Genomic DNA, 72,089 nt, shown 5'->3' with positions numbered 1-72,089 from the left:
AGATCGGTTTCTCATCTGTTCAGCTTGGAGCAACCTTTGCCGTGCACATTGTGGTACTGACACGCAAAAAGATGCCTTCCCAAAGATCCCAGTCCTCGGGGTCCACCAGTCCAGGATATTGTTTTCTAGTGTGTCTTAGGTGACAAAAATTAGAGTCACCCTGGGCAGATCCCTAGTTCTAGACAACAGAAATCTGGGGTGGGGAAGCAAAGCAACTCAGGGAGAAACCCAAAGGCCTGACAGTGTTGACAATCTGGGGACGCAATGCTCTAAAAAGGAGTTCTGCCTTCACAGCAGCCTGAGAACCAATTAAATAATACTGTTTAATTTCCAGCATGGAAAAAGACATCTAAAAATGAGAGGGGGAAGGAAGAAGAAAAGGTGGAGAGAAAGGGAGGACAGAGAGAGGGAGAGGGAGAGAGCTCTGCTAGGGTCTTCTTGAAATCTCCAGCATGAGGCAACAAATCCCATGTCAGACCAGTGTCTCTGGATTCTGTGTCCAGCATTGGAGCCAAAGGGGGGAAGCCAGGACGCATACCTCACTCCCCTCATCTAGAAAAGCCTGCGGAAAGAATCCTTAGAGTTTCCTTTTTGCTGGGGACTCACCGTTCTCTCTCAGAACAGAAGTCAAGAAGGGGCTATTGTTGGAGGGGTGGGGAAAGGAAGCAGCGGAAAGAGCAAGGGAGAGGACAGGAAAAGCCTCTGCTCGCTGCAGCTGGGACCCAAGAGGGCCGCTGCCTGGAGGCAGCCGTGGCTTCTCCTCCTTCACTGGTGCCCTTCCACAGCACCGTGGGGAGCAGAGGAACTTTGGGGGTTTCAGCTCTCTTGTGGGGCAGCTGTTGCAGCAGGGCCCGCTACTGTGTTTCTTGCTGATCGGTCTTTAGTTCTGTTGTCTCTCTCACTATGCGGTTCTCATGGGGGGGGACGGAGGACACACAGCAGAATCTTCTAGCATTAAGATAAAAAAAAATATTGACCCATTTTGAATATTCTGGAGTTCTGTGCTTAGTCTGTTGAGATGAAGTTCCTGAAATACTGGGACGGGACTCTGTCGGGCCAGAAGAATGGGTGAAGTCCTAAGACTTCCTTGGGAGGTTTTACAAGACCCAATCCCCTACTGTGGGTATCACCTTTTCAGCCCCCTAGAGAACACTGGTAATGCACATGCAGTTGGGCGTCTCTTCCCATGTGGCCATAGCCATCGTGGTACACCAGCTGTTTCTCGTGCATCTCCTGCATCTGCTCATGGGGCAGAGAACTTTCGATACAGAGACTCCCTGTTGCAGCTTAAGCCCCAGGTCTGAGCTTGCAGGTTGAGCCTAGCTTTTAGGAAAGAAGGCCCTGCCTAACACATTGTTTGGAGGAAAACGAACCCGTTCCACTTGTCTCCAAACCTTTCCATATCACAGGGCAGTGCAACGTGACTTATACTAACCCCCTTATTCCCTCTGGTGTATTCCTGATAGAGGAATGTCTCAGTGTGACATCTGTAGTATATGCCTTTGGGGAGGACATTTTGTAAAGGACTTAATGTATTTGTTCTGAGATTCCCTTGACTGTCTTGGAAGGGAGATCTAGTTTACTGCTGCTACATATGAACCTGCCGCAGTCTTGCACACGTCTTTATGAGCACATGCCTATACAAAATCTCCAGCCTTCACAGAAGACTAAGGGCCCAAAGATTAACCCTAAATTACTTATTTGACTTGAGAACATCATAGCTGAGAAGAAGGACCGATTCTTAGTCCTCTATACACCAACCTTTAATGTCTTCACGCAGTTTCCTTGGTTCCATGTTTGCTAGCATTTGAATTTTGTCAGCTCGAGGCACCAGGGAGAAGACCAGCGATGAACTAAGGGCTCCTGTAGACAATTCATCTGCCTACTGTGTTTCATCTGCCCTACTGTGTGCAGCCGAGAACAGAGTAAGAGTCAGGCAGCTATTTGGGAAAAACAAACTCACATCATGCGGTATTTCTCAAATTAAAATAAATGCCAAATAGACCAGACACATAAAATGTTAAAACGAAAACATACTATGACTCTAAAACTACATTAGCATGTCTTTTAAAACTGAAAGAACAGGGAGTGCGAAGGTGGCTTAATGGGTAAGGAAGGGTTTTTGCTGCTCTTCCAGAGGATCTCAGCTACCCATGCCGGATGGCTCATAACTGCCTGTAATTCTAACACCAGGGAATTGGGTATTTCTGGTCTCCACGGATACTGCACTCTAGTGGATAAACACACACACACACACACACACACACACACTTTTTTTTTTTTTAAAAAGCAAAGTATGGTGCTTTTAATCCCAGCTCTTGGGAAGCACAAGTAGACCGATCTCTGTGAGTTCAAGGCCAGCCTGGACTACATATTGAGTTTCAGACCAGCAAGGACCACATAATAAGACCTTGTATCCAAAACCATTTTTTCCATTATATGAAAGTACAAAACATTAGAACAAATTAGAGATATATGGTTTTGAATCCAAGATTAGGGAGGCTCTTTCCAGTTTGACCCAGAGGAAGCCTGGGTGTTTATTATACATTTTATTGCACCATGACAAAAGACTTCAGTCCTAAACTCAATAAACAAACAACCAGAAACCTGTGGGAACATTTGCAGCGTGTATCACAGAATGCTTTACGGAAACAGAAACAGGAGGAAATAGCACAAAACACACACTTCACATAAAACAAAATGTAGCTGACTTGTAAACATGTAAAAAAATGAACAATACACAACCCATTTCATAAGAGGAGAATAGAAACCCAGATGTCAGTTTCCATCCACACGACAGACACAGACAACACTTGAGCACACTTGTGTCTGTGCTGTGACCTAAAAATATCAGATTTCTAAAATAAAAAAAATGTTTGTAATCCTTGTTGGAAAAAGATGTCTTATTATGACACAAAAAAAATGTTTGTAATCCTTGTTGGAAAAAGATGTCTTATTATGACACAAAAGAACATCACAAGAAATAATGGGCAAGTTGGGATTTAGCAAAAACTAAAAATGTTTGTCCTTAAAGAAAAAGATAGCATTAAGAAAATGAAATGTGACAAAATAGGGGAAAATATTTTCAAACCATTACTAGACAGTGAAGACGGTGTTTCTAGAATGTATAAAGAACTGCTTGAACCAGGAGGTGGTGGTGCACACCTTTAATGCCAGCACATGGGAGGCAGAGTCAGGGGGATCTTTGTGAGTTTAAGGCCAGCCTGATCTACAGAGCATGTTTCAGGACTGCCAGGGCTACACAGAGAATGCATGTCTCAAAAACACAAAAGAAAACAAAAGCATTGTTTGAACTTAATAATGATACACCAACCCCAGTAACAATGGCTGAAATTTTCTGAATCTGCACTTAAAGAGGCAATACAGAAATGGGAGAACACTTGCTCCATTATAAGAATGCGGACTTGAGGTTGGGGATTTAGCTCAGTGGTAGAGCACTTGCCTAGGGAAGCGCAAGGCCCTGGGTTCGATCCCAGCTCCAAAAAAAAAAGAACCAAAAAAAAAAAAAAAAAAAAAAAAAAGAATGCAGACTTGAGTCAGACCGTGGTGCTTTTGTGCACTCAGTTAAATGTTCCAAGCCAAGAGGATGGATAAAGGCTGGCAAGGGTGTGCAGCTTGGACTCTCTCTTTGTACAGCGATGGCAGGGACATAAAGGGACACGGACACCTTGGGAACAGTGGAAGATGTATATCCACCACAGAAGTCAATGTTGCTTCCAAAATAGTATGCTTAAATGAAAAGTTGGCCTAATCACAAGAGAATTGCTTATAAGAATTCCATTCTGACAATAATCCAACGGGCCATCCGTTGGTTTGTAGAACCTGCCATGTTTCTGCAGCGGAATACCAGTCAAGCTTTGGAAATGGCTTCTCATATAGCCCATAGACTGTAAGTGAATCTTAGAATCATCCTCAGAATCAAAAGATCCAGGAATAATAGTACTGGAGGATATCAACCTACAAGAAATGTTGATGGCTTATATTCATATGAATTTTCTAGAAGCACAAAAAGAGATAGAAATCCAATTCATGCTTTTCTGGAGCTGGAGTTGGGAGTATAGACGGTATAACGGAATGTCTGAGACTGATGGCATCATTCTAAAGCTGCATTTTAGCAATGGTTGAGCTCTCTGAAATGCAGCACACTGAATAGTTAAAAACACTTAGCTTTATAGTGTGTAAATTATACCTCAATGAGGCCGAATACATAACAAGGGGAAGGAGAATTATACAAATCTCATGTCCTCCTGAAGGAGCAGTCTCCAACCTGTATGGTTCAGAAGAAGGCCATGATGTCATATAGAATGGATCGTTTCTGTAAGCAAACCAAAACCAAAGTCTAGTTTTCACTTGCAGAGGATTTTTCTAGAAAGATATGGTAGACTTGCTAATAGAATTTGGCTTTGGAAAGAGACTGGAGAGAGGTAGTCTTCATTCCCACATCAGGGGTGCCAGGTCACTAACTCTGGGACCTTAGCCAAGTGATACAGCTGTTGTGCCTCAGCTGAAAAATGACCAGGTTAGACCAATAATATCTAAGGATGCATCTGGCTTTAATTCCCTCCATTCTTTAAGAATGACCTCCTGGTTTTCTTTTCCTCGTGTTACCAACTTGCAACAAAATGCAGCTAAATGTAACCAAATGTAAAATGTAACAAAATGTAACTAAAGCAGGCAAAGCCTCCTACTCTATTGGTTCCTGGCCTCTTGGCGTGCAAAGTCTGGGTAAGCTGGAAGCCTAGGAAGCCAAGCACAGCCGCAAGACAGGAAGGATCCCACACACACCCTAAGGCTAGCTGCTTGAGATAAATCACCGCCATCTTGCTTACCAGCACTGTAACCACAGACTGTTCACCTCTTAGGTATCTCGAATGGCAGGAATTGGATGGCACAATGCTCTTTAGGTGACAAGTGGGAATGCCAGTTCTTGTGATCGCTTAGTACAGTTAAGGCCTCACATCTGAGTACTGTATTGATTATAAAGTGGAACTGTCCTTGTCCGTAAAATGGCTGCTTTGCTGAGGGCAGAGGAAAGAGAGACCCCAAGTTCAATGTGAGGACCAGTTAGCTTTGCAAATTAGGACTCCTTGGGTAGATGCGGTGACTTAATTTTTTGTTTTTCTTGCATTCCCACAACTCAAAGGGAGAGGCTGCAATATGTTCTGCTGAACTCAAGCTGGTGATACTGAGGGGAACCGCCTTCTAGGATCCTGTCTCCTGGAGTCAGTGACAGCCTGGAACTGAGTTGGGTGTGACTAGGAGCTTTGAGATTGTGACATTGTGCAGAGACTTGAGGCAGTTAGGTTACCATGAGTTTCAGTTTGCAAGCTGAATGTGCCTTAAATTATACCAGCATGCAATGCAATCAAACACTAGTATCAGGGCCATGTGAAACCTCCTCTCCACGGTAGTCACCAGCAAGGCTAAGTTATGTTTTCAAATCAAACGGAATCGAACCCAAAATCCCCTATCGCCATGAGGCGAGCACCTCCTGTTTCAACTGCAGTTTTAGTTCACAGAGAGGAGACTGTCTAAATCTGAGTGGTTCTCTCTGGATCCCTGTGACTTCAAGCATCTCGACGTACATAGCAGCCTGCCCCACACATACCCCTTGCTACGGGAATATCTCTGATGCCTTTTAAGTGAGGTCAATGTCCCCCGTGTGCCTGTGAGGCTGCAGTTAGCCCCTTTGACACAGACTCGATCTGTCATCAGGTCTTAATCCTGAACTAGAACTTAAAAGGCACTTTTGGGGCTTTGTTCTGTAAGCCCATTCTCTCAAGACTGTCTATTTTCCCTAACCACATGAGAACTAGACAGGCCAGCAACTGTATGGTGAACCATTTTTATACTGCCCTAGACAGAAGCCTTCCAGATTCATGATGCTTTCACACAAATTCTGTGAGAGGCTTAAAACAACATCTCATATCATCCCTACTTTAGAGTTGGAGAGACCGAGGCTCAGAGAGGACAAATACCTCAGCAGAGGTCCACATAGCGGATCTCAGGATGTGGAGTTACCACAGAGTATCTTTAGGACTCAGCTCCCCAGCGTCTACAAACCAGCTGTTTGAATGCAAAGATGTTACTGAATTCAAAATAGCTTTCATTTATTTTGTATTTTTTCAGACTCCTTAGGGATTTGTAAAAGATTTATTTTTCAAAATTTATGAAGTTTCCTCGTGCTGAGAAGCCTGGGATCCATTCCTGGGACTAAACTTGGAGTTCCCTGACACATGGAAGTAGAGATCTGCTTTGGGGGCAGGATTTTGATGACTGTGAGCTTTTCCAATCTTGTGTGTTTGACCAAAGCATTTGGAAGTATTTGTTCTATTCCTTTAACTACAAGCCATCTCCAAAGTCATGGCTTTTTTCTTTCACTGTCCGTATGACCTTGGGCAATCTTCCCGCTCTGCTTGAGCTTTAGCTCCCTCACTGAAGAACGAAGAAGCTGTGACAGTCACGTGACCGAGCACACGTGGTAGCCTTACCATGGTCTTGTCACACAGGAAACGCTCAGCAAATACTGCTTAGGCTCTGCTTGTCACTGCTTTTGACACATGGACAAGGCTGAATAGACTTTCTGACATGGAGTTAATGAGAGAGAATGCGGATCAGGAAGCAGGGCAGCTGGGGATGCGCATCTCCTCACCCACGGTGCCTTTAACCCACCCAGGCATCGAGACCAGCTTTGTGCGGATGCTCGCTCCCTTTGAGGAGTGTTTGGGGGAAGCTCGGGCCACAGGACAGACATGGTTCTGGACCTTCAGGCTCAGCTGACTTTCCAAGTTCATGTCCCTTTGTATTTGTTGCATCAAACTCCACATGCGAGGGACCCGCAGCTTGGGTGCTGGAGCCGGTTTGCGGCACACCTTTCTCTCCAACGCCAGTGGCTGTGAACGGAAACAAGCCCACGGCCCCATGGACTCCTCCTGAACTGGAAGAGAGAAGCAGAATGGTGCTTTCTTGACCCAAACCAAATGCTGAGGGCCACAGTACCAGAGGGTCAAAGGGAAGCTCAAGCGACCTTCCTTTCCACAGCAGACTCGACATTTAGCCAGCTGATAATTTCACTTCCAGGTCATCTTACGGTTAGATACTTAATTTCTTATGTCAGTAAGCTTCTGGCTTTAGTGGAAACCGTTGGCTTGAGTGTTACAGCGTTTGCAATGATGGAGGTTAAATTGTTAATTAAGTTTATTTAATTGATACGTAAAAATCACATATTAATAAATAGGGTGTCACGTGACTCGAGGCCTCTGAATCTGAGAGAAAAGAGCCTTCTGTTAGAGTTTAAAAGTGGACCACCCTCTTCTGAGTTTGGTACAGGCTGACATCGTATTTTAAAAACAGAATTGCAGGCAAGTCAGCTAATGAAGAACGATAAGTTTCTGAGAATCAATCACTTTTCTAAGAATTATTTCTGAGTACCGAGAACAATCATTCTCATCATGGTAGCTACTGTTCCTTGGCCACGCCGCATTGGGGACGCTCTGTGCTGGTGCTGCTGGTGCTACAGACCGTAAATATATAAGACCAAACTCAAAGCTTCCAGAATATTAGGAGCTATATGGAATTGAATTCAAATGAACTCTCCTGCCAACCCTGTTTCTGCCCACTGCCATGTATTCTTTCTAAGTGTCATCTCTTCAACTATTTAAACATAAGGTACCCAAGTGTCCAGGCTTCTAGCATGATTCCATAACTTACAGGTGACCTCAGCCATGTCCTTAGAGGGTAGCTCCCCATCTTTCTACCAGCAAATTGCATTCCCGGACATGTCCTGTTCATTGTGTCTGACCCAGAACATTTCCAACCCCTTGTCATTCCCAGTGAGGGGCAGAGTCAAGCATCCTTGGCCCATTTTCAAGGTAAGAGCAACTGTGGTTGTCTCTTTATCAGCCCAGGTGGAAAGCACTGGAGAAGCTTGGAGTGAGAATCACAGACTTAGCTCTGTTTTCTAATCTCCAGAGCTTACCTTGTCTCCAGGCTCCTTCCCTCATCAGCACAGCCCTGAGAATACCCAATCAGCGTTAGGAAGATCAAATACTATTGAAACTACTCCCTTGTTTGATATCCTTTATCTTTCTTACTTTATAAAATACAATCACCCAGAGCATGAGTTATTGTTCTTACCAATACACATTTTTTTTCTGCATTAAGAAAAATGCCCTGAGGCTCAGAGATTAAATGATTTGTTATAGTTGGTAAGAAAACAGAGTTCAGGCCTAAGGCCCCTGCCTTCTAAATGCATGTTTCTTCTTTATTTATCAACCTTCATGGTATACGACATCTGAACATACTGAGAACCCTGTCTGGCCATACCAGGCACTCCTTAAGTGTTATTTCCTCTTTCTTGGATCTGTCTGTCCTCTTCTCCCCAAATAATCACAACAACCTACAACACAGGAAGAGAGTTCCCAATAGGTGTGGCAGGTCCCCAGGGGGCAGATGCCAGAGATGCTGAAGTGATACTTTGACTGGCCCGAGCCTCTTCTGCAGCAGTAGGTCAGCCTACAAGGTTCCCTGCATCAGATGTTAGGCCAGCTGGTTTCTGACATCAGAGTATTCATTCTAAACACCCCCACCCCCAACGTACACTTGTCCTTTTCTCTTTTCAAGTCATTTTATTCCCCCACCGCATGCAGTCGAACTTGGTCCTTGACTCCATAGGACTTTATGCTGCTATCCCTGCCCTCTTTGAACCACAAGTTCATAGGTCATGTGGCTGCAGGCAGCAACAGAGGTGTCTTAGGGTGGGCTTTTCCTTGGCTCTTCTTCCTCAGTGGGGTCCTTTGTGACCTGCTGAGAGCTTTCTGTTACGTCACTTTCAACAACTCTCGTACTCAAGGCTCACAGTTCTCAACTGGGAGCAATGTAGCGTCCCAGGAGGCACATAGAAGTACGAACCATGCTTTTTGGTCATATAATGACATACTCTTGACATGTGGTCATTAGTGGTGGGCAACGGTGTTACATTTTTGCCATGCACTCCATCCTCTGGCATGGTGAAAAACAAGCTCCCTTGAGAAGGTTGGTGCCTTCTGGACATTGTCCTGCCATGCTGAGTACACTGTCCCTCCACAGTCCTCTAAACTGATCAGCTAAGATTACCCTTTTCAGTACAGATCAAAGACATTACTTGGCAATTTTAGGTATGAGGTTTTTTTTTTGTTTTGTTTTGTTTTGTTTTTTTCTTCTCCAAAGTAGATTTAAGTGCTCTAAAATGTTTTGGATGGATTGCTTAAGTGAGTGTATTGACCAGTGAATAAGTCCATGAGTCTATGATTGCTAAGTGTTGCAGCCAAAGCCAGTGACCCTGCTGGCTCTTCCTGTGAGGAGACCGGGAAATACTGAAGACTGAGGTCTGGCAGTCTTCACTCTCAGGAATACAGATGTTAAGCCAGCCAAGGACACCAGCTTCCCACAGGGCAGACGAGCTATCAGGGAAGCGGCAGAACTCTGTCCCCTGAGATGCTCATCCCCTGATCTCAGAGCTACAGAGCAAGGTGCGTCACAGTAAGTACCCTGTGGTTACCTTCAGCATCCATGAATCCGAATCTTACCCACTGAGCAACCTCTCGAGAAGACCCATAGCTCCAATTCCCTTGGAAACTTCAAGGAAAAAAGATTCTCTTTACAGGGTAGGAATGCCCAACCCCTTTCTATTAAGATTCATTCATTATGATAAAGAAGTTTCATGAAATACGTTCACTGGCCTTAGAGTTCATTTTCATTCTTCTTAAACTGGAAGCACACTGATGGGTAGCCTAGCTTGTGGTCAGTAAGCACAGGCAGGCAAGGGCCACATTTGCTAACAGAAAAAAGCTCTAACATTTATTTAGCCCTCATCTACCATGCATAGTAACTATTGAGTATCTCACTTTAATTTTTCTGCAGATCCAAAGTGTATTTGTTAGGATAGACTAGACTATGCTTCAATACAAAAAGAAAAGTCCCAGTTCTCCACTGGGAAAGAGAGAGAAAAGCAAGAGTTTATTCTTCGCTTCACTATCCATCCATTAAATGAATAAACCATGACTTTGACCTTGGCATCTTAACTTTGAGCCCTAGGCCAAAATAACGACTGTCATTGAAAATGTTTCATGTCACCATGGTAGGGGGAGAGAAAATCATGTGGAGTCATAAACTACTTCTCAAACACTAAAGAAATGGTCAACGCTATTTGTGTTTCTATTGCATTGGCCAAAGCAAAAGGCGTGTTAATGCCTACTTATAATGGGGATAAGGAAGACCAACCCAAACACCTAGGGAATCAGTATCGGGAGTTCATATTCTTGTTTACTCAGTGCGGGAAGGTATAGATGGTAGAGCTGGTTTTCAAAGCCAGATTTTGTAATCTTGTCTCCTGAACTCTTTGCTCGTCAGTGGTGGGTGCCTGCCACAGAGCAATGCAGACATGGCGCCTGGTCTACACCCGTATGCTGTTGCTCAGACAGTAATCATGGGGTTTGCCGGCATGTGCACATGTACTTAAGAATGTCAGGGTTAAAGTTAACTCAAAATCATTGCAATCCTGCTACTATACTATTCTTCATTTTGGGTCTCTGTCAAGGTCTTCAGCACATCTGATATAAAGCCACTGTGTAACAGAATCTTACGTTTTAAAAACATACCATGCTTCTCTTTTATCTCAAATGCTAGTCTCTGTGTGCCTTTGGTCTCTTTGATCACTGCTTTGGTATGCTCAGAAATGAGACCACTTTCTCCTCAGTTCAGCAAGGTTCTTGCCTGGTGGATCTTTAAGGGACAGAAGAAAGGGGGCCAGTCTTAAGGTATGCTCATCAGAAAAATTGCTAGAGGGAAACAACCCTGGCTCAAAGGAACAATAAAACAACAAGACCAGCTCTTGGAGGATCCACCCCAGTGTCCCGTCTCCCTGGGGCGCAGAGGAAGTGCTCAGTTACAACTCATCTCTAACTTTTCTCTTCCAAGCATCCCTGATGGAAGTGAAATCCTGGAGAAAAAAAATCCTGAGTTGTCTGTAACTGGCAAATTTGACTTTAAAGTGTCTGTGTTTCCTATGTTCTGTTCTGTAATATACTGGAACTCACAATGGAAAGGTTTCAGGTTAATCAACTACAGACTACAGGATGCTGTGGTTTCTACCACCCCTTCCCCAGCATCTCAGCAGTGACATCATACTCATCTGAAAGTGGGGTCCCTGAGTAACATAAGAGTTGCTGTCAGGTTTGTGGGACATGGATGTACCCCTCAGCGGCTACGGCACCCTAGAAGGCAGGGGAGAATAAATGTAGAAGTAGGGGTGTCAGGAAAAGAAAAGTAGGAGGAGGAGGAGGAAGAAGAGGAAGAGGAGGAAGAAGAGGAGGAGGAGGAGGAAGGCCAGTAGGACCAAGAGGAGGATCAGGAGGACCAGGAGAAAGAATAGGAGAAGGAGGAAAAGGACTATTAAATGACATCAGGAGACAAAATGGAGCCAGTGCAGAAAAGGAGAGAGCACCACACATTGCTAAGGAAAGCACATGAAAATAGTTTGGAACCAATTTACTGATTAACACAGTCATTAGAGCGCTACATTTTTTTTTTTAAAAAAATTCATTTTATTTCCTTTGTAATTTAAAAAAGACAAAGTGCTTTGTTAGAAACGGAGCAAGCTGTGCGTTGAGGCAAATTGTTTAACCTTGCTTTGTCCGATCCATAACTCAGGGGCTGCTCAACCTAATGAAGCAGAGAAGCACAAAATTCTCTCAAGGTGAAGGGTTCGATTTAAGCATCATGTATTATTAAACAAAAATATCTTCTTAGGAAGGAAACTCTCCAGTCACATTCCATTGCCCTAACGAGTCATCAACACTTAGAAGCTCCAGGGCAGAAGATCCCATTGTTGTTCACTAAAAATGGAAAAAAAAAAAAAAAGAACAAAGACACCAGGCGGGTTGTAACAATTGACACGCTACATTAACACATTGGCTGCATCCAGAGACGGATTCCTGAGCTGAAGAAGGGCTTCACTTACTGGAATGGAAAAACCTAGGGCCAGGAAATTGCTCAGAGGCCCCTGTCTTCCTGTGAACAGAGAGATTCACTGAGGGTTGGCTACTGTTTTGGATCAGAATCTCGGTTTTAGAAATTGCTTGAGTTGTGTCCTTGGGAAAGAAGGGAGTTGTGTGATGTGTTTGTGTGAGGTTGGAAGAGGAAAGGGAGCCCCGGAGGATGTGGGGGAGGAGTCTTTTATAGTCTGACTGGAATGAGATTAGCACGGTGCAGTGCTGGGGGATTGGGCAACCACTCTGAGATTAGGAAGCTACCAAATTTCCTGACGTGGGTCTCCCTGAAGACATAGGCCCAGTCTGTGTGTCTAGGATGGGAGGCTTAGCTCACAGTGTCTACATGCTCATGGAACCTACATTCTAGCAGAGCTTTGCTGACCTATAGACAAAGGACCTCAGGTACTCTGACCAGGATCTGGTTAAGGACCTGTGGATAAATGCCCAGTGCTGTCTACCCCTCTGCACTGGAAGAATATAGGAAGAAGGCACATTAGTTACAGGGGGCAATGTCTCTTCTTCATTCCTTGGTTCATTTCTACTCATTGAGAGTCAGTTATGTATCAGACAGCAAATGACCCTGAACTGACAAGATCCTTACCCCCGTGGAGCAAACAGTCTACTGGGAGAGCCAGATGTTAAGTGAACAACCTCCCCAAGACCCCCAAATAAATGTTGCGACACCATTGTGGTGTACAAGCATCAGCACCTGAGCGTCCGAACATATAAAATAAATTAAATATTCTAGCTAGACCATCAAAAAGGCACACAATCCAGGTATTTTTATTTACAAGCTATAAACCTAGACTGGGTGGTTCTGGAGCTGTTATAACTTATATCCCAGCCACATGTCCCTTGCTACTTGCTGTTTCTCCTGGCCATGTGCTCTTGGTCCATCTCCTCTCATGGTGGCCTCTTCCTGTCTTCCTCCTTCTCTCTCATCCTGTTACCCTCAGCTGGGTAACTGAAGACCCGCCTACCTCTACATATTGCCCAATCACAGGCTTTAGACTTTTATTGACCAATTAACTTGGGGAGCAAGGTTCACACAACAAAGTCTGGTACCCACAAGGATCTACTTGCCTTGGAGCAACCAGGTCTTGGGGTACAGAATTTAGTCTTTGGATACAAGCAGCAGCAGACCAACCTCCAACATGAACATATAAGTGTCATCCCAGTCTAGGGAGCTGGTGAGGTGGGGATGGTGCTGCAGACAGTGGGGATGGAGGATGTTACAAAGGTTCTGAAGGAGTGGGAACAGAACATGAGGGGAACTGAGATTGGAGATGCCCTGAGTGGATTTAGGGATCAGGGAATAAGATAATATGGGGGCCAGACCAGGTGGACTTGTAGGTTATCATTGAAAGGAATTATTTTAATAAAATGCTAGCCCAGGTTAGCCTAGAATTCACTATATAGACCAGACTGGCCTCGAAACCACAAAGACATTGTGTTGCTTCAGCCACCAGTGCTAGAATTGCAGAGTCTTAGATGGATTTTTGAACTATATCTCTGGATGAGCAAGAAGCTGTTGTGGCCTGGGGAAAGGCAGGGTCCTGCTTGTCTAAAGATAAGTCACTTGTCACTTTTAGATTGACCATGAGGTTTGACAGAGGGATAATTCCCAGAGCACAACTGTGTCTGCGGCTCCTCCCCTACATGTAGAACTTGCATTAGGCTAACCATGGGGAGGATTGAAATATCTTTTTTACCAGTATTTAAAAGAAAAACAGACTCTCAGGTGGTATGGTGTTCAGCCTTACTTAGAGGAGTGAGGCAGATGGGCAACTCTGGCCCTCTCGGACCCGACAGCATGTTTGTGAGATGATGTCATAGAACGTTGCGTCCAACCCCATATACACCCCAGGTGCTGCCATCTGTCTTACTCGGGCCCTGATTTAACTAGCATGTCCCTGCAGCAGTACTACCCAGTGAAAAGGAATCAGGCAAAACCAACTCAAGTAATCTATCTTATTGAGCCCGATAAATCAGAAGTATTATTTCAGGATGTCATCCATAGAATAATCAAGAACCAGAGATTTTTTACTTCTCTTTCCCAAGTCTTGGCAATCTAGGGTGTACTTCACGAGCATTGCACGTCTTGGTAATGAAATGCCCTGATTTGGGATTCTCAAAAGGTACAAGTGGCCAGAGGCCTGGTCTGGACAGCAATGCCCGTACTCACAGACATCACAGAATCTGGACTCCATTTTCAAAGTAGCAGAAGTGCAGGCCCCACCCTAGCAATTTAGAAAGTATGTCATACCCTAAGTAGCCATACCTCTTACATTTTAACATTGAGCTCCTTGCCATCGATGAGCTGTGGGGTTTGTGGGTGTAAATGTTAGGCTCTGTGCTTCAGTTTTCCATAAGAAAGGTTCTCACCACTGACTCTAGACCAGCGGTTCTCAACCTCCCGACTGTTGCAACCCTCTAACACAGGTCCTCATGTCATGGTGACCCCCAACCATAATATTATTTTCATTGCTGCTGTTATGAGTTGTAATGCAAATATATGATTTGTAGAATGGTACTTAGGGGAGCCTGTCCTCATTGGACCCCCCAGGTTGAGAACCTCTATTCTACGGTAAGAAAATTCCAGTGGCTTTTCCTTCCTAGTTTGCTTTGGGTTTGTCCTGATCTTTCATTGTAGACTGCTTTGCAACAACCGGAAAGTGGGGAATGGCCTCTTCATGCAGAAGTGACAGGGCCTCTGGGAGACTTTTCACACCCAACAAAAGAAAATAACAACAGAAGGGTTGTGTGAAGGGAACTTTGAATACTCTCTAGGTACTTCAGTGATCAATAAAGCGATTGGGATCTTGTTTTGTTTGGTTTGGTTTGGGTTTGTATTAGTTTGTATTTGTGGCAAAATTTTCAGATGAAAAATTGGATTAAAATAGAAGCAGATTTCACAGCTTCAGGTTCTGCCTCTGCAGATCAACCAACCTTGGGTAGAAAAAAGGAAGTTTTCAAATTGCACCTGTTTTGAGCGCACGCGGATGAACTTCCCACCATCCTTTCTTAGATAACGTAACAGTTTCCATATCATGTGCATTGTACTAAGGATAAGCAATCTAGAGATTATGTTTATGGGAGGGTATGTGTAGGTTATATGCAAACAGTATGCCAATTCAACTCATCCGTTCATTTTTGAGGCATGCTCTCACTAAGTAGCCTTAATTCATTCATTTGTTTTTGATAAATGCTCTCACTAAGTAGCCTTGGCCGGGAGCTCACTTTCTAGACAAGATTGGCCTTGACCCCATAGAGATCCTCCTGCCTCAGCCTCACGGGTGCCGGGATTGAAGACATGGCCCACCACGCCCACCCAACTGTGTCGTTTTATAGAAGGGAATTTCGATAACTGGGAAACATTTGCCACTAATCTCTGGATACTTAGGGGCGGCTGTATTTACGGGTGAACTGATACATGCCGCGGATGCACTTCCAAATTTTATATTTAATTGGAAGGCAGAGAGGGTAGGTAGGAGCCGAACAAAATTGGTCATGGATTAAAACTGCAGGGGAGACCCAAGTATTTGTTATACTTCTCTCTCTGCTTTCACAGGTTAATTTTTTTCCCAATAAAATATACTTTAAAAAAAATCAGACTCTTTGGGCTTTTGCAGGTTGGTTTTACTACCTGTTGGAGTTCAACTGATCTCCTTCAATGTTGTTATACCTCATGGTACCGCAGGAAAAGCCACAACACCGCCAGGAATGCACAGTCCTTAATGCCATGCAATGAACCCCAGGCATACGGCTCCAATCACAGGTTAAAGATCTCTGCTAGTTTTAGTGAGAGCACCAGTTTAGCCCTCATTGTCCTGAATATTTAAAGTAGAAGGCTATCCTCCTGTGATTCAAGGAGAGCCCCAGACACCAGAGGCACACAGGAGCCCAAGAGACATGGCAGTATAGTACTGACGTGGGCAAAGCAGTTACACTGAGGAAGACACTGACTGGCACGTGGATGCTCCTTCCACCTTGTATTTTGGAGGCAGCGTGCTACAGAGATGGGCAGAATCTACTGAGCAAAGAACTCAGAAGGAATGTGAGCTCAGAGTCTTCTCTCAGAGGACCAGCTCTTGGTGACCAGAGAGAATGCACAAAGGGTTCTTCTCATCCTGGTTGCCTGTGCATTGTCTGAGGATCTGGCATGAAGCTACTGGTGAGTTTCAGTGAAAATACTCCGCCACCCTGTCAGTCAATTCCATGGTAGGGGACGAGGAGGCTGGCCTCTGCCTCCAAGGGACCCGAGACCTGCTGAGGAACTACGCCAGTGAATTAGGAACAGAGAACAATATGTCCAGGCAGATACCTCGGCCAACCTGGCTGGTGAACCTAGATTTTCTGTGGTCAGCATACCTCTGTGCCTGACCCGCATTTTTCTGAAGGAAAAAGACACCATTGTTGGTGTCTTTAGAACAGGATCTACCCAGAAAGAGAACAGGACTCAGTTTGAATGTGATCCTTCTGTATTTCAGTCAAAGGAGTATTGAGTTTAGGGTACCCGCATATGGCACAAGTGTGGATGGTAAGTGTATTTTGGCACAATCATCACACTGAACTGTGTTGCTTTCCATGCACAGGGCACTTGGCTCCATGGGGAGCAACATGGTGCCAGATTTTCTTAAATGTCAGACATCTTCAGAAATGATTTCTCTGAATTTAGAACCGAACACACACACACACACACACACACACACACACACACACACACACACACACACACAAAACATGGATGTGCTACTGTGATGCTTCTAAATGAAAGGAATTTGACCCTTAAGACCAAATGAGGCAGCTGATGACGAGAGTTCAGGATGGATCACTGGCTGAATGTCCACCATCAGCGTTGTGCTGCCCGGATTTAAAGTCGTAGGCTTTAATCTTATCATTAATTATTTAGATGGTGACCTACAACTCTGGATAGAACCAGGGTTCAGAACTTTGACGGGGAAGGATCTAGACAGTTTCAACACATCCCATGACTACTGAAACAACTCATTTGTGCTGCATAGTTTGGGCGATCAGGTGAGAATGAGCTAGAGGCAAGAACTTCCCTTGTCTCACAAACCCAACAGTTAGTAGTCCCTGTGGTCAAGAGTCTAGCACTCCAACACATCAGGCCTGAAACTGCACGTGCTCTTCCAAAATTCCCTTGAGTAGCTTGTGTTTTTACCGAGTTCACATTGAGTTCAGAGCTGACTCTCCTCACCGTTGCTGACTTATGCTCATCTGGGTGCTCTTGGGGGATCTTCCTGGGAAATCAGCGACACCATGCTAACTTTCATTTCAGGGGTATTAGACTTCTATGACTCTGATTCCAGATGACGAGTTTCTTTCTTATTCCTGTCACAGAGGGAGAAGTCTCACACTGGTTGGGCAAGCTCTCTACACTGAGCTTCAACCTGAACCACAGAAAGAAATCTAGTCATGTATTTCCTGGTGGGTGTGTTAGTCAGTATGGGGAGGAAGGAATGGTGAATGCCACAGGGCTTCACAGGGACCGAGGTAGAGCCACAGTCGTCTAGGTCAGTGGTTTTCAGCCTTCTCAATGCTGCGACCCTTTAATGCAGTTCCTTGTGTTGTGGTGACACCGGACCATAAAGTTATTTCATTGCTACTTCATAACTGTAATTTCACTACTGTTAGGAATTGCAATAGAAATATCTAATATGTAGGATATCTGATATGTGACCCCCAAAAGGACCTCGACCCACAGGTTGAGAATCACTGATCCAGCGTAAAGTAATGAGTGAGCGGAAATTCTTAAAGCTGACTTCTAGAATATTAGAACTTTCATATCTTCTTTATGCCTTTGTCTTATGGAAACGGCCATTAAATCTGAACAAGATGGTGTCAGAAACGCTTTCCTATGCCCTGAACCATCTACAAGAACCTTCTTCTCAGGAAGATTTGTGAGGACCAGATGTTATTGTAGCCGTGAGAGGTCGAACATGCTGAAAAAAAGCTCGCACCCCACAATCTCAGTATTGGGTTACATTTGGGTGGTTTCTTGATCTGAGGTAGATGATGGATGTAGCCATAAAAAATAGAGAGAGGCATCTGAGGAGAAAAGGAATAATATGAATTAGATTGATCTCAAAAACAATTTAGCACTGTGTACCAAGACTCAGAAACTCATAGACTTTTTCCTCCATAACTCTAGTTCTAAGGAGTCTAGTCTGAGGAAATGATATTCAACAGAGATTTATGAATGAAGTTGTTTATTTTGTATATTTATTTGTATACTGCATAGAGATTTAGATTAAATAGTGCCGTCAGAAAAAAAATATCCATGCATAGTAAAAGGAAAGGACCAAAATATTAACATCGCTACTTTGAGGTTATTGATTACTTTAATTTTCTTCTTCAGTATTAAATTTTACAGTGGTAATGGATTTATATTATTTAAAGGTCATTAAAAGCAAATTATGTGGAATCCTTTACCATAATCAAATGCAGTTGCCAACGCACCCTGGGTTTTAATAAGTCATGATCAATAGCTGGGGCATCTCAACTGCATGGCTGCCTTTCCCGTTTGCCGTCATTCTGCGGGGGGAAGGATTCGGTCTGCATCTCTGAGACATAGCTTTGCTTTCGTTGTTGTCCTTCTTTGTTTTGTGTTTGGTCTGGTTTGGTTTGGTTTGGTTTGGTTTTTTTCCAGCAGCTTTCTAACACCCGGAGAGCGGAGTTGCCTGTTGGTTTTAGGGCGTCTGTATTGTGTTTCTCCCCTCTATTTCCTACTTACCAGTTCCCGCCACGATGGCCACTTGATATTAGTTAGCTCATCACCTGTTTGTTCAGGGCAGACTGCCCCGTGGAACAGTCATGGGAGATTCGGTTTGCTCAGTTCTCCCCTGACGTTCTAAAGTGGAAACTCTCCACACTCGTATTGGATTTCTCATTGAAATATAAATATATAAATAGCTCTTTATCATGAGAAGGCCAGAAGTTTCAGAAAATGCTGTAAGCTAGGAATCTATTTTATTATTAACGAAAAAGCTCCAAATGGATACCTCTATGTCTTCTTTGCTTTTTTCTTTCTTCCTTCTTCCCTTCCTTCCTTCCTTCCTTCCTTCCTTTATCTTTTATTTTTTAAATTCATGCTGGCCTTGAGTTCATGGCTATCCTCCTGCCTCGGCCTCAGGAAGGTGTAGCTATTTGTTTTCATTTTCTTGTGAGTGCTCTGTTTCGGTTTTGGCGTGGGATCTCGTGCAGTACAGGCTGACCTAGAACCCCTGGTCTCCCGAGTGTTGGGCCAATAGCTATGCCTGCTACTTCTACCACAGATGGACTGTTTTCATAAGAAAGCACCAGAATCCTCCATTTTCCCCTGTGTGTGTGTGTGTGTGTGTGTGTGTGTGTGTGTGTGTGTGTGTGTGTGTGTGTTGTATAAGAGAATGTCTAATGTTTTGTTATTGTTTCCAATGCTGGGGATCTAACCCAGGCTCTCTGTCTCCAAACTGCAGCCCCAACCAGGCCTTGAACTTGCTCTGTAGCTAGGCAGGCTTTGAGCCGTCCATCTTGTCTGTCACTTTTTTGAGTCAACGGGATTGCGGGTTGGTACCACTAGATATGATTCAAAAGGTTTTTTTTTTTTTTTTTAACAAGTCATTGATATTGTTCTATCGTCTTGCCATTTGATTCATTTTATCCAGTTTTCCAGCTTAGTTTGTAATTCATTTGTGTACACTGTTAGATGTTGGACATTGCCGTCATGTGTCCCTTAACGATGGCCATGTTTTCTGGAAAAGGTGTTGGTTGTCAGTTTCCTCGTCTGCATACATCACAGAGTGTGCTTACACAGCCTCAATGGCTACAATTTCAGCAGACAATACAGTCTTTTAGAACTAACAGAAGGTCCCCTCCTGACCTAAGCATCCGTATGTTATCGCATTTGTCAAATGATGTACACATCTTTTCATCGGTTATTCCCTTACTTTGGGGGCTTATGTGATTTTTTTTTTATGTATTCCTATTTTAGTTAAGGGTTTAAGAGATTGTAGGCTTGAGGCCGAGACCCCAGTGTTGTTTTCTAGTGAGCAGAGAGTCCAAGTGGACGAAGCTGGTAAGTGTTCTACCGAGGGTTACTGTTATTCAACACCGAGGCAGGCAATGCGTCCGGGAGAAGAGGTCAGTGGTACACTCATCCCAGGGAGGCAGAGCCCTCTGAAGCAGGAAGAACAGAAGTGAGAAGTGGCCTCTGGGGGATGAGAGGCCTGTAAGGAGTGCATGTGTACTCCACGACTTAGAAAGTCAGGTGACTAGAAATTGAATGATTGTCCTCTAACCTTTATCCAGCCCCAAGCGTTTGGATAGTTTAGAGGGACAACTTCTCCCCAGATTGAATGATTCAGTGGTGGGATTTCTTGGGGCGAATCCTTTTTGGGGCCAGCAACATAATGAGGAAGCAAAGGTTGGCCTGGGTTCTAAGGCCAATTCCCTGCAGATCCCCCACTTAACACGTGCATGAAGATTCCCCCTTCACTGCCAGGCTTTGATTGTTCTAGCAACCATGGAAAGGGCATAGGGCACCCCGGGGCTTCCTGTTCTTTGTAGAGGCTAGAAAGGAAGAGACTTCCGACTTTAACTGGCTTTCTGAGCTCATGTGGTGGTGATTAATTTGAGGGGTAAAGCAAGGTGAGCAGCCTGAGTGACCTAAGGGAAGCCACACAGCAAACACGTGGTTCAACCGTGTGCACCCTGACCTCAGGCAGGTAGCTTCTGCTCTGTGCTTTTACTTCTCGCCTACAGAATGGGACAATGGCACATCTCTTACAGAATTCATGTGAGACTTCAGTTTTGTGTGTCTCATAAGACCAAAAAGTCTTTACCATCTGTCCTTTTACAGCAAAATTTGCCAGGCTCTGGCAAAGGCCTGTTACTACCAGGCTACATTGCCTTACATAGTATTTATACTCTCAGTACCTTTGAGTCTTAGTAGATAAAAAAAGATGGGCTGAATGTGTTAACTCACACCTATAATCCAAGTCCTCAAAGGGCAGAGCACGTTCAAGCCAACCTTGGCTACCTGGTGGGTTAGAGGCCAGACTGAGCTACATAGCAAGATCTTGTATAAACAATGAATGAATGAATGAATGAATGAATGAATGAATGAATGAAGCAGAGGTATACTGTTTAAAGTGGTTGGCTCATGTAAAGAGATTCACATGTGCTAACCTCCCCAGCTCTCAACAGCTGTCGCAAATATTGTTGGTACCACTGATTGACAGCAAATCTTTTTGGGTAAAATACCCTGGCCCGGTTTTCAAAGTCCCCCACCCCACCCCCAGCAGTTACCATTGCAACTAAAATAGTCCCCTCCCCCTTCCACTAGTGTGACTCCTTAAGATCAGACGTCTCAATGCTATCAGCTCAGCATACTGCCCTGTTCCTCCACACGCCGTGCAGACATTTGGATGGGTGTCACTGAATATTTCCTCGTAGTCTGTGCATCCTATCCGGGGAAGAGGCCCCGAGCAAGGCAGTCTGTTAGAATTAAATGTCAAAAGCTGCCAGCTGCTTCTTTCCCGAAATAAGAGCTAGATATTCTAAAAGGTGTGACCATCAATCAAAGTATGAGGAGAGAAGAGTTTGAATTCACTTGCTGTTGTTGGGGGTGGGGTGGGGGGGGTTAAAATTTTAGAAGAAAATCATCCTCTTCACAAACGGCACCGAAAGCTACGTAGGGAGCTGAAAAAACCCAGCAGCCTCCATTTGCCTCCTAGGCACAGTGGGAAACGCTTGTTCAACGAAAAGAGCACGCCTCATCCTGAAGTCCCATCACACACAGGGGTGATTTCCAAGAGAGAAGTGAAAAGAAAACAGAAGCCCACAGCCCAACCTTTCAGAAGTATTGTAGTCATGCAGAAAGAAACCTTCCTCCTTCCTTGTCAACCTTTGCAGATTAGAAAAAGCCAACCTTAGACCAGCCAGCTTCCCACCATGGGGCAGGACAAGGCTTTGTCCTCGGGGAAGGAGGGGTTTGGGTATGGCGATCTCTCTAGCTGAAGACTCTTGCACTCACAACATGTCTGTGTCACCACCTGCCACCATCAGGGTGCAGTAAGGCTGGGTCAGGACACACACCTCCACCTATAGATTCAACAGCCCAGAATGGCCACTGACAGAGTGTATCACTCATCAGCTCGGCTGACTCATCATGGAGCAATGTCCTCTCCCTCATGCTCAGTCTTCAGTGGTCTAAGTGGGACGTGGGAGGACAGGAATGGTACAAAGTCTCAGGGCTTTCTTACTCAGAGCGTCTCACCTGAAGCACAGTCAGCTGGCCTAGACTCTGCCATTTACATTGAGGGAGGGGAGGGGGCGGGCTTGGTGAGCCCTTCCCTTCGGCAGTTCCCAGCCCTGGGTGCCAATGGGAGTCAGTTAATTTTAAAGACAAGGATGCCTAAGCCTTTGCCCAAAGACCCTCAGGTCATTGACTCTATGGAGGACAAGAGGACAAGGAATAGTGTATGTTTAAAACTTTCCAAGTGGTTATAATGCATCGAGACCTACTGTGAGCTGGTCTTTTCTAGGGGAATGAAACAGAGAACACCGATCTAGTGGAACAAGTCAGATAACAAATAAGCGAATGGCTAGGATAATGCAACACACACACACACTCACACACACTCACACACTCACACACACACACACACACACACACACACACCACACACACTACACACACACACCACATACACACACCCTCACACACCACACACACATATACACACACACATACACACACACACACCACACACACATACACACACACCACACACACACACACACACACACATACACACACACACACTCACACACACTCACACACATATACACACATACACACCACTCACACACACACACACACACACACACTCACACACACACTCACACATACACACACACACTCACACACACACACACACACTCACACACACACACTCACACACACACACACATATACACACATACAGACTCACACACATACTCACACACACATACACAGTCACACACACTCACACACACTCACACACACTCACACACATATACACACACATACACACTCACACACATACACACACACTCTCACACACATACTCACACACACATACACACTCACACACACACAGAGTGGGGAGAGAGAGAAAGAGAGAGAGAGAGACAGAGAGAGAGAGAGAGGCTGGGGTAAGGCTATTTTGTAGTTTCGCTTGGACTGTTCTTGGTTCAAAATTTGCTTCTCTGCTTGGTGAGCTCTTTTAACGTTCAAGACTGACTGTGAGACCATGCTCCTGGCCCAGCATCCTTAGCCCAGTTGTCATAGCTTTATGAATGCTGGCAGGGACACTCACTGTAAGCCATGTCACCTTGGCCCTAGGATGCTTCAGCCCGTTACCTTTTCACCTCGGGAACTTGGGGACACCTTGAACTATTCTGTTTCTTTCTTTCTTTCTTTCTTTCTTTCTTTCTTTCTTTCTTTCTTTCTTTTTTTTTTTTTTTTGAAAAGTGATTTTGACTTGTTTCTTCCACGAATGCAAACTTCTTTGACCTCCCTCTGAAGAAATGTCCTGTTGACAACATTTATGGGATACAATTTTCTGTCTTGCTATTTATCATGTGTGATCATGTGACCAGGCTACACAACAATTAGCTCAGCTCAACTGCCACTCAGATGAACAGAATAAGCCCCATCTGGCCAATACGGAAACCAGACTCACACGGGAGCTTGAAACTTTGTTTAGCTTTTCAGACCTTTTCCATCTCTTCAAAGGACCTGTGGTCCTTTGATCTCTCACCATTTTCCCCATCTAGGCAGAAGCCCCCCAGAGAATCATCTGACGTACACGCTTTGGCTATATTCCTACATGTTAGCAGCCTCACTTGTATGATGAAGGCCACCTAACTTTGATGGTCACACCTGAGGCTCTGGTGTCCCATGTACGAGCAAAGATGGCAATTCCTCACTTTCTCCTCAAGATTCCCAGGGGAGTCCTCAGCAGGCAACATCGAGAGTCCAAAGAGAGCCCCCAACCCCCAAATACCTCCCAGGCATGTATAAAAAACTCTGTGTGCTTGCTCCCTAGAAAGAAAATTCCTAAAGAAATTTCTTCCTTGCAAACTTTTTTTCTCTATTTTTCCCTTTAAAAAAAAAAACAAGATTAAAACACACAATAGAGTCACTGTCTTCCTTAGGTTAGGGATTGTTATTCAATAAGGCGGATTTCAAGCAAGTGTGCTCTGCCCTTTAGGTGATAAGGGATTCCATGCAGAGAGAAGTTCAGGCAAGGTTTTCTTATCTTCAAAGGGAATAGGAAATTTTGTTAATTTAACACAAACAATATGGCAGGTTATATAAAATGTGTTTTTCCTAAGATGTATGTGTATGAGTGTCTATGTATGTGTGAGTATGTATGTGTATGAGTGAGAGTGTGTGTGTGTGAGTATGTGAGTGTGTGTGTGAGTGTATGTGTATGTGTGTATGTGTACATGTGTGTGTGTGCGTATTTGAGAAAGAGGGAAAAAAAGTAAGGGTGTGACTATGAGGATATCTCATTTAAAAAAAGAAAAGGAAAGGAAAACCAGAAAACCAAGAAGTTATAATATCCCAAGGGACAAAGGGATATCCTGTAAGATGGCAGATTTGTGATAATTTCAGTTTGCAGAGCTTAAACTGAGAGGTTTGGGGTCTTGTCCCCTCTTTCCTCTTCTCTGGTCATTGCATAAGAGGGGAAACCTAGCACTTGGAGTTGATGGCTCAGCAAGCTGGTCTTGTGACAGTCCCACACAGGAACCAGGTAGTGAGAGTCCTTTAAAAGGATTTTGTTTGTTGATTTATTTTTACGTGCATTGGTGTTTTTACGGCATGTATGTCTGTATGAAGATGCCAGTCTTCTAGAACTGGAGTTACAGACAGATGTGAGCTGCCATGTGGGTGCTGGGAATCGAACACTGGTCCTCTGGAAGAGCAGCCAATGCTCTTAACCACTGAGCCATCTTTCCAGTCCCTGTCCTTTTTAGTTTTTGTTTTTAATGTCAAGATCCCATAGTATTGATCTCACTTCCTCTTGGTGCGTTAAAAACAAAACAAAACCCAGATTTAAGGAGTTAGAGGTTTATTTTCAACATCAAGACCTACCCTACAAACAATATGCAAATTCCAATATACTTCTTATGGCGATAAACACAATGTTATGGTAACATTGGCTGTTGCAGACTTCTACACATGGCGAATTAATTCACCCTAACTATGAACTGTCAATCAATGCAAATATCCACTCATCAGAGGGAGAAATAATTTGCAATTCATCTGTGTTCATTAGGTTCCCAAAGCCACAGACAAGTCTGCTTTAAGTCACAGAGTAAGACCATAGGAGTCAAGCAGCAAAATTGTCCTTGTGACTTGCATAGGGAAGGGAGCAAGGGGGAGATCAAAACTCATGGGTTTCAGGTTGCTGGGAACTTAACAGTTGAAAAGCAAAGCTTGTCCGTCGATCAGAGTGCAATATATGGGAAATCCTGTGTTTAATATTGGGCTTAGTGTGTGTGTGTGTGTGTGTGTGTGTGTGTGTGTGTGTGTGTGAGAGAGAGAGAGAGAGAGAGAGAGAGAGAGAGAGAGAGAGAGAGAGAGAGTTGGAGGGTTTTCAATAGGATTTGGAAGAAAGGAGACATTATTAGGCATGAGAGCTTAGAGCAAAGGCTTTTGGTCATCTTGACAGAATGCAGTGAGTCAGTCAGAACCACGAAATCCTGAGTGATTTTCCAGCCTATGCTAATGGAAGGGGTAAGATGGTGACTGCCTGGATTAGCTTACCTAAAGTGAGAGAGAGGAGCCTCCTTCTCCCCTAAAAGCCAGGATGGGAAGCTTGTACCTGATTTGCTCATGAACAAGTTCTTAGAGGAATGCTTTTGCTCAACACAGAACGGGGCTCACTTTCATCAAGGGTGGGGTGCCAGCCTCATCTGGGTAAAAGAGCTCCACATGGCCTCTTCCCCTCCCTCCTCTACCTTCGTTGTCCAGAAGCAGTTTATGGTTGCAGTGTGGCTGTCCTGCCCCCAACCTCCTCTTCACATTCTAGACAGAAGGAAAACAGGAAAGAGGAAAGCATCCACCATGGGAAGTACAAGATGAAAGCATTCACAGGGGTTCTCTACATGGTCCGGGTGGTGGGGCGGGGATCGTGGCTGAAAGGATGGTAGGAAAGGCTGGTGTCTCTCCCAGACACGTTGTCACCAAGGGGAAAATCAGGGTTCTATTTCTTAAGGAAAAGATTAAATGGATATCAAAGCTCAACCAACCACTTCCACACACAATGTCTAACCATCCCAATAGGCTATCATATAGGTTTCTGAGCAGAAGAGTTGACTGGAAAAAGTAACAACATATTTTTGAGTGGATTTGGACATTGTACAAAAGGGACATGGAAGGCAAGAGAAGCATACCCAGGAGGATGCTTATAAACTGTTGAGAGCAAGCTGGACATGAAGTGGACATTTGGACTAGTTTGATGATATCAAGAGAGGCAAACTGTCATCTGTTTCCCAAGACCGATCCCATGATTTTGTGATAACTGCCCAGCCATAGACAAGATGAAGGATGTTGATAAATTGACCTTTTGACTCACTGTTTTCACTCTATCCATGAAGCCAACATTTGGAGACAGGATAGGAAAGGACTTACTGGAAGGAAGAAGCTGGTAAAGAAAACTCTAGAATTAGAACCACTGCAACAGCAGCAAGCCCTGGAGTATTACTGTGTTTTAACACAGAAAACATCTGAGAGGCAGAAAAAGGATGAGTGAGCCCAAAAGAGGGGATTCTACAGGAATCCTCCCTCTTGGAAACTAAGCTTCTCTTTACGGCCACACTGCAAGCAAACCCCTGGAGCACATCTGTGCTTAAGAAGAATCAGGTCTGGAAAAACAATGCACCTTCCTTTCCATGACTAATCATTCAGAACAAGGAAAGCACTGGGCCTATCAGCAGGAATCAGGCCAGAGCCAAAGGAAAGAGGGAAAGGAAGAAAGGAATCCCACAGGCCACCTTCTTTCTTCTTCTTCTTCTTCTTCTTCTTCTTCTTCTTCTTTCTTCTTCTTCTTCTTCTTCTTCTTCTTCTTTCTTCTTTCTTCTTCTTCTTCTTCTTCTTCTTCTTCTTCTTCTTCTTCTCCTTCTCCTTCTCCTCCTCCTCCTCCTCCTCCTCCTCCCCTCCCTCCTCCTCCTCCCTCCCCCCTCCCCTCCTCCTCCTCCTCCTCCTTTGTAGTTTTATTTACTAGTTAATTATAAAAGAATAGAATACAAGTTTAAGGCTAGAAAATGATTGGACTGTGAAAACATATCACATAAAAAATTACCAACCATAGCACTAGAGAGGGTAGATCCAGATAGGCTAAAAGGAGACCCAGGGTCACGGGGAGGCAGCATATCCCAGTGCCAATGCAGAAGTTCCCTCAGCCAGAGAGCACAGACCATGGAAGCTGTTGTAAGGAGGAACTAACCCAGCTGAGGGTTGAAGCACATTCTGCCCTTTAACATTTAGTTGTTCTGTAGCTGCACAGATAGTTTGGAAATATTAGCCTGAAAGAAGTTCCATCTTGGGGATATGAGAGCCCTGGGAAAGGACCTGACATGGTGAGAGATCCAAGGGTGTCACCCTAGTATTCCAGAGTTCTCTCTGCTAAGGAGAAGCTGCAGGAGGAGTGTGATGGAGAAATTGGATTAGTACGTAATTAGGCCCTGACCAGGTGAGACCAGATGACTGCACTCATCTGTCTGAATGCTCAGGGTTCAGTGCTGTTTGTCTTTCTCCTTATACAAACATGGCTTCACAAGGGCAGCCCTATAGAGTAGACCTTCCTCTATTGTCTGGAATCCACAGATAGTGAGGCTGGACCATTGGGTGGGGAAGAAGGAAGCTTTCTCTTTCCTCTCACATCTTCAGATACCCTCCATCCTTGATGAGGTGTTCTGACATTTCATGCTTAAAGAAGGGGACATTTGGGGAAAAAAAAAGTGATTCATTGAATGAGTCGAAGTCACAGAGTTCTGCTTCCAGTTCTGTTGTATTAAAAAAAAAATCAGGCTTTCAGGTCAAGATTGTTCCACCATAACTCCTACAACATGTTTCCACATCTGGCTGTCATCTGTTCTCCCATCTGCTGTGGATGGAGTTCCTCAGGAACTCACGTTTGGCCGATAGGACATTGTGTTCCTGGCACCTACCCTAGGGCAAGCATAGAAGAATCTCAAAGTTGCTTCCTATGAAGAGTTCCTCACAGTCTGAATCTCAGTGGTGATTTGTACTTATCTCCCTAATGGTTTGAGCCTTGGTCAAAATACTGCACACCACAAAATAGGGCAGGGTGAACTCTATCATCATAACCAAAGACCCGGGGAAGGAAATCAGAGATAAATTAAACTGTCTGAAAGAGTGCTTTGAGGGGAATCTTCTGAGATATGAAGGGGTTGCTATATCTAACTTTGTCTAGATGTTTGATGCGGGATAGTCAATATGAATTTGCACTGTATGCCTACGTGTTTGAAGAGCTAAGCCATTGCCAGTGTATAAAAGTGTTGGTGGGAGAAATGCACAAATAATTCCACCCAGGGAACTGCTCAACTGCGGGGCCTCGTTCCCGTGAGCCCTGATTGGAGCAGCTCCTTCTAACATCAGTAACTCTGCTCTTAGCTTCCAAGCCTACCCCTTCCTAGACACTCAGCCCTCCTCAGAGAAACAGGCTTTTGTATTTCCTTCCCTGGACGGGCTCATATACATACATGTACCTGAGAAGATGTGCATGTGTGTTTTTTAAACATAAGTGCACATGCACACACACACATGCACACACACATGTACATGTGCACACATGCACATGCACATGGGGGCAGAGGGAGGAGACTGAGAATGAGAGGGCTTGGGGGGAATTGTCTGTGACAGAATTCACAGATGAGAGGGATTGTGGGAAGAAAGGCTTAACTTCTTAGTTCCCATGAAGTCTCCAGGAGGAGAGTTTCTCTCTATCCGGCCCAGAATGTTGCAGAAACTAGATATTTCAGGTGCAAGGCCTTAAGACACTAGGGCAGATGGCTGCTCCGTTTAGCAGGGCCTGGCGAGGACTATGGGCTCAGCATGTGGCCTATGGGTTTGTAGATGTATGAGGTCCACTCTTATGACAGAACTTAGCTAATCCGACTCAAAGAATATTGAAGGAGAGCGATTGGTGGACCTGAATAGTATCAGTCAGGTTATTTACAAGGTGACAAGTATATCTTCTAATGACTAAAATGATCTTGTCCACTGGATGCAGATTACTCTGCATTTCAAAGACCCTCGGAGCAATTGAGAAGATTGCTTACTGAGCATGCAATCAGGGTCCAGAGGTTAGACACCCTTCTGTGAAGTTCACCATCTCTGTCTTATAATATTCTCATTGAATTGGATACACACACACACACACACACACACACACACACACACACATGCATACATCCATACACAGGCACATACACTGCTAGTATATGTCATGTCTAAAGTTCTGCCTTTGAGCTAAAGAGGAATTAATACTGTTCAATTATGACCCAGTCTACATTCATTTCTACAAGCCATATGCAAACTATTAGACACATTCCAACGCTAAGAATTTCTTAAAGAAGCCTTTGTCACCATGACTACTGTTGGACGTTTGACAAATATCTTTTGTTACTCATTTAGTAATCAGACATAAAGTAGCATTTTGTGTATATTTCTCTTGCGCTGTAAAACTTATTTGACATTTATATAAACATAAAATTTTATATTTTGAAAACATAATTACATCACTTCCTTCCTTATATTCCCTCCCTCCAATCCATCTCATATAAACCCCTTGCTCTCAAATTCATAGCCTCTTTTTCTTCAATTATTTGTTATATTAGTTCTCTAATTAATTGTTTTATATATTTATATGTATATTATGTGTGTGTGTATTCCTAATTACCTGAGGATAATTTCTTACATGAGCTCTACATGCTTTGACAATTACAGAGTTGTGTAACTCCACAATCAAAATGCAAAGCATTGCACTGTCTCCCTGCCAGAGGAATACTGTGTTGAATGACATTTTCAAAATTCAGTTTTTCTAAACAGAGCCAACAACAGTTGGTTGTCACTCAGAAGGTCATATTTTCTAACCTTGCCTACAAATGCTACCATGCTTGCCAATGGGGAGAATAAATCTTTCTGACACGCATGTCCATGTTTGCTTACCCACAAGTGAGTCCTTTAAGCTCCTTTGATTGGTGAACATAAAGCAAAACAAAAAGTCAGACAGAAAATGTCCTAAGGACATCTTTCCCCCGGAGAGTTGGAGACAAGTTCCATCCAAATGTGATACACTAACTCTGAAGGCTGGGGAAGAAAACTGCTAAGCCATTTCTTCAAGTCATTTCCTTCCTTTAAACAAGCTACATACACAAAGATAACCCTAAACTCCCAAGCACCCAAGCCACACGTCACCCTGCTCAGAGAGTAGCCCTGACACAGACATCTAAAACCTACACCCATTTTGACTGTGCGAGTTAGTGTCTAAATTCATCACTAAAGTTTTTTGTTTGTTTAGTCTGGTTTTGTTTTACTGATGGCTTTCTTTAAGACGGGGCCTGGCATGGTGGCTTATAGGGTAAAGGCACTTGCAGCCAAGCCTAATGACCTGAAGTGGATTCCTGAGGCCCAAGTGGAAGAAGCAGAGAACCGACTCGATAGATTTGTATTCTGCCCTCTGTGTGTGCACTGTGGCACGGATCCACACATGCGCTTGTGTGCTTGTGCGCTTGTGCAACACATGCACACAAGAACTAAGGTAAAACCATTCTAAGACTTTCTTGCACATTTATAAAATAGTACCTATCCATGCTGGCTCTGGAGATTTCAAGCAATTCAAAACTCCAGTTGTCTCTTGGTGGTTCTGATTTTGATTTTTCAAGACAAGATCTCTCTACATAGCCCCAGCTGTCCTGGAGCTCGCCGTATAGACCAGGCTGGCATGAAATTCTCAGAAATCTGCCCGCCTCTGCCTCCCTAGTGCCGGGATTGAAGATGTGTGCCGTTACTCATGGCAAAAATCTTTATTTTATTTTGTATGTATTAGCGTTTTGCCTGCATATATGTCTGTGTACCATGAATGTGTCTGACCTGGGGCCTGCAGAGGCCAGAAAGTGTGTATGCATGCCTGATGCCTCTGACTCCCTGGGCAGTGATAGACAATCGTGAGCCCCCATGTAGGTGCTGGGAATTGAACTCAGGTCATCTGGGAGAACAGCTAGTGTCTTAACCACTGAGCCATCTTGTCAGACCCACACTGAAGATCCAATCAACTGTTTCACATGTGACCAAGTCTTACAACCAAATACTGTAATTTGGCCGCTATCTGCAGACAAGACTATTTCTTTTAAACAGGTGGGAGAAATGAAGTTCGTAGGGTAAGAGAGAACCAGAAGGGCGTGTGGAGGGGTGCTGGGGTCTGGTTACTAGGTATCTGGTCACCTCTTTTTGTCCTTACTGCTGACATAGGGCATGATAAGGTGGAGTATTCTTTGCTTCGAGAACACACTGCTTGCTCCCCCACAGGATGTATGTGGAGACCCCACACTTCCTGCCAGCCCCAGGACCCGAGGCCGGACCTCTGGTCACCGTCACCTGCACTGGAAATCTCAGCAGACTCCTGCTTCATTTGGCTGGGCAACTAGAAACTGCATTTTCAGTCTCAACATCTCCAGCTCGGTTCAGAAAGAACAGGAAAACCATAAAAGCCTCGCTCCAGAGGGACCACTAACGAGGTCCCTTTTATGAATAAGGAGAGGACAGTCAGCCTGTCCTACCCTGTTCTGCCTTCCTGTTGTTCTCATAGGCACACCCCTCCCCCTGTCCCCTGGGTGCTGCTTCTCATGCTCACACTTTTCCTGACCCTCATCCCCTCCTTGCCTCACCCCTGTTGAGAACGGAGCTCAAGGATAAACCACAGGAGCAAACCGCAGTGCTTCTCAACATGTAGCGTCTCGTCACAAAACGTCGGCGAGCTTCGCGGTTCCTCCCTTTCCTGTGAGCGTGAACATTCTTCGCTCTGTTTCAGGATGGACAGAAGTCAGAGCAGAAGAGTGAAGCGAACGCTGTCCCTGGCATGCTGACTCACTCTGACTCTTCTAATATCACTTACCAGAGTGACCTTCAATTCAAATGAGAACCACAAAATACCAGTAATTTTATTTGGGGGAATATTTATATTTTGGTACCGTAGGTGAATTCCTCATGAAAGGGCATTATTACAAGCATTTCCCTCCAAATTCCACAGTCTCATCTCTGTGCTTCATGCTTATAAATTGGTCTGCAGGAAGGAAAAACTATTTTTTTTTTTTAAATTCACCCACTGCCTATTTCATCATAACTGACTCCCACGGCTGTAATCTCTCAGAGAAGATAGAAGTTCCAGGTCACTTTAAGACAAATCAGCCCAATACCTTCCTCCTCAAACCGTGCTTCCTGATTTAGTGCCGGCTGAGTCCGGGGACTGAGTGCATGGTGTTAAGAGCACATTGTTCTCTGCTCAAAGAAATAAGCCCGTAGTTATTCGGTCGTCTTCTCTCCTGTTGATACAAAGTTAACTTCCTAAGGGTAAGAGTGGGGAGTGAGCGTGCAGCCTGTTCCTAGTGCAGGAGTCTTTCCATGAAGCTCTTTGGAATTTCAGGAATCAGTTCCCTGGCTGGGTTGGAGAACTTCATGATACTTGGAGGATGGCATCGGTTTAACTGTATCTGAAGGTTAGCCAGAGACCAACCGCTCACAAGGGATTGTGTGCGGAGTACCTCCTGTGGTGGCTAGCTGTGTAGTGTGCCCTTGACGGGTAAGAAGTAGAGAGGATAGGAGGCCTAGGGTCTTCCCTAGAACCTGTGAGGATTCTACCAATCATGTTCATCACATACCAAAAGTCACCATAACCTTGGTCATGTAAGACAAAAGTGCACACATATAGGCTTCATATGGAGGCATTACATACAAGAACTAATTGTTTCTTCTCTCAAAGCATCTTCCTTTGAACCAAGCATGTGGTAGAATCTAGAGACACAGCATCGGACAATACAAAAAAAAAGTGGGTTCTTATTCCCACAGTCGAGAACAGTGGTTCTCAACCTCCCTAAGGCTGTGACCCTTTAATACACTTTCTCGTGTTGTGGTGACCCCCCCCCAACCGTAAAATCATTTTTGTTGCTACAACCTAACTATATCTGTTACTGTTATGAGTAGTGATGTAATCGTTTATGTTTCTCCAGGGTCTTAGGTGACCCCTGTGAGAGGCTCGGTCAATCCCCAATCAGTGCAAGCACTGGTCTGTCAATATTGATCCAGCACTGTCCTAGCATCTGTACCTTTGTACAGAATTTGTACTTTCCCAGACAAGTGACCTCCAGTGTTAGTTAAGGACAGTCTTTCAATCTCTTACACAAGCTAATGTAGTGCCTACGAGCTTCCCATCCTCCAACTCTCTGCTTCCCTAAGCAGTCTGGTATAAATGTAGACAGGAGAGCATCTTCAACACAGGAAAAGAAGCATGGGGGAGGGTGGGGAAGTCTTCTTAAACTCGAAAGCTATCACTACATGCAATTAGTAAACTCATTGGCTCTTTGAGTATGTATGCCTTTACCCCGTGACAAGACCAACACAGCCTAAAAGGGTTAAAGCCTTGGGCTTGAACTTGTAGAGCAGAGGCTAAGATGCCCATCAGTGGTAATCAACAGTGTCTGTTTGGAAAATAGAAGTGTGACTGCCAGTATCCGTCCTCTGATCATGAACCCCAGCCCTCCCGTCCTATCTAGTTTCCCATTCCTCAAGGGCACGCTCCACTTTAAGCCTGTAAGCCTATGAGGGCATCCAAGCTCCCATTTGACAGATGAGAACAGCAGACCTCAAACCTAACCTGCTCAGTCTTCCTCAGTCACCAATGACCCAGGGTTCAAGCCCAGATTCCCCAGGCTCCAAAGTGATGTTCCTTCCCTAATCCCGCAGCTGTCCACTTGAAAATTTCAGTTCTTTCTTTCTGTGTGCTGTTTTGACACGTACATAACAGGTGGGAAACTGCCTTACAGCCTGCTGGGTTTCTTCAGGGTTCAGGAAGCAGCCTGCAATGCCCACCAAGCAGAGGGTTTCTGCTGTTCTTAGATATAGGACTCCCAGTCAATCACTTGTCCCCAAGTCTCTCTTGCCTCCGGCACTGGAATCCTGCAGCTGCCTGGATGCCTGTGGGTGTATTTTTAGAATTGAAGGAGGGCGTGTGGGCGGTATGTATTTGAAGGGTTCTAGGGTCTATTAATAATATTTTCTGCTGAGGACACCCAGAATTTTAACTCAGCTAAGTTCAAGCTGGATTTCCTCTAAGGTGAGCCTGACCTTGAGCTCTGCCCCTCCCCAGTATTGCTTCCCTTCTGAGTTCTGTTGTTGTTCTTCGACTCCCAAGGGCGGCTCCTAGCACCTGACCCTCAAACACAGGGGCATTAGTAGCTAGCAGTGGCCTCAGTTGGTTGCTCTCCAAGAAGGCCAAGGGGGAAGAAAGGCTAATTCTCCTTGACCTCCCTCTGTAGGGGTTGGCCATGTTTCCTAAGATCTTTCGGTAGAAGGGGCCTGCTGTTTTTAAGATCTGACCAAAAGTCCATGGGTGGATCCCCTGCTTTTTTTTTTTTTTAATTCTTTTTTTTTCGGAGCTGGGGACCGAACCCAGGGCCTTGTACTTGCTAGGCAAGTGCTCTACCACTGAGCTAAATCCCCAACCCCGGATCCCCTGCTCTTTAATACTTCCTAGGGCCACTGACTTTATTCTAGGGCACATAAAGTAAATACTCTTTTAGGAATGAGAGGACAGAAAGCCTACACAGTTGGAAATTAATTTTCAGGTGTTGAACTAAGTAAAATATGAGGATATACATATATAAAATCTCTACCTTTGGGAACATAATGGTGGTGCTTGTATTTAAAATAAAAAATCTTTGCTCAAAATTCTTCAAGTTCCCAGATTATTGGTGATAACCTGAAAAGGCAAATGTGCTTTTGAGGTTAGTTTTATGTTAGGAGTGCCACTGTTAATATATATATATATATATATATATGTATATATATATATATATATGTCAGCCAATCCATAATGTCAAACTAAATAAAAAATATTAAACAGGAAAATAACAGTTAACAGTGGGGAAAAAACTAAAAAATCTTCAGTTTCAAAATCTGTGATGATGTTCCTGTCCAAGACTCCCCATATATAAGAGAGAGTATGTGACAGAAGGGCCTCCTATCACCAGCCACAACCTTTTAAATACCTTCTTAATAACAAAAACAAAAACAAAAAGAAAAAGTCATTGTGTGCTGGCATGCCCCTTAGAGACACATTCTCCCATCAAGCTCTCTGGCGTGATCTAGGAATAAGTGCTTATTTTAACTGTATTGGAGTAAAATATAAAACCACTTTGGCATGGGGTAGGCTCTTCAGACAGTGAAGGGCACTAACAGCTTCCAAGAATCCCTTTCAGTCTCAACGGCCTCTTTGCCAAAGGGAATCTATCTCTAAAGGGCAGGACTAGTCAACTCCGGAGAATCACTATTGCCAATGCCGGCCAATCAAGAAAACCCTGGGTCCGAATTGCACTTCTACAACTGTGAATCTAGAGATCAGATTCTGATGCCCACGTAGCAAAAATGGAAGCACACCAAAGAGCCTCTGCTGTCCCCACCTCTGGTCTGGGTCTTCTGGCAGCAACAGTGCCCAACTTTTGTTTAATGCCCGCCCACATGTTCTTGGAGACGACAAGCAAGGTCTCTCTCCCAACCCCATCACTTCCTACAAACCAGGGGCATACCTACTCACTGAATGAAGGATAAATGTTGCTAGGCATTATTTATTATTACCATAATAATATTATTATAGTCTTATAGTGCATAATAGAGTATATTAAATATTATATTTATTATTATTATTATTGTTCTCAGATCGATTCGCTGAAGATCTTTAAATAATGTGTATTTAATATTTGGTTACCAAGCCCATACACAAAGGATGGACAGACTCCACAGGCCTCCCTTAACTTGAACATCCATGTGAAGGGAGAGACACAAGCATAGGTTTAGAGATCCATAACCTTGGAATACCCTTCCCCAAAGTCCACTAGCCTTGACATTGCTTCTGACTGAGGATTTAGGATGTATGAACGTCATGACAGCGTGACTCGGGAACATGAAAATGCCCGTGTTTTCTCCTCGTGTCAGCCTCCTCTACTTGATGTACCTAGCAGCTTACCTTGCTCGTCCACATCATATCCGAGCTCAGAGTTAAAGTCTCTCTCTTTCACGGTCTTAGAATATCCTTATCTGGTGGCAGCACAGGCTCAGAACAAGCGGTAGAAACTGGTTTTCATACGCCAAGAAATTCAGCAACAAGACATTTAAAACACCAATGAGTGGTAATTCCAACTCAGATGAGAACTGCTGCAGTCTGCGTCCCGGTTCTGACCCCCCACCCCCACCCCCACCTCCACCCCCACCCCCACTGAGTAGCTGTGCTGTATGAACACATCATTTCGTCCTCAGGGGCTTTAGGACCCTCGCTTTAAACAGAAGGAGAGGGAGATACACGAGGGACAGATAAACTTTCAGGTTTCTGTCAGAACAAACCCACTCCCAGCCCCTATGATACTGAAATTCTATGGCTCTGTAGTTCACAATAGGCCCTCAGATGGGTAGCACCACATTAGCAGGTGAATTTAAAAGAACTCAGAGGATCAATATAATAATATTTTTTATAAGTTAGTACTGATCCCTATCCAAAACCTCTTTAAGTTCAGAAAAGAAGATCGGAAACAAGGCAAAGCAAAACCTCACAAAAGTTTTCTTTCTCTTTAAAGAGAAGCTGCAGAGGATGCAGAAGGTGATGAAGATGGTCAAAGACGAGGATGGGCCCCTCAACGCTGCTGCGAAAAGCATCCCTTCTTTTCCCCACTGCCTACAGCCCGAGGCTTCCCGGGGGAAGGCTCCCCAAAGACACCCCTTCCCGGAAGCCCTCCGGGGCCCCTTTTCACAGTTTCGGTATGAACCTTCTCCAGGAGACCTTGATGGATTCCCTGAGGTCTTCGAGGGAGGAGGGTCCCGGAAACGGAAGAGCATGCCCACCAAGGTGCCTTACAATCACTCTGCAGAAGAAGCCACCATCGCTCAGGAGAGCAAGAGCTTGGGTCCTCCGAACCTCGCTCTGCTTTTTCCGCAGCCACAGCGTCCCAAGTGTGACTCCCAGATGATCGACCTGTGCAATGTGGGCTTGCAGTTCTATCGCACCCTGGAGCACCTGGGGGGCAAACCAGTCAAGCAGGAGCCGGTGAAACCCAGCGCCATGTGGCCCCAGCCCACTCCTCCTGCCTTCCTGCCTGCGCCTTACCCCTACTACCCCAAAGTCCACCCTGGACTCATGTTTCCCTTCTTCATGCCCTCGTCCTCACCCTTCCCCTTCAGCAGGCACACCTTTCTGCCTAAGCAGCCCCCCGAGCCAGTGTTACCCCGCAAAGTGGAGCCCCTGGAGAGCGAGGAGACTAAACAGAAGGTGGAGAGGGTGGATGTGAACGTCCAGATTGATGACAGCTACTACGTGGATGTGGGTGGGGCTCAGAAGCGCTGGCAGTGCCCCACCTGTGACAAGTCTTACACTTCCAAGTATAACCTGGTGACCCACATCCTTGGCCACAGCGGGATCAAGCCGCACGCGTGCTCCCGTTGTGGGAAGCTCTTCAAGCAGCTCAGCCATCTGCACACCCACATGCTGACACACCAGGGCACTCGGCCCCACAAATGCCAGGTGTGCCACAAGGCCTTCACCCAGACCAGCCACCTGAAGCGTCACATGATGCAGCACAGCGAGGTGAAGCCGCACAACTGTCGCGTTTGCAGTCGGGGCTTTGCCTACCCCAGCGAGCTCAAGGCCCACGAGGCCAAACACGCCAGCGGGCGCGAGAACATTTGCGTGGAGTGCGGCCTCGACTTCCCCACCCTGGCTCAGCTGAAAAGGCACCTCACTACGCATCGGGGCCCCATCCAGTACAACTGCTCGGAGTGCGACAAGACCTTCCAGTACCCAAGCCAGCTGCAGAATCACATGATGAAGCATAAGGACATCCGTCCCTACATCTGCTCCGAGTGCGGCATGGAGTTCGTGCAACCCCATCACCTCAAGCAACACTCACTCACCCACAAGGTATGGGAAGTGGAGGAGGGGGGAACGGGGCTGCAACCAGGGGTGGTCTGCTGTGTCACCGGGAAAGGAACAGAGCTGGGGGGCGGGGGGGAGTTTATGATCCTGTTCCTATCTAAAATGCAGAGAACTCTGTGACTGGCTAATATGCTCGCCTAACCTGAGCCCCCAAGGCCCTTTCCCACCTCACGGAACAAACAGTGAAAGATGTGCCAGTACGCAATCAATTAAGCCCTTTCCCAGAATAGCGTTAGCGCCTAAGGTGGGACTGGAAATTACCAATGCAGACTCTTGGAGAGGACAGTGAGGAAGGATGAAGGAAGCAGCTGGGTGCTGTGATATTTCTGCTTAGCCCTCAAGAGCCCTAGCATTTTGTTTCCAGAAACTTCTTTTAGGGCACTAGTGAAAAACAAAAAACGACAACAACAAAACGCATGTGATCAGACACAGATCATCATCCACCGTGCCTGGGCTATACCAAAGAAACCCTCTTTCTAGAGAAATCTCTAAGAGCCCTTTCCAGCAGCAGCAGCAGCAGGGCCTATTTCTGGTTCGTTGGCTGGCCCTGCTGTGACACTTGCTTCCTTCAGGTGGCTATAAGTTGGAGCAGAGTTTAGCCTAGTCTCCGGGGCCTGCTCTTCCCTGTCCGCTTGGGTTCACTAGTCTGTGGTATCTTTGTGGGAAGTGGGAGGAAGCACCCTTCTCTGCTGGGTTTTAACTTCTCTGGGCTCAGATCTTCCGGGAGCAATGCAAATACAAGATTCTTTGTAACTAGCGATGTGGAGTGCACCACAGGAATAGGGCGAGTCCAGAGCTGCATCTTGAGATCTTACTCAAATAAGCTTTTACTTAGGTCTGCTGTGACCTGCCAAGAGAGGACTTTTGCCTCCACTGACCTCTGGTCTTACCCTTGACCTCAGTAGTTTTCTTGGCAAGAGCGAAGCAGAGTCTTTAAAACATCCTTTATTTCCATAGGTCATCAGAGGGCTGGCCAGCTGAGGCCAGCTGCAGCCCCACTCTGCTGGCTTTCCTTCATTCAGTCAGGACAAAACACAGTGCTCTCTGGCTCTGTAACAGAGATGTACTTCCTGATGGACAAAAGGCACTCAAAGAACATCTGAGGGGAACGGGGGTGGGGAGGGTGGGACTGGCCGACAAGTGTGGGAACCATCGACAGAGGACTTGGACTCAGATTTGGCCACAAAGGCACTGCTGGCTTAGTTCAGGGGGTTCCTGTGTATGTATGGGGATGGAGGTCAAAGGTTACTGATTTTAGACCTTATGGATTTGGCAAGGTAACGGAAAATGAAGTTCCAATGGGAAAAAGAACCTGTCGTTTTCCTCAAATAGTTAATTAAACAAGTGTGCTTTTGGTGGACACCTGGGCAGACACCAGATGCTTGCTTTGTGGTGGTTCGCAACTCAGTGTTACTGATTCTCAAGGGTGCTGGGGTCTGCAGCTGACTGAAAGTGAAGACACCGAGATATGATCCAGTCTCTCAGAACAGCAGCTCCAGCACCCAGAGCTTTGTTTGTTTGTTTTATTTATTTAGTTGTTTTTTTTTAATTTTGTGCATGTTTGCTTAAGTGTGCAAAATGCTCATGTGTGCACACAGAGGCCAGAGACTAACTTCAGGTGTCTGCTCTTACTCCCCACGTAATGTTTTTGAGATAGATGCTCTCACCAAGCCAAGTTCATCAACTGGCTTGAGAGTCTGGCCAGTGAGCCTCTGGCTAACTCTGCCTCCTAGTGCTAGGTTTCCAGACACCCCTGCTGTGCATGGCTTTTTCTACGAGCTTGCCCACTGGGCATTTTACCCACTGTGCTAACTCTCTAGACCCGACATTGAACTCTTTGTTTTTTGTTTTGTTTTACTGGTTTTTAAGATGGAATTTTTCGGTGTAGTCCGGGCTGTCCTGGAATTCCCTCTGTAGACGAGGCTGGCCTTGAACTCACAGTGAGCTACGTGCTCTGCCTCTTGAGGGTGGGAATTAAAGGCATGTGCCACTACAGCCCAACCAACACCAAATTCTTAAACATCATATTATCCATACTCCCCCTTCTGTCCCCTGGCTCTAACTACTGTCACAGGTTCCTTCCTCTGTACGGTTTCATTGGGACTTTCAGAGAGCCAGTAGTTTTCCCCTAAGTTCCACAGTGGACACAGCTCTTCTTCTCTTGTCTTCCATGCCAGTGAGTCCTAGTTTGGAAACAAAATTCTCTAAAGTATTTCCAAAACCATGATAAATACCTTCTCTGTAGTCCAAGGACAACTGGATCTTACCCAAGCCCAGAGAAAAGAAATCTCTTTGTTTTTCTCCTTTGTCCCCTACACTACATATAGGTTCTGAGAATTGAACCCATGGATTTAGCCATGCAAGACCTGAGCTGACCTCAGTCCCACAGAACAGCAGGTCAGAAGGCAAATGCTGCTGAAGTAAATTTGAAAGTCCTTCAAGAAAATAATTGTTGATTTCATGATTTTTAAGTGCACTGAATAACTTTAAGGTTTTATAATCAATAGATGATTGGACAGAGACATGAACCCACCCCTTAGTGCTTTGAGTTTATCAAACTAAAGGCTGCTAGTCTCTTACCGTGCCCCCAACTTAAATACGTGACGATATGGCTAAAGTCAGAGCTAACCTGAAACTCCTCCTTCCTCAGACGACTTACCGATACTAGGCAGTATGGATCCTTAAGGTGATAATTTGATAATGTGTTCTAATCCTCATCTTAGTGCCAAGGTTCTTTGAATCTTCCTTTTAAGTCATTCTTGCCTGGGACAGCAGTCTACACCTATAGTCCGAGCTACTCAGGAGGCTGGAGCAGGAGGATTACCTCAATCCAGGAATTCAACACTAAGCCTCAGCAACACAGTGAAGCCCTGGATTGAAAAGTCACTGGGGGTCTAGAGAGATGCTCAGTGGATAAGAGCACTTGCTGCTCTTGCAGAGGACCTAACTACGTTTCCCAGCATCCACATGGTGGTTCAAAGCTATCTGTAACTCCAGTTCCAGGAGATCTGATTCCATATTCTGACATCTTCGGGTACTAGTCATGTAAGCGGCATACAGGCATACACACATACGTACATATGTACAAGCATTCATACGCATAAAATAAACAAACCTGACATTCTTCTTAAGTCACTGTGGATGGAGACATTTTGCCAAGGCCTTGTCTGGGAAGTGATGGTTGTTGAGATTACTAACATTCTGTCTATGCGTCCCTAGAAAGGCTCTGAACTGAAGGCCTCAGGACTCAAGCCTTTAAACACTGGTCTCTAGACAGTGAGGAAGCCAGCCGACCTTCTGTTCTGTTTTCCGATTTAGAAGGTTATCCATGCCAATTTTCCACAACAGAAGCAGCTGGACCACAGGAGGCTCTGGAGTTACGGTCCATGGGTCAGCATGGTCTGTGGGAACCCAGAGGAACAACTGGAGAGGGAGATTATCTAGCTGTAATTGATTGAGGCAAGGATGCATGGCTCTTTGGGGGTTTTTTTGAGTCCATTGGTGAGAGCTGGTGAGAACTGGCTTCCCTCTGGGAAACGACATGATCAGTTTAGATTCTGTCTTCATCCTCATGAAAGCCCGATTATGGACTCACTTCACATATCATTTTACAGTGCTCTTACCAAAATCATATTAATCCTCTCGTCCCATTGCTGCAGAATTAACCCTGCAGCAGCGGGAAGAATAGAGGGCCTCTTTTATTCTAGTGGTCAGCTAGTTTACATTGTTCAAAAGAAAACGGTAGGTTACGCGATCAACACTTCCAAGGAAATCATAATTTAACGCGGCTAAAGCTGTGTCATTGGAGACTTCACTTTGGTCTCCGCACTTCTTGCGGGTTCATGTGTCAGGGAGGAACAGTGTGTAACACTCATGGCAGCCTGGTTAGCACTCAGCACTCACTGGTTGTGAATCTTGCCTTCTGCACAGGGCGTGAAAGAGCACAAGTGTGGGATCTGTGGGCGTGAGTTCACCCTGCTGGCCAACATGAAGAGACACGTGCTGATCCACACCAACATCCGTGCCTACCAGTGTCACCTGTGCTACAAGAGCTTCGTGCAGAAGCAGACCCTCAAGGCGCACATGATCGTCCACTCTGATGTGAAGCCTTTCAAATGCAAGGTGGGAAGAAAGGAGGACTCCAGGGGCTATGCGAATGTCTGACAGGCAAGGCCCTGGGAAACCTTCTGCTAGATTTCTTCAGTAGTACCACTGAGGCTCAGAATAGGTCTGTGGTCCAGTCCAAGTCGCTTCTCAACTCTGACCCTGTTTCTGCCACAGTCCTTCCCTGGTTCCCTATTCACGTGGCTGTGACCTTACTGCTTGGGTGGTGGGTGGGGAGTGGGCAGCCAGTCATGAAAACTGAGTGTAGGAAGCTCGTTATAGTATGACTTGGAGGGTAGGGTGGGAGGCACCGCTGGTCTACAGAGGAGAAACCAGGCTGGCCCTGTTTCTCTTATAAGTCAGTGACTAGACATAAAAGGGAACCTGAAAATCTAACACATTTCCCCTGTCCTGTCTTCACACTTGGGCTGAATCTAATACTGTGAGAGCAGACCTCCCCAAGAGGAATCTGGCATGCCGACTTCATTCTCTCTGGAGAGTTTCAATGGTCAGATTGCTAGTTCTTAAGATGGTTGCCATGATATTCACCATAGCCAAGCTACGGGCACATCAGAGGATGGTCGGTAGAAGGGGGGCTGGTTCATGTACACAACGGAGTGCTGCTATTCAGCTATAAAAGGAACAAAACCCTGGATCTATGTCAAACATGAATGGAGACCGTATTGGAGGACACGATGTTAAGAGAAATAAACCAGGCATGGAGAGACAAATATTGCATGCCCTATCTCATACATGAAAGCTAAGTTGAGCCTCATAGCAGTAGAGTTGAGAAGAGTGGTTACTAGGGCTTGGACAGGGGAGGAAGGAGAGGGGACAGAGGAAGGAGAGGGTGCAGAAATATAGTTAGGTGGGAGGAATATGGTCTAGTGTTCCACAGTACAGCAGGGTGACTTGCTATTAAGGTTTTATTGAATATTGCCCTGAAAGAAAGATTTTGAGCACTCGGAACATCAAGACCTATGTAGTGATGGGGTACTGACAACCCTGATCTGCTCACCACGTGTTCTACACATTAATCTAAATATACCCTGCATATATGAATAGTTTCTATGTGCCAATCCAAAACATTCTGAAGAGGTAGAAAGGGATTCAAAGCTAGTCCCCCCTAAAGGACCCCAGAAATGCTTGTGTGGGATGGGGAGTAAATGAGAACTCAGCCTCTACAGAGCTTCCTCTTTATAGCAGAGTACCACCCAGCCCAGGGCCTACGCTCTGTTGTTAGAGCAGCTGTGTCGGCTGACTTTTACTTTGGTTTATTCTTGTTTTATCAGCTGAGAGGGTGTGTAAGCTCGAGATCTTACAAGACTATGGCTCTCCGAGGCTGCCCTGCTCCATGGCTGTTTCCGGGAGAGTTGCTTAGGCCTGCCTGGGTAGTTGGGGGACCTCAGGGGTAGGTATCATCTCGGTCTGGAAGAGAGAGCAGAGGGGAGAGAGGAAATACTGCGTTCAGACAGTGGAGTGCATCTGTGTGAGATCTAAATTTTCCTTTTCTGCTACTGCATGTTGTTGGGCCTGCGGGTGACTCGCTTTGCAAATCTGCGTCCCTGCAATTGGATGCCTTCTTCCGGGAGGAGTTGCGGCCCTAACCCCTCCGCAGTGTGGCCCCCACTTGAAGGAATCCCTGTGAAGTGGACTTTTTTCCTGTGTTGGCAGCTTCTTCACAGGGTGAGAGGTCAGGAACCAGAGCTTCCCCAGGCTGTGTGGACATTGTCTGAGGAGGGGCCTTCTCCCTGACTCCTTTCCTGCCACCCGCTTCTGTTTCCCCTTCTTCTCTCCAACCTTTCAGTGGTTTGAAGGCCCGAGTTATGCCCATCTTGAACGTGTGAGCTAAAGGAGGGGAAAGCAGTGTGGGGGATAGGTCTGCATCAGGGCCCAGTGTGGAACGGAAAGGCAAGGCTCCTTCAGAGGGCATAAGCAGCTTCAAGGGCAAATAAAGCTCTAACTCAGACTCAGGACCCCCCCCCCCCAGACAAAGAAACCTGTGAGCAGCCCCAGCACTCAGGTCTCCACAAACACCCCTTCCTTCTCATCTCAGACACCCCTCTATTTTCCTTCTCACTCCATCAACCCCTCCTCAGTGATTGACCATTGACAGTTGCTCTGCCCGCAGAGATTCACTGTCTCCAGGAGTGGAGGTGCCAGCAGGTTCTCCTATGCTTGAACGTCAAGCGTGAACCGCATCAATTACCTCACCAACTGGTTGACTGCAGTACAACTGTTATTATATAAAGGGAGACACCTCTTAGTTTATTCTCCGAAGAAAGTTCACCCCAGCAATCTTCCATCTGTGTTTATTTATTCAGATCTCTCTGTAGAAATATTGACCCTGAGGTGGAGGGGTAGGTCAGAGGCAACATAGTCTGGGGGGTGGGGGAACCCCTAAGATGGAGGTCAGGACAAAGCCAGTCTGAGCAGTGTGTGATCTGGGGCCATTCCTAGAACAGTTCTGTTTCCCTATCCTCAAAGACCTACAAGATTTCTTGGGCCTGAGAGTACATTAGCATCTAGAAAGTTCTCTATAGGACCAAGGCACAAAAGCTGCTTGGAGTAGTGTGCACTGGGCCTAATGCTTCAGTGGGCCATCCTGGATGAGCGTGTTTGGCCTCCATTCACAGACATGTATGTCCTTCTCCACCCTGATGACTGTGCACCATACATGGTGCCAAGAGCATGGGACAGTGAGCTGTGTGGCTCAGAAACTCCGTTTTACCTTCCTTAACGCTCTTGGTGTCTGGCCCACATTCCCAGATCCCACAAGAAAGTACAACCCCAGCTTTGACCGGAGAGACGGTTTACCCCGAACGTGGGGAAGAGGAGCTGGACTGCTCACCTACAGGGCTTCTCTCAGAAGGCCAGAATATAGCTCTTCACCTAGAGCATTGTCTGTTCTTGGGAAAAGCAATTTGGAAGATAAAAGACATTCTCATCAAACATAGCTGGCCCTTCTCCAATACTTAGACATTTCTGAAATAGCAATCCATGTAGGTCACCGTGATGGAGCCCTTTCTTCCTGAGTGCTCCGGAAGCATGCCGTCAGTTCTTTCCCTCCTCGACACCACTCCCTCACAGTGGCACCCTTTGAGCTAGCCTATGGCATCATCGCTGTCTGTTGAACTGTGAGGTGCTGAGTCAAACAGGTTTCTTCGGGAATCTGAAAACCACAGGGTAGAGAGAGATTCGTGAAGCCCCAGGCCCTGGTTCACGTCTCTCAGAAGAGCAGTGTGGTCATGGGATATCCCGTGGGCCTTGCTTCCTATCCATGTTGAGCTGGATAGAAATCTGTCCCTGGATGAAGGTTGTAGGGTATTGGAAGGTTGGAGGAGAGATGGAGGTCCCTCCTTCATTGCTATGCACTCCAGGGCCAACTGGGACAAATGCCTGGCCAGCCAAATAGCCAAGTTTGGGAGTAAAAATGGGGAAAGTTCTTCTCTCCTCACGATTGACAGGACAGGCAAAAAAAAAAAAAAAACAAAAAAAAAAAAACAAAAAACAAAAACCAACCAAACAAACAAAAACCAAAAGACAAAAGGCTTGCTGTAGCCCCAAGCAATTTGTGACAAGCAGCAGATTCTGATTTCTTGGGATTTTTGCCATTAAAATCCCCTCCCCAGCATAAACCCCCCTATGGCAGCGTGGAACAGTTCTCAGTGGAAACAGCTATCCCCAGTGAGCGGCAATGTTCACTGGCTGTAGAATTAAGTATTAACAACAGGATGTTAACAAGAGGGAAGTTTTCCCTTCTATGTTCTTTCCTTTCATATGTATGTATGTATGCATGCATGTATGTATGCATGCATGTATGTATGAAATGACTGCCCTTCTGGACTCTTGCTATTGGCTCGACTTCTAGACTCCTTGCTCCTGGCAGCCAGCCAGAGTCTGTCCAGAGACCCAGCCTGTAGGCTTAAGCTCCATTTAGTAGATATGCTTCCCAGATTTGGCGTGAGCACGCAGCTCTCGATTCGGATACTGTCTGCAGTGGCGGCGCCCCGTAATAGCCGAGAACCAGCTGCCGTCTTTGGAAAACCTATCCAGGAAAAGCTTCCATCTAGAATTTCCGGGACAAATTCTCTGTTGAGATGGGTGAAGCCCAGAGCTGCCTAAGTTATGAATCACCAGGTCATCTACAGCCTTTTCTACAGCAGAGGGCTGAGGGGAGGCCTGCGAGGAGGACGGATGGGGGAAGTTAGTTGCCTTGAAAAAGGGGTTCAACTTCATGCACCAAATGTGTTGTGGGCTGTTTGGTACACGGAAAGGAGAGAGATCGGATTGGGTGGTTTATAGGAATTCAGTGCCCCTGGTGAGGGTTTCCAGGTTGGTGTGGAGGGGGTTAAGGCAGTGACCAGATAGCAGCCTTTTGGCAGCAAAGCCCTCTTCCTAGGCAGAAGGAAGGATATAACTGCCCGTTTAACAATGCTTCACATGTCCCCAGGGGCCCGCCTGCAAATAGATTTCATCTTGCTTTCTCTTGTACTTTTCAAAGCTTCCTGTTTTCTCACGGTCCTTTTGGACAGTTTACACTCTCTCTCCCTCCCTCCCTCCCTCCCTCTCCCTTTGAGGAAAGGAACACCCTTCTTATTAAAGAGGAGAGAGGGAGAAGAATGTGAGGGAAGGGCGACTGTGCAGAGGCCATTCTCTTGGGCTGGCTGCAGCTCTTTGACCTCTCCTCTCTGGATAGGAAAACATAGCTTCCTGGTGCATCTTGGCTCTGAAGCTCACCTCAGGCGGTGGTAGCCAGGTCTAGTGCTGCTTGGCCTCCTAAGCCTCTGGACTCAGCTAAGGCGCGGCTGTCATTGCTCCATCTCTTGCCCACTGACCATCTCTCTGTGGCAGTGGCTGCCTCAGGGGCTCATGGGAAACAAGCAACTTCAGGCCCTGTATCTCCGGGTGGGTGGAGGTTGGGAAGGGCACCAGGAGGCCAGAGCAAGGAGGGCAAAGCAAAGAGGACATGTGCGGGCTGTTTCAAGGGCATCCTGGACATCAGAGAGACGATGGGTGGTAGGTTTTCCAAAAGCCTGTGATCTATAGTGAATCTCTGCTTTCCACTCACAAATCCTGGGGCTGGGCTTCTCTTCAGCCCCAGGTCACCTGGCAGGGGTTCAGCCAGAAGATTCCTTTCAGTTCCTTTGATGTTTGAAAAGCACAGCACCCTTGCTGGGGTGCAGTGGCTCAGATCTGGTAAGAAGGAAGCTAAGTCTCCAACCCTCCCCTAGTGTCTCTCTTACTTCGATGCAGACCTTGACAGGATCCTTCAATCCAGTCGTGGCTTGGGGCTGTGCTTGCATGTTCAATTCAGGAAGTCTTGCCTTTAGCTGCTGATTTTTTTTCCCCCAGAGAAGACATGAGTTTTGCTGTTCCCTCTGTACTCTTGCCTCTGTCCCCAGCTGTAGGGACTCTGCTTAGAGCTGACATCCCAGGACTTTGTTGGTAGCAGCGGATCCCAGCCTCTCTCTGTGTCCCCTGTCATGGTCTGACAGAGATGGCTCTGTGTTTCCACAGACATGAAAACCAAACCAAACCAAACCAAACCAAACCTCTCTACTCTTGGGCATTGTCACGTGAGGTCACTCTTCTGGGAACTGTGAAGAAGAAAGTGTTCTGAGTGAGAGCCAGAGGACTCCGCAGGGGTCAGAGATGGAGGAGGGGCACTGAGTAGCTACTGCTGATATGCGAATGAGGCCCAAGTGCTCCAGGTCCTTCACGATCTGACTGCAGCCTTCTGCCAGTCAGGGTCTTAGTTTACAAACTGGTGTGCGTGCAGGCGATTGGGGAAATGAGGAGAACCAGTCATGGCTGTAGTTTAAGATTTTTGGAGAGGTGATGCTATTTTCCTGACCTGCTTACATATTCTCTTAGCCTAATGCTTAACTACTCCTGCTAAGTAGCCCTGAAACAGAGGTCGGTTACAAGAAAATAGAGGTGACCCTGGCATTGAAGACTGTCTGGGCCTTGTTTTGGACTTCAGTCACCTATTAGAGTTGACGGGCCTCTACTGACTGCTGTGGTATCTCTCCATTGTTACACCCAACAGTTATGCAGAGCAACTCATTATTAAAAAAAAAAATTAAACTTGCCAACAGCACAGAAACTAGTCTTTACCAATCAGTACAATATAATATCTCTTTTGTCATTTTGGTTTTACAAGGTAGCATTCCTCTGTGACGTCCTGGCTCTCCTGGAGTTCATTAAGTACACCACGCTTGCCTTGAATTCACAGATCTAATAATATAATCTTAAAGCCATAATGTTCCCATATACCACCAAAATGTCCCAAGAACCTTCATGTTGAGTGAATTGAGCTAGAAAATCTGTAGCAGTGAACAATTAATTCACCGGGCTCTCAGAAAGGAACCCAAGTAACCCAAGTTAGGGTTACTATTGCTGTGTTGAAATACTATAACCAAAGAACGAGGGGGAGAAAAGGTTTCGTTTTTCAGCTTATAATTCTAGATAACAGTCCATCACTGAGGGAAGTCAGGGCAGGAACCTGGAGGCAGGAGCCGATGCAGAGGCCATGGAGGGATGCTGCTTACTGACTTGCTCACCATGGCTTGCCCAGCCTGCTCTATTATAGACTCCAGGGTCATCACCCCAGGGATGGCTCATCCATGATGGGCTAAGCACTCCACATCAATTCCCAACTAAGAAAATGTTGGATCTTACAGAGGCATTTTCTTAATCGAGGTTCCTCCCTTCAGATAACTCTAGCTGGTGACAAGTTGACATAAAACTAGACAGCACACCTGTCTGAGGCCGAAGAGGAACCTTGCAAGATACCCAGATACCCTGAGGTGGCCATTATGACAAACACAGAATTCTGAGGGCTGATTTGTGGTGAGAGAAATTGAAGGTTGATGGGTGGAACCTTGGGGTAGATGAGTTGCGGGATCTCTCCTAACCCCCAAGTCCCAGTTATAACGGATATGGCACTATAAGCAGTTAACCCTTTTCACAACAGCAGTGGCTCACCGCAGTGTAAGGCAGACTGACGTGTCTATAAATGTTAACAAAGACAAATCATACTGTGTCGTATCAAAAGTAAAGGACACAACACACTTTCTTCAAGTAAGGGATGAACTACCTGCAAAAGGTGTGCATGGGCAGATAGAGAGAGAGAGAGAGAGAGAGAGAGAGAGAGAGAGAGAGAGAGAGAGAGAGAGAGTTTGCATGTGCTTGTGTTTGGTCTGTGTTCATGTGGAGGCCAAAGGTCAACCTCAAAAGTCCTTCTTTTTCTTTTTTCTTTTTTTTCTTTTTTTCGGAGCTGGGAACCGAACCCAGGGCCTTGTGCTTGCTAGGCAAGCGCTCTACCACTGAGCTAAATCCCCAACCCCTCAAAAGTCCTTCTTTAGAAGCCATCAGGTTCTCTGCCGCTGCCCCCACCCAAGTATTATCAGTTAGGCTAGATGTCTAGTGAACCCCAGGTACCTGCCCATCTCCACTGTCTCAGCACTAGGGCTGCAAAAGCTTATCACCACACTCAGAGTTCTATGCAGGTGCTGGGAGTCCGACTTGGCTCCTCAGGCACTCATGGTAAGCACTCTACCAACTAAGCTGTTGTCCCAGGTCTATCTCTTTAATGAAGCGTCTTTCAGGCCAATCCAGAGTCTAATACCTGAGCAGCGTGAGAATTACTTGAAGAGGAATGTCCCCCACCACGGAAGCCAGCTCAGAGGCCTGCTCACTTCCCTTTCAGTGACAGCTGTCTGCATTACAGGGGAGCATCTGACCCTTTCCGTGGCTGCACTCTCTTGATGATTGAAGTCATCTGTCAGCCCTCGACTTCTCTCTCCCTATGTACCTTCTGTTCTCCTTGGGGCTTTCTCCTCTTTAAGTTCTCCTACTGTAAGATGCCCCACCTACTAATACAGGACCTGCCCTGTGTCAAGCACCACAAGGCAAATTGCAATCCAAAGGCAGGCAGAGCCTGCACAGACTCAGTCTGCGGGGTGGAAAACACTACCGTTATAGATTCAGCACTGATCTCAGTAACGGCAATGGCAACACACCTCTAGATACCCAGGGATCACCCCATAAAAACCTGTGAGCTGTGCTTCTTTTCCTTAAAATGTTCCTGGGCTAGAAATGCCTAACATGTATCTTTAGATCTTAGCTAAAGATCTCCTTAGCTATGATAGAGAGGCAGGAAAGCTAAGCTCTCACAGCTTTAAAAAGAAAACAACTTTTAGCCGTGTGCAAAACAGAGATTAGCAAGCATCTTCATGAATTGTGTCTAGTGGGAATAAAGGAAATATCCATGCTACATATGGCTTCTCTTGTGGAAGTTGGAATCGGATCGGCTTTCCCGTCCTTTCCTCCTCTTAAGCTGTCATTTTTTTGTTGTTCCTCCCCCATCCATGGTGGGATTCAAACCTAGTGCTCACACATGATGTGCAGGCACTGGACCTCTGAGCCACATTGCCAGGCTTCGAGTCACCGTCTTCTAATGTGTATGGTGCACAGTTACTCTGAGCTAAGAAGAACTCTGCCTAGGATCAAAACGTCACTCATGCTGGCAAGGAATCAGAGGTGGAAAATGTACTCCAAATCCTCAAATCAGTCAGAGCCAGCCACTCACAGTCTGCGTGAATTGTTTGGGTCTGCTGTGAGGCCCCAGGATGGCCCCTAATACACCCAACAGTCAATCTTGTCACTCTGCCCATTCCTCCAAGGTCAGCTCCGTTGTCCGTCCCTAAAGAAAACAGTGTCTTTGGTAATAGAAATTCAATCTAGAATCTTGACATTAGCCTGGAAGACCTCTGTCGGGGAGAAGGAAAGCTGATATAAGCCCCAGGGGATGCCTTACCTCACATCCTTCCTGTGGTTTCTCTCACCACATATTGCACCCACCAGTCCCCTCAGGGACTGAGGACAGAGAAGAATCATCTGCCACTACTGAACAGCTGGTCTAAGCACAGACACAGACTCCTGCTTTGTCTTCCTCAGTGCACAACCAAGGAAAAGCAGAAGCTCCCAAACACTGCTCTCCTGAGGCACGGGGACAAAAAATATACCCCAGAGTCACCATTGTGCACATTCTTCTGTGGAGAGGTATCAGATCCACTCTTGAGATCTATCATGTATGCACCCACACTGGGTGGTCACAGCCGTTTGGTCACCTTCGTGCACATAGGCCCACATAGGCACACATACATAGACTTAGACATACACACAGATGCATGCATTTCTAAAAGTTTGCATATATATATATATATATACACATACATACATACATATATTCAGACAATTTTCTCATTTCTTTAGATCTCTACCCAGAGAAAAGATGGCTCCTTCCTTATATTTCTGTCTCTTTTTTTTAAAAAAAAAATATTTTATTTATTTAATGTATATGAGTACATTGTAGCTGTCTTGAGATACACCAGGATCTGTTACAGATGGTTATGAGCCACCATGTGGTTGCTGGGAATTGAACTCAGGACCTCTGGAAGAGCAGTCAGTGCTCTTAACCCCTGAGCCATCTCTCCAGCCCCTATTTCTGTCTCTTTTAACTAGCTACGTAGTAAGCTTGAGGTCAGCCCGGACGACATGAGACCCTGCCACTCAACGAAAACAGATTTTGAAATTGCAAGCGTTGCAATCTGGGCTTTGAGTTTAGAGAGTCCAGACACCTGTATCTCACAGTCCACTCCGCCTGCTCCATGTCTGACCCCCAGGTAGCGCCTGGTCCCTCCCTGCCTGTCAGGAGGACATTGTCCTTGGAAGTAGTAATAATTGCACCAAGCAGGTGTGGCCAGGGCTCTCCAGCCCCCCACCACTAGAGCATGGGTTCTCTCTGGCAAGATCACTGTGCCCCGGTCTCTGTCTCCAACAGCTGTGCGGGAAGGAATTCAACAGGATGCACAACCTGATGGGCCACCTGCACCTGCACTCGGACAGCAAGCCCTTCAAGTGTCTCTACTGTCCCAGTAAGTTCACGCTGAAGGGGAACCTGACCCGCCATATGAAGGTCAAGCATGGCGTGATGGAGCGAGGCCTTCACTCTCAAGGTACTCCCTCCACTGTGGCTGGAAGCCCTGTCCACCACGCCCGGCGGGGTGCACAGGGAAGAGCAGTGTGCTTTCATGGGGGCACTTCTTGGGGGGGGTGGGATTATCCTTGCCCAGAACGGGGGTGTATTTTAATGACCACAGCAGAGCAGCAGAGCAGGCAAGAGTGAAAGGGTCACAGAGCAACTCTGGAGCACAGTTATGATGGCAGTGGTCCTGTCTCCTTTGTCTCAGGCCATGCATGGTGTGCTCCATCTCTTTAAATCTTCAGTCATCCCCAGCTAGAGAGCATCTGTTGTCCCCATTTCACAGGTTGGAAATCTGAGACTCCCAAAGTTATTCTATCTTGACTGCATTTCAACTTTATTATATATAGTCATTATTATATTATTACACGTACTTTTCACACAGATAGACAACGCGGGGTTTTTCTTCCATTTTCAAAACAAATGATGGGTCTGCATCCCATCCAGCCGCAGAGGTGTTTGCAGTGGATGGTGCTACCCTTTCTGTCCACACAAGGGCAGCTTTCCCATTGCCCCAGCTCCTACATGAGCAGGGGTTTTCGTCTCTTGACTGAACGAATGAAAAGCTCTTGTTTATTTAATCTCCTTAGCTCCAGACCTTTGTCGGTGAAGACTTTTTGTCCCAGGTCCCTTGAGTGCAGCACACTACTTAGTCACCTCACCAGCCAGCCCTACAAAAACAAAACAAACAAAGCCAGACACTAAGTGCAACCCCCCCCACCACCACACACACATACACCAAGCGGATGCAGGGACAAAGTGTGGAGAATGAGAGAGGGAGCACCTGGGCCCTCTAGGTCTGTGTGACGAGCGAACACACAGTGTTCATAAAATTACATCAAGTTTTTGACCACAAAAATGGTGACAACTGAGGATAAGACTTAGCAGCAGCCTCCTCAGTCACCTCTTCCAAGTCCGTGAGAGAGCCTGTCCTTATCTTGTGTCTGAGGAGAACTTGCAGGTGCCACATAAACTTCCTGTGGCCAGCAGAAGTTTGCAGGCAGAGCTGGGACTGATGTCAAGCCTCCATTCGCTCACCATCCCAGGCAAAACCGTGGCTGACTTGTTTGTCTTTACTGCTTGTGAAGTAAGGTGCAAACACTGATAAAAACCCATGTCTGAGCAGACAACAAAAACCAAAATAAGCATAGACTGGGGAGATTTTACAACGGCTCTGAGTTTATGGTGACCCCGGGGCTCACAGGCAACTATGGTCACTACAAGTGAGTTTATGCAAAAACCTTTTAAAAGTACTGGTTAAAAAGAGAATGTTTCTCTTTTCCTTGGGATGCCCCTTTCTCTTTACTCATTTATTGACTCTGGTCCGCCAAGCCCCTTCAAGGCAAGACATGGATTTTTCTAAAAGTAGAGTTTGCTTCATCACTTGGGTGGGAAACAGTTATAGCAAGAAGAAGAAGCCACCCATTAGAAGCCTTATGTGGTCATTGTGAATTACCCTGCAGGGAAACTCATATCCGAATAGACATACTGTGGCTCTGTCACTGTGGGACAAGGAGAGCATCACTACGTAACAGAGGATTGCTTTGAAAAACAATTAACTGGTTTTTCAACAATTCTGGTGGCTTTATCTATACATGGTAATTTTTCTTGTGGCTCAAAAAAAAAAAATCATTAGAAAGATGAAAAGATTCCTCTTGGCCCCTGACAAGAGTAAAGCTATGGACAGCAGGCATCATTGTGCCTCAAAGCCCCGACCCTTCCTTTCTTCCCTCGACTCCAGCCTGCCACCTGCTGTATCCTGGACACCTCCCTTCCTGTTTCTCAAACCCTCAGTGTCCCTGCTGTGTCTGACGGTCTGGTTTGGGTCATGGAAGGCAGAGGCCTTGAAATGAGCTGCAGTCTGTGCCCAGTGCTAATCCCTAAGCCTGTGCTTCTAGCAAAAAGTGAAAGGGACCCTCCCCCATGTCACCCTGTCCATTGCAGGGACATTGGATCCAGATCGGGGACTTGGGAGCTCCTCAGAGAACCTCTACTTTGTGCATAGGGACCACAGGCTGTGGAGTTGCCTAAGTGTGTTTGTCTTTGCTGTGGCTTTATTTGTTTGAGGTCTTGAGACCTCAATATTTATTAAGGTCTACATGTTCTCTGTGAAAAGAAAATGAGAAATACTTGAGAAGCGAAGAGAAAGTCCAGTAGCCACTTCAGAGTTTTGAGATCTGAGCCTTCATCCTTCCAGACAGTTCTGATAAGGAAAAAGGGGAAGAGAATGACATAAGTGGGGGAGGGAAGGGAGGGAGAGATTTTAATTTAGAATACACAGAGAATATGTGTATGGATTCTCATGTATGTAGGCATTTTTAATCAGCCAGACAGAGTTCATTGTGTAGTTCCATTTATGTGTTTAAACCAAAATTTAGATACTATTTTTTCACATGTAGTATAATAAAAAAAAAAGTGTTTCGCACATACTCCATGTCCCTCCTCCCTTACTTTTTCATATTTTAAATTCTCAGTAGAGAGACGCTAAGTTGGGGCACAAGGTGCCAGGTTTGCCTTACAGAGTTCTATGGATCACAAGCTCCCCACGCCGGAGTCCTTAGTGGGAACTATTCCCCCTCCCCCCCTCCCCGACCCCCAATCCCATCCCTGTTTTTAAAATGAACAAGCAAAATGCCTAAGGGGCCTCCGGCATAACTTTTCTCAGACATAAATTCTGCTCTGCTCCTGTAGGTCTGGGTAGGGGACGACTCGTCCTGGCACAGTCCACCGGTGCGCTGAGGAATCTGGAGCAGGAGGAGCCGTTTGACCTCTCCCAAAAGCGCAGTGCAAAGGGGCCAATGTTCCAGTCCGACATGGACAGCACGCAGGGCTGCCTCTACCCAGAGGAGGAGGAGGAAGAGGAGGAGGAGGCGGATGAAGAGGACAAGTGCTATGACGTGGAGCCCTATAGCCCCAGCCTGGCCTCGGAGAGCCAGCAGCTCTGTGCGCCTGAGGATCTGTCCACCAAGCAGGAGCAGGCCCCGCAGGGCGCTGGAGAAGGATGCCAGGATCAGGACACTCCAGAAGAGCCGCAGGAGGACAGTAGCGAGGACCATGAGAGTAGAGACATAGACTGTGAAGTCAGAGACGAGCGACTGAGCAGCAGGCTGTTGCAAAGCGGCGGGCAGGGCCCCTCGTTTTCTGATTACTTATACTTCAAGCACAGAGATGAGGGTTTAAAAGAATTCCTGGAGAGGAAAATGGAAAAGCAAGCAGTCCTTTTGGGTATCTAAGTAAAACGGCTTTAAAGTTACACTTGGAAAAGGAGATCGAGGCAGTTCAACTATAGCTTTTCGTGCAAACTGTCATTTGCTGCAAAGGGGAGAGAGGCGCCAATCTTTACAAATGGCTCAGACTGAATGCGTGGGTAACACGCACACGTCTCAGGTCCTTCCTTGGGCACTAGGCCCTTTGGTGTTATTTTACACATCACCCGCATGATGAACTGTACCTCCTCCTAGATACCTAACTGCAAGCTGGACCTCGAGGTGCTTTTAGACACTGTTTTCTCCTAACATGCAGTGGCGCAAACATCTTTCTAGTTGCAAGACTGCGGTGCTCGAGTTATCTTACTTAGTAACTAGTTAGCCGCATTTATGAAGGCTACAGTATCATAGATGAAAATATTAGTAGTTGTATATATAAAAATATAGCCTCTATGAAATAACAGAAACACAGGAAATGATGCAAGAGACCAACTGTTGGGAAGGTTCGAGTGGTTCCTGCAGATGTGAGGTTGGGTTTCAGGAGAAGGAAAATCGTTTTTTCTAAGACTGAACCAGATGATGCTTAAATATCTGGTTGAGTCCTCCCCTACTTCAGCTTTTCTGGTCAGTGGGACATTTGAGACACCCCTGGAGACATCTGGATAAGCTTGGGGGTCCCAGCTCTTCAGATCAAACCCCTCACAAGAAGAGCTCCTTCCCCTTGCTCTGAGGCCCCATGCCCCATGAAGCAACTGAAGGGAGAGTTGCCTTTCAGAGTGAGCAGTGGAGCTTGGGCTATGGGATGGGGTTCAGGACTGCTCCCTAAAACAAACTTTTATCTGGGTAGAGGAATGATCGCCCGCCCCTCGCTATAAGCAAGACCTGAGGTATCCTCTGAGAGCTGGCTACATGTGGGAATCATTCAGTAGATCCTTCAGAAGGCACTGATGTAGCTGGGCACGGTAGCTCCCAACTGTAATCCCAGCACTTGGGAGGCTGAGGGGGATTACGAGGTCAAACCTTCTCTCAAAGAAGAAAGGTGGAAGTGTTTGCGAAACCCTGTGAGGTTCTGGGTTAATCCACCTGGAGTGGGCCCAGCATTGGGAGTTTCCAAACCACCTCCAGGGGCCTCTTGGGAAAAAGAGAGCACTGGGTCTCACGAAGTCCTGACCCAGCTGTCTCCTGGGAGTTCCCACTGTTCACACATAGTTCTGACCCTGTCTTTAGATGCACTGAGGTGGCAGACAGGAGACCTGCATGCACAATGCTGACTTGGGTCTTCGTTCTTGTTCTGTCATCTTCCCAACGACACAACACACACACACACACACACACACACACACCCCATACACACCCCATACACACCATACACACCATACACCATAATATACCCCACACACATATACCATACCATACATACCACATATACCATATATCACACCACAGACAGACACACACACCACATATGTACACTACACGCACACAACACACATACACACAGCATGAACACATACACCATACCATACATATCACCCATACCATACACACACCACATACACATATACTACCCACACCACACACTCACACATATCACACATCACACACACCATACATACACACACTCACATATACTTTCTCTCTCACTCTGTCTTACACACACATCCACACATTGTAAATATACATGTGTGTGTGTGTGTGTCTGTGTGTGTGTGTGTGTGTGTGTGTGTGTGTAAACTAGAAGATAACACCCGTGATGTTTGTAACCATCTAGTGCATTGAAAGATTCGTGGCTGGCCTATGATGACTCTTACTCTTGCCCAGATGTGTGAACTGCTATTGCAGTGTACTGTGAGGATTATGATGGATATGCTGGGTCTCTTGGGCTGACCTTCTTAGACCCTGTCACCATGAAAAGCAGTGCTGCATGGAGCTGCGTTCATGTCACTGACTCGTGGTAGGTTCTAGACTGTGTTTCTATAAAACCTGCCTTTCAGTTGAGAGTGTCAACATTCTTGGTAAAGCCAGGTTCTGGGGACTGCCTTGCTTCCTCTCCTCCCAAAATTCCCGCACATTCATCTAAAAGACCCAGTCTAGCTCTGCTAACTATTAGTTGCTGCTTTTCTTATCAGCCAATCTACTTCTCCACGAGGCTCATCCAGTTCCCACCATTCACCTATGCGCATGGACAAGCCTCTCAGCCATTTCTCTTACCAACATCCTAAAATTCCTTTCTCTGTCGTGACTACTCCTGTGAAGGACAAAGGGCTTTTGTGTTTCCAGTTCCAGCTGTGTACATCTCTAGGTCATAACACCTGCAAAGATGGTGGATGGTGGGGAGATTTCCCTGGGTTTCTACAGTCACAATCACTGCTCAGGACAAAGAATTGTTGAAGGTCTTCAGATGGGCAAGATCCCTTCTATTCACTGTGAATGGAACTTTTTTTGGTGTCTTAGATAAAAGTGTCCAGGAAGCTTCATCCATGAATCCAGAATTGAGGCATGATTGAATTCAGTTGTGTCAGAAAGAGAATGATCTAGAATGGTGGTTTGTGAGCATGTTTGAAGAGTTAGATGTCCATCACAGGCCCCTTGAGAGCTGGTAAAAAAGGAGATATCCAGCTCCTGGGTCCATTTCACTGCAAGCAGCAGGCTTCTTCTGTGCCACTACACATGGGTTAGCATCCCCAGTGAGATTTCATAGAGGAAGAACTGCAATGTAGTGTGGGGTATGCTCCAAGCTTGGCTCTGGCTTTTACTTCCCAGTATGAAAGACTTAGTAGGCTAGAACCTGGAAACCAACCCAACACTCACCTGAAAGTAAAGCCAGCCCCAGGTTTCATGTGTGTAGGAGACAGCAGCCCTCATTCACACGTGTTACCCCAACGCAGCCAATAGTATTGTCCCTTGGCTTCTCAAAAGCATCCCAAGGCATGAGATCAGATTCTGGACACTGGAAAAGGTGTGGCCAACCTTGATAAGATTAACCAGATACAAATCTGAAGTAGATCTCATGGAGCCCACCTTAGCAAACCAAAGAATAAAGTTACCCAGGATGCACCAGCCCTCCAAAGCCACACACACCCTTCATGGCAGTATAGAATTCTGAAAAGAGGTCAGACCCAAATGGACCACCATCACATTGACTTCCAATCTTTGGACCATCACCATGTTGACTTACAGCCTTTGAATCATCATCACATTGGCTTCCCAGGCTTTGGACCATCACCATGTTGACTTCCAGCCTTTGGACCACCATCACATTGACTTCCAGCCTTTGGACCATCACCATGTTGACTTACAGCCTTTGAATCATCATCACATTGACTTCCCAGGCTTTGGACCATCATCACTTTGAACCTCCTAAGCATCCAGCCTAGTGACATATTTGCCTCCTGTCCTTTATATTCAGGCCTGCAGTGGTCCTCCTTAGTTTATTTGTATCTCTCTTTCATTCTTTTATGCTTTTTAAACTTGGATGTCCCTTTGGCCATGACACTGAAGCCAATCTTTCCCAAGTCAAAAGGAGCTAATGGGTGAATGTATATCTGGATGTAAGTAGTTGCAGAAGAAAGCTCGACTGTTGTGCATTCTGTATTTATTGAGCCCCCAAGACATTCAATAAAATATTAACATTATGTTTTGAATTGTGATCTTTATCTGCTTTGCTGAAACAAAATGTAACCAAGCTAACATTTAAAATCCTTCATATAATTGGACAACATTACACCAAATGTTGCTTTTTATACAGAATTTGGGATTGCCAATAGAAAAACTAAAACTCGGAGTGTCTAGCAACCCAAGTTGTGAATGTTACTTCCTGTTTCCAGACAGTTTACCTGGAAATGGCATGTAACCTGTGTTTTGTTAATTTAAGTAAATAAAAAAAAAAAAAAGTTGAAAGAACCGTGTTACTTATTTGAGAATACTTGAAAACTGAAAAGGAAGCTGCCAAAATACATAGTTGCTAAGGTTTTTTCTTACTTCAAAGCACAAAACCTGGTGCAGGTTTGTTCTCCAGGAAGCAGATGCTAAGACAACTTGTTGTAAGACGCTTATTTACAATTAACACAAGTGGAAAGAGGAGACGAAAGGCCTAGCAAGGACAGAAGAAGGTTCCAGCGTAGTTCTAAGCCCCAGTTAGTCTTGGCAGGGCAAGCTGGGGCAAAGACCTTCCAGCCAGTATGGCTGTACCGGATTGGGCAGGAACATCTAGGTGTCTCCTACCAAGGGTACTCCAGCTACTCTGAGCCTGCACTCAGCACCAGAGGTGGGCTGCCCTGCGAAGAGCACACCCCAGCTCCTACTGACCTTACAGGGTACGCATCTGGGGGCTGGCTGCTACCTGCTCTCTCTAAGCAGCTACTTGTCCTTCCTTGGAAGAAAACTGGGGTTGGGGGCATCTTCTGTATCTTTTAGTGATGTTACCTCTGGCATCATTCCACACCACTTTATAGAGATCCATGGGCCTCTTCTGGAAGTTTCTGGTAGGCTTTTCAGAATCTTAAAAGAGGAAGGTGAAAACAAATCCCAGCTCCTTTACTTGCAATGTGTCAGATCCTTTCAAACAGGGCCACTCTCTAGTGACTAAGCATTCAGATATAAGAGCCTATGGAGGCCATTCTTAATGAAACCACGGCAATGACCAAGCATCTTAAGGACAAGACGGTCTACTTGGCTCACAGTTCCATGTCTGCCATGTCTGATCACAGATAATCAGTATTAAATCAGACACTGCTCTTCTGAATAAATGACATTTAACTTGAAATGAAGTTCTGTTCTGAAGGACAGAAAGTCACCCTTGGGAATAAGGAAGGAAGGGTGTGATGATTTGTATATGCTTGGCTCAGGGAGTGGCAATTATTAGGAGGTGTGGCTTCGTTGGAATAGGCATGTCACTATGGGTGTGGGCTTTAAGACCCTCATCTTAGCTGCCTGAAAGTCATTCTTCAATTACCATCCTTCAAATGAAGATGTAGAGCTCCCAGCTCCTCCTGCACCATGCCTGCCTGGATGCCGCCATATTCTTGCCTTAATGATACTAGACTGAACCTCTGAATCTGTAAGCCAGCCCCAATTAAATGTCCTTATAAGACTTGCCTTGGTCATGGTGTTCACAGCAGTAAAAACCTAAGATAGAAGTTGGTACCAGGAGTTGGGTATTGCTGTGATAGGCATGGCCATGCTTTTGTTTGGAGGAATGTGGATTTGGGGGACTTTGGAAAGCAATGAAATGCTTTAAGTTGGGCTTAATGGGCTATCCTGTTAGGAATATGGAAGACGTCCTTACTGAGAATGATTTGAATTATGCAGACCTGATCCAAGAGGTTTCAGTGCAAAATTTCAATATGTGGCCTAGAGATTGTTTTGGTAAATAATGGGGCTACTTTTTGCCCTTGTCTGAAGAGTCTGCCTGAGGCTAAGGTGAAGAGACACTGATTAATTGCATTGACAAAGGAAGTCTCAGAATCACCCATCATAGACTTTGTTCTCTGGTTAAGTCTCATGAAGAGCATTTTAAACAAACATAGCAAACTGAGAAAGGGGAAATATAAAATATATGGTTTGAGTATTAAAGGGACACCAGGAAGTGAAATGGAGCTGAATCCTGTGTTCAACGATATTAAATTGAATTAAGGGAGTAATGACCTTGTGGCAAGATTCCACCCAGCTAAATTTAGATCTAGGCATGGTAGAATAAGCCTTTAATCACAGTAGGCAAAGGCAAGCAGATCTCTGAGTTCAATGCCAGCCTAGAACAGAGCAAGTTCTAGGTGAAGAAAAACTTAAATCCAGGTTTGGTGGTCTATACCTTTAAATCCCAGTGCTTAGGAAACAGGCATGCAGACCTCTGAGTTCAAAGTCAGTCTATGGAGTAAGTTCCAGGACACTCAAGCTTAGGCAGTGAAGGAGTTGGAAAACAGAAAGCTGGTGATAATGTAATAGAACAAGGGGGGCCATGTTGCAGCTCCTGCAAGCGGCAGAACTCAGCAGCTTTGACCATGTGTGTCTAGCTTTATAGTTAAGAGGAGAAGGAGACGACTGGGACAATTGATGCTGGTTAGCTGGAGCTAAGAAATTAGTGGTGATTTCACTGAGGTGAAATCTTCTGGGAAGTGTTTGCTGAGAGCACAAAGAAGCTGTGCTCCAGAGACAGTCAAGGTTGTACCTAGTGCTGCAGCTGTTCTGGGTAGTGTGTAAGAATCACCCATGTGGTACTGGCTTTGAAAAGGGTCATGAAGAACAGCTGAGGCTTAGCACTGTGAGAGACCATGGGAGACCACTGGTGAAGGTGCAGTTGTACTTGATGGCCCAGGATTGAAGGGGTCATGCAAAGGATTTGTCACCATGAGCAAAGCCTATGAAAGGCTACTGGTGAAGCCTATTTGCAGCAGAAGGCCCCAGTATATTGGAGATGCCAGTACCATAGGAGGATCACCAAGAGCAGCAGCCTCAGTGAAGTGGATCCACCTGAGCTTAGAGTGTGATAGAGGGCAGAGCTGGAGAAGTGACGCCAGACCTGTGGAGGAGCCCAGAAGTTCATGTGTGGATCCCAGACATTGAAACAAGAAGCTCTAACATTGAATCTACCTTGGAGACCCCAAGATTTTTAAGATGCCAGAGCCATAGGAATGCTGCTAACAGGGAGTAGAACCAGCCCAGGAAAAGAAGTTTGTTGCAGTCAACAAAGATGAAAAAGGAGTTGGAGATCTGAAGACTGTTTTGACGTCAAACATGGAGAAGCAGAGTTTGGAGTTTGCCCAGCCGGTTTCCTGTCTTGCTTTGGGGATTACACTTAAGTGATTGGAAGAATCTCAGAAGAGACTTTGAACTTTGAACTTTTAACATTGATGGACTTTGGAAGTTGGACTAAATGTACTTTTTGTTATGCTGTGGCTAGATATGGCCCCCATAGACGCATGTGTTTGAACAAGTCTATGGGAGCCAGGGAGTAGAAAGTTATGGTTTGTATGTGCTTATCCCGGGGAGTGGCACAATTAGGAGGTGTAGCCTTGTCGGAATAGGTGTGTCACTGTGGGCATGAGCTTTAAGAACCTCACCCTAGCTGCCTGGAAGTCAGTTTTCTACTAGCATTCTTCAGATGAAGATGTGGAACTCTCAGCTCCCCCTGCACCATGCCTGCCTGGATGCTGTCATGTTCCCACCTTGATGATAACAGACTGAACCTCTGAACCTGTAAGCCAGCCCCAATTAAATGTTGTTCTTTATAAGACTTGCCTTGGTCATGGTGTCTGTTCACAACAGTAAAACCCTAATGAAGACAAAGGGCTTTCTAGGTAGTGTCTATGACATGGACAAAGGTCTAGTAGTATTAAGAAGCATGGTAGAGGAGGTCATGGCCAGAGGACAGGGATGGTAATACAGTGTGAGGATGATATAAAAAGACATCGAACAAAGAACATAATATTCACATTTTTGAAACTTGTTTTAGTTATCACAAGAGAGATGGCTTGGAAGGTAGCCAGAAGGATGCTGGGAGATACTCAAGAGTCAGCTTTAATATCCTATCAGAGACAATATTAGGATAATGTGGTAACAAAGAATCTAAAAATGGGTATAATTGAGCATATCTGTAAAATGAGTACAATTGCACATATCTGTAATTTCAGAACTCAGGAGGCTAGGGCAAGATGAAGAGAGTTCAAAGGCAGCCTGAGCTACATAAACAGATATCTGAAAGTCTTTCTCTCCTCCTTTCTCTCTCTCTCTCTCTCTCTCTCTCTCTCTCTCTCTCTCTCTCTCTCTCTCTCTCTCTCTCTCTGATCCTCCTTTGAGTTGTACTCAAGGAAAAATGTAATAGCAAAATCCAAAAGTGTGCTGGGAGGATATGTCAGTTGGTAAAATTGTCTGTCTTGCAAACATGAAGACCTGAGTTCAATTGTTCAGAGCCCATTTATGGGTCAGGGCTGGGACAGGATCTGGATGCAGTAGGGTTTGCACTCCCAGAGCAGAAGGGGTGGGGAGAGGTAGATCCCCTGTGCTTGCTGGCCAGCCAGATGCGGCGACTTGGTAAACTCCAAGCCAGACCAATAGCAAACCCTGTCTCAAAAACCAAGGTGGCTAGCACCTACTGATGAATAGCCTTCACCCATGTGCACAAATAAACACAAGTGTGTGTATGCACACATGCATGGGTGCATGCACACACACACACACACACACACACAAGTAAAACAAAACGCATACTTTTCTCAGTCCTTGATGTGAAGTCCATCTCCTGTCATAATGACTAAAGGGATCAGTTAGAGTCTGTGGCTCCCTGGGTGCCCATGCTCTGCTCTCTGCTTGGTGACTGTATGGCACACTTCCTAAGTATAAAATTAAGTCCATCTGTTCTCTCTGCTTTCTCCTAGATATCAGTGAAAAAAAAGGGAAGCAGGCAAGATCTGCACAGGCACAGGTGGTGGGAAGAGAAGGCAGAGCACAGAGCTTGAGAGGCTAGACCATATGATGCTGGGAAAAGCCCTTTATGTCCCCCGGCTCACCAATAAAGCAAGTACATGAAAAACACTTTCATTCTTAAAAGAGAATTCGCGGCCCAAATACATTTTCACTAAAAAAAAAAAATAGTTCTCAAAAGTCTAGCTATGCAAAAACTTTGCACTTAGGGAGGTGCGGAATAAACACAGTGTTGTTATGTCACAGGCCACAGAGACAATTGTTCCTGGACACCCTGATAGCACTTTAGGAAGAAACCAAAAACAAAAACATGTGGAAGGAATTTGTCTCCGCCCTTAAGGAACACATAGTTCTAAGCCAGACTGTGGAGACCAGCAGGGCACAGCTAAAGATTGTCCAAGTCTCCTTTCCTCAGAGCCTAGCATCTAAGAACTTTCTGACCCAGAAAACCTAGGTGTGTTCATAGCCTGCTTTGTTGGAAGTCCCCCCACTCGCCCCCTCTCACTTGCTCTCTCTCACCCTCGCTCTTTCCCTCTCGCTCTCTCTCACAGACACACACCACACACACATGCATACACTCAACACACACACACACATGTATATATCACACACCACATACACACACACTGCACATATATACAGACACATCACAAACACACATACACAAACACACATACACGTTTTTCTTTCTTCTTTCTTTTTTTTTCCTTTGTTTCACATCAGTGCAGAGCCAAAAGCAACTTCCACACCCAGCACTACAAATTCCCTGTGCAAATGGAGGAAGACAAGCCCCTGTGGTAGCTGGGGTGTGACCCTTGTGGGATCCCTGGGGGCTCAGTATCAGTGGCCCTCACTGCTTCCTCTTCCCTGATGCAACAATATATTAAGGAGAAGGAGAGGAAAAAAGAGGCTGGCTCCTTTCATGATTTCCCTTTTTTAATTTTTGTTGAAAGAGGGCTGTGTTCTCTTGATCCTTCAAACAAATGGAGGGGAAGTGGGAGCCCAAAAGGTTCTCTGATGTTCCCTGGAGAGTGGCTGTGTTTGGAATACGATGTGGGAAAAGTCCTTGTGTGTCTGCTGCTTTGTCATGCTCTACTGAAGTGATCTGCATGGGGAAGCACGGGACAAATAGGATTTTTATGTCAGGGAAGAAGTAGGGTCCTGGACCTCAAATCAAAGATCTTCATCTGTCCTTCATCTGTAACACCTCTCCCAACCTCTACCTTCCATCATTTCCCCGATGAAAGAAACACAAGAAAAACTGGAACAACACATTCAAGCTGAAGGGCTTCCTCTTCAGTGCCCTTTGACAAGGCAGGTGACAGGATGAGGGGTGGGACAAATCATCCATAAATGATAGAGACCGTGGCGGGGAAGGGGCTCTGTTCTGGTATCACACGTAGAATCCTTTTTAACTGATGCTTGGCCTGTGTAGTAAGTCTCTTTCCAGGGTGGCTCTTAATAAATGAATGGTCTTTGGAAGGAAAATAGATGGGTGTATTAAGAGGCATATGGAGGAATCTCAGAACTATTGTTCCTAGGTTCCCGATTCATCAGATTAAGGGGGCAAATAACTTTGTTTCTTCTTCTAGAAAGTGGTAACAGTAAAACTATCTCTAACCTTGTGTGGGATGAGGAGCCGGCTGAGGTAGAAACCAATTAATCATTCTAGACTCGCAGAGTCAATCACCATTACCTATTATGATATCTGGATAGCTTACCTTCCAACCTGTAGCAAGTCTAGCAAAGATAGCAGCTGCACTTAGAGTAGCTGGTTATTCAAGTCAGGATAATATGTAAAACACTCAGCTGTCATTTTGCAAGATGGTATCCATACAGAATTGAGCCAATTGCCTTTTCTTACACTTTAGAAACCAATTGAAAAAAAAGAGAAAGAAATATAAATTCTCTGGCTGTGAAACACTCCCATGGGAAGAAAAAGCAAAAATCAAGGCAAGGTTAGGCAGAACTTCAAAAAACGATTTGTGGCAATGTCACTCCCTAGGGGATGTTTGATAAACATTCACCAAGCAATGATGCATGTCTCTGGTGATCACAGAGGGCAGAATCTAAGCCTCTTAGCAGAACCCTAAGCCCCCACCTGAAGATGCAGACAGTTTCCTGGATTGTCGGGGGCTTGGGTGTCTGGCACTGATCATCTCCTTGCGTAACTACAGGAGCTTTATACCTTTGGTCTCAAGTTTTGCTTTACTCCAACTATGAGCTCACTGGGCAAAGAGCTGGGCCAGGTTTTAGAGCAACTAGATGTTGGCCACAGCCACGTCTCTGATCCTCTTCAGGGTATTTTTAGAAGATAGTAAGGTTGGTATATGAACTTACCTGGAAGACCTCAAGAGGACCACACAAAATGCTGCTAATCAAAAATATACATCCTTCCAGTATGATAATGTTTGAGGCAGGATCTATGGTAGTTCCAGTGGGCCTTTCAAGGATGACCTTAGAATTCTGATCCTCCTATCTCTACCCCATGAGTGCTGGCACTTACAGACATGCTTTACCATGCCCAAGTTATGTGAAACTAAGATCAACTCCAGGGCTAAGTAAGTACGACACTCTCCATCGGAGCAATACATCCTTAGCCCCTCAACATTGTGAATTCAAACTCCGAGGGATTGGAGAAAGTTCTAGAGTAGAGAGGTATGAGGAATATAGAAATACTGGTGCTGCTCAGACAGCAAATAAAACAGGCAAAACTTTGCAAATGTCAAAATCTGGTGACTGGCCAGAGGTCTTAGAACAATATAAGATATTTATATAATATAGTTTTTGGCCTGAGGGCTATCATTTTAATATTATAGAAGACAATTCCAATAAGCCACCTGGTAGGTCTCATCTCCCAGTTTCATAAAGAAAAACTATATTATAAGCCAGACATTGGCACCAAAATCCCATTCCCAGGCCTAGATCAACAGGAAGAAGCTGACCTCAATGGCTCCCATCTTACCTAGTTTATTGGTACTCTAAGTGCCAGGCAAAACTGGCCCATCCACTTCCCCTGTCTCTGTGGGGTGGGAAATGGGTGCCATTGGGAGACAAATAAGAAACATGACAATTACATTTCTTGTTTCTGTAGCTGGTCCTGTGTCCTTAATGAGCATTTATAATGACTCTTTACTACCCACTCCACATTATCTTACCCCCACCAAGTATCTCAGCAGCATCACTGTTTACCCCGAGGGGCGACCCTCACCTTCCTTCCTGAAGGGCCTTGGCCTTTTATCATCCTACCTAGATAGAAACTCTGTGGTTTCCAATGACTTCAACTGAAGGGCGTGATGACTAATCTTCATTGCCAACTTGACTATATTTAAAATCACCCTGGACCCAGTCTTTCCAGCTTTGTCTGTGAAATGAGGCTGCTTTTGGTGAGGTTTCCCAGAGGCTATAAGGCCAACACCGTGGGTGTCACCACCTTGGGTCTAGGTCTGAATGAAAAGGAAAAAAAGAAAAAAGAAAAAGAGCAGCCAATTGCCAGCATCCATCTCTGTCTTTGACCTGACTATGGACACAATGTGACCAGCCTCCACTTCCACTGTGACACCTTCTCCACCATGGCCTACTCACTGTACCTTTAAGCCATGAACCGAAATAATCCCTTTCTCCGTTAAATTGCTCTTTACCAGGTGTTTTGTCATAGAAATGAGAACGATAACTGATCCAGGTCCTACAGGATCTTTGGTACTCTTCCCATGTCTATCACAGGAAAGCAGTTCAATGCTCCCCACCCCCGTCTGGATCAATCAATCAACAGCACAGACACTGAAACCCCTTTCTTGACCCACACAGACCACTTCCATCTTACGAAGATTGCTGCTGTGCATGCGGTGTGTCAAATAACACCTAGCTTGTGACTGGCCGCTCGGGTTGCATAGTAATTTGGTAGCATGTTGCCAAGCATCCAGTTTCTGCTAATGCCCAATGGAAGGCCAAGGTCTGTTTCTCAAAGGGCGATAATTGCCTGCAGATGACAGCAGGGCCTTTATCCAAAAGCCACAGGTCTCCACTGTGATCCATATATGGAAGTCTGCCAAAGGCTCCGGACACTGTCCCCATCTGCCATTGATACCTTGAGTACCATCTGGCTTGCTGGAGGAGGTTTGCTACAAAAGCCCATTTCTCTAGAATGGGAGGATTCAGAAGACATGATTCTAAGCCCCATCAAATTGACAGTGAAGACCAACCATGACAGTGCACAAGGCTAACAGTAAGTCCTGGTCTCCTTCCCCTTGGCCTACTGGTTATTCTAGTCTATTCTATTTCTTTTTTTTTCCCGGAGCTGAGGACCGAACCCAGGGCCTTGTGCTTGCTAGGCAAGCACTCTACCACTGAGCTAAATCCCCAACCCCGTCATTCTATTTCTAACTCTAAATTTTACCAGCTAATATGATTCACACGACACGATCTTTGTGTCTGGCATGTTTTACTTAGCATAGTATTTTTAAGGATCACCTGTGTGGTAGGTAGCCTAAGCCACAACTTCCTTTCACTCTTCACGGCTGAAGAATGTTCCAACCTATGTGCATACCATCTTTTGCTCATTCACTTATGTGTTGATGGACACTTAGGTCCTTTCTTACTTAACCCTAAGTGTGGGATCCCTTGTGGTGACAGCATAGAGAAGGGAGAATCCACACGGGTCTGTCTGGATCTTTCTTGCCTTCTCTTTTGACTTCATGCCCCCAGACCTCTCCCTGAAGCAGATCACTCGTCTGAGTGACAGTGACATAAGCCTCCTTCTGTCATGAGCCCAGTCAGCTGTGCAGGATGCAATTGCTGGCTAGGATTTGCATTCCTTCCTTTCCTTCATGCTGCATCAAAGGGCCTCTGTGGGGAAAGCCTCCCCAGCTGTGGCAGACCATCAAGTAGAATGGCATTGCCAGGTGCACTTCCGATAAGATACCCCAGCACCCACCCAACGATAGCACATTGTTGCAGCTCTGAGGGAGAAAGCCTCAGGTAGATGTTGTTCCCGATGCTTTTGGTACACTTTGGGCAGAGGAACTCTTAACTCTTAAAGGAAGAACAAATATAGCAGGCAGAGAGCGAAGGCTTTTAAAGTTTTTATTACACAGGCAAGCACCTGGATGAGCTGTCAGGCCTGTGGGTGGCATAAATGGCAATGTTTTTGAAACAATCCGTGACTCATTAATGGACCATAAAATCAAGTGGGCCGTGAGCAATGTTTCTGCAAAACAAAATAGACTGCGGTAGAAAATGCCAGAAAAATGTCATTCGCAGTAAAGCCAAGTGCTCTTGATGAGGTTTGATTTTGATATATGGGGGTGGAGATGAATTACGTTGTCCAAGTTTTTCTTATTGTTGGCTGCGGTCAAAGTAGTTTGAAAGTCACCTAAACAGATAAATACACATTCAGCATTTCTTATCGAGGCAAACGAAGCCCACTCGGGATTGGAGGAGTGTATACGACGATAAGAGAAACCCATTTCTCAGTCCATGGCTTCTGCTCATGTTTGCAGTTCTACCTCACTGCACAAAGGGTGGGCAGAGCTGACCATGATGTCTACCTCAAGGGGCTCTGACAGTTTCTCTTCTGATAACTGGAACCACGCCAGGCAGGGAGAAAAGCCAGATAACAGACTCAGCTCTCCGGCATCCCAAGTAGTGGGTTTGTTCTCAGCTCCTGAAGAGTGAATGGCAGACTCTTCCTTCCTTGGTTATCTCTGTGCCTTCTCACGGTAAGTGGGAGCTTCTGTTAACACAATGTCTATGTGGGACACAGTGACAGAATGCTGAAATGCGACTATTCTAGCTTACCTAACTTACATGGGCCGTCTTCAGGTGTAGTCCCCCTGCTTCTGTTCAGTGAATACAGGGAAGTCTGCAGGAAGTTAGTAATGAAGTTTCAGGATTTAGGTGAGAAGCAGTGGTGGGTAAAATCTTGGTGAAAGATGTGGTGACTCATGGGAAATCAGGGATGGAGAGGATGCAATCTATCTGCAACTCTAATTCTAAGATCTTCTTGAATACTCTAAGATGCATTGGCCTGCAGATGTGTACTTTGTATTTTTTGTATCTTTTGTATCTTCTTGAATGCTTTCAGATGCGCCAGCACACAGATGTGTACTTTAAAGCATACTTTGAACTATTAAAGTAACCTAAATGTCCATCCACAAGGAAATATCTAAATGAAATATGATGTGTTCCAGTTTAGATCTGGAATGAAGAGACTATGAAGAATAAGTTCTCCATGAGGCCCACAGGTAAAAGGTTTGGTCCTGGGCTGAGCAGCTACTAGGAAATGGGAGAACTCTCAAGTGATGGAACTTAGGAGGGTGACTTAGGTCATGGAAGGGGAGGACAGGACTCCAAATCTCCCTTGTTTCTCTCTTTTGCACCCTAGCTGTGAGGTAAATAATTTGCAGTCTGTTGCCACTATCCAGTGCTGCCTTGCAACAGGCTCAAGAACAACAATGCCAATCAGCCTGGGAAGGGAAGCTCCAGAATAATGAGACAAAGTGTCTCTTGCTCTTAGATGTTGATGGTCTCGGAAGTTGTTAGAGAAAGGAAGCTGAAACAGGCAGTGAAGCAGTCCTGTCCTAGTCAGGGTTTCTCTTGCTGTGATAACTCACCATGACCAAAAAGCAAGTTGGGGAGGAAAGGGTTCATTTGGCTACACTTCCAGATAATAGTCCTTCTTTGGAGGAAGTCAGGACAGGAACTCAAACAGGGCTGGAATCTGGAGGCAAGACCTCATACAAAGGCAATGGAGGGATGCTGCTTACTGGCTGTTTCCCATGACTTTCTCAGCCTGCTTTCTTATAGAACCCAGGACCACCAGCCCAGGATGGCACCACCCACAATGGGCTGGGCCCTCCCCTACTGATCACTAATTGAAGAAATGCCTTACAGCTGGATCTCATGAAGGCATTTCCTCAACTAATATTCCTTCCTCTCTGATGACTCTACCTTGTGTCAACTTGACACACAAATCCAGCCGGTACCACTCCCTACTGTATGGTGTGTGGGACAGCCCATGGATAAAACAATAAAGACATGCTTGCTGTGCCCTTGGGGAATAGACTCTTTGTTTAGTCAGTGTCCTATCGATAAGAAGAAACCATGATAACAGCAATTCTTATAAAAAGAAGCATTTAACTGGGGCTGGCTTACAGTTTTCAGAGTTTAGTCCATTATTCTCCTGTCAGAGATCATGATGGCTTAGAGGCAGACATGGTAGTCGAGAATTTTACCTCTGAAGGTGACAGGAAGAGAGCCACTGGGCCTGGCTTGGGCTTTTGAGACCTCAAAAATCACCATTTGTGGCACCCTTCCTCCAACAGGGCCACATCTTCTAATCCTTTCAGATAATGCTACTCCCTGGTGACTAAGCAGCCTGTGGATTCCATTCTTATTCAAATCACCACACGTCTGTCCAAACTGCTCCTTCCCCTTCTGTCCCAGGGGCATCACGCCATTTCCTGATGGCTGTGTAAAATGCCACCACAATAGGCAATAGTTAGTCTCCTGTGGTTCTCGGACTGCAGAGCAGATGGTCTTATGGTCTTGAGTCATTCTGGTTAAGAAGCCCCCTGGGTCTGTTCCCACCACAGCAGGTAGACTATGGAAGGACACAGTGAAACACTCCTGTTTCCCTGGTGAAGATGGATGACTGTATGTATGATGCCGGAGGCCAGAGGGCAGCAGATGGGCAAAGCTCCCACAGGGCCATCTTAGATCGGCCCCAGGAAAGGAGAGTCTATGACCCTGCTCCATCATCTCCCTCGCAGGATTGCTGCAGCCTGCTTTCCCTCAGCGATTCTGCAGGCTCACAAAGTCTGAACTTTAATTCCCCTCTGACCATGGAGAATGAACTTAGCACTCTTTCCCCAGTATCTCTTTTGGAAGAACACAGCGATTAGTTCCTCTCTCTTTTCCTTAGTAAGGTGGGGTGATCTTGTTTCTATTCTAGTGTTTCTCTTCACCGTTCTTCCCATTAGCATCT

At 45.7% G+C, this 72,089-nt stretch overlaps 1 protein-coding gene across 1 annotated transcript; it reads left to right on the top strand.

The window, feature by feature from the left end:
* The first annotated feature begins 36,988 nt into the window (after window positions 1-36,988).
* On the top strand, window positions 36,989-56,706 carry Znf366 (zinc finger protein 366). Its single transcript, XM_032896876.1, has 4 exons — window positions 36,989-38,311; window positions 42,257-42,448; window positions 52,281-52,455; window positions 55,173-56,706. Exons 1-4 carry the CDS (start codon window positions 36,989-36,991, stop codon window positions 55,712-55,714), a joined length of 2,232 nt encoding a protein of 743 aa, XP_032752767.1. The 3' UTR covers window positions 55,715-56,706.
* The last annotated feature ends 15,383 nt before the right edge of the window (window positions 56,707-72,089 follow it).

This window comes from Rattus rattus, chromosome 3 (assembly GCF_011064425.1).
Source record: "Rattus rattus isolate New Zealand chromosome 3, Rrattus_CSIRO_v1, whole genome shotgun sequence".
NCBI classification, from domain to species: Eukaryota; Metazoa; Chordata; class Mammalia; order Rodentia; family Muridae; genus Rattus; species Rattus rattus.
This window is presented reverse-complemented; position numbering and strand designations above follow the sequence as displayed.

What these genes read in the sequence shown, in the direction of transcription:
- Znf366 (XM_032896876.1), top strand. Translation starts at nt 36,989, where the DNA reads ATGCAGAAGGTGATGAAGATGGTCAAAGACGAGGATGGGCCCCTCAAC. An exon ending in AACACTCACTCACCCACAAG is followed by an intron (nt 38,312 to 42,256) that starts GTATGGGAAGTG and finishes CCTTCTGCACAG; the next exon opens with GGCGTGAAAGAGCACAAGTG. An exon ending in TGAAGCCTTTCAAATGCAAG is followed by an intron (nt 42,449 to 52,280) that starts GTGGGAAGAAAG and finishes TGTCTCCAACAG; the next exon opens with CTGTGCGGGAAGGAATTCAA.